This window comes from Podarcis tiliguerta (genome assembly GCF_965153285.1).
Source record: "Podarcis tiliguerta genome assembly, chromosome: 5".
Lineage (NCBI taxonomy): Eukaryota > Metazoa > Chordata > Lepidosauria > Squamata > Lacertidae > Podarcis > Podarcis tiliguerta.
Genome location: NC_139538.1, coordinates 9,425,165 through 9,497,253, shown reverse-complemented (window position 1 = coordinate 9,497,253; position 72,089 = coordinate 9,425,165). Strand labels below are relative to the sequence as shown.

The window sequence follows — 72,089 nt, the reverse complement described above, 5'->3', positions numbered from 1 at the left end:
TAGTGGCGCCTGCCCTGTGGAATGCCCTCTCAGCAGATGTCAAGGCAATAAGCAACTATTTTACTTTTAAAAGACAAGTTAAGGCAGCCCTGTTTAGGGAAGTTTTTAATGTCTGATGCTGTGTTGTTTTCAATATTCAGTTGGAAGCAGCCCAGAGTGACTGGGGAAACCCAGCCAGATGGGCGGGGTATAAATAATAAATTATTATTATTATTATTATTATTATTATTATTATTATTATTATTATTATTTATTATTATTACTTCTCATGGGAGTCTGTTCCACTGCTGAACAGCTCTTACTGTCAGAAAGCTGTTCCTAGTGTTTAGTCAGCATCTCCTTTCTTTTTCAGACTTGAAGCTATTGGTTCGAGTCCCACCATCCAGAGCAGGAGAAAACAAGCTTGCTCCAACTTCCATGTGACAACCCCTTGAGATATTTGAAGGTGGCATCTAAAACAAAGCTTTGTTTCTCATCTCCTGAGTTTAAAGTGTTATGTTCTCTAAAACGGGCAGATGATGTGTTCTGGAAAGCTTTCCGTGTGCTTAATTATGTTCCAGTCATGTGTGTGTGTGTGTGTGTGTGTGTGTGTGTGTTGCTCAACTGCCTTCTGAGCACTGAGTGCCATGGCTGGATCCTGAGAGGGAGAGGGTGTGAGACAAGGTGAGTGTGGCGATCACACAGGGTCCCTGGACATTTAACGGTCTATTGATCCCTGTGCCACCACTGTGCTTGCTTCCCCGCTGCCCCCAACCAGTTACTCTCTGGTAAAACACTGAGTCTAGACAGTTGTTAAGAGTGAACCAAAAAAAAAACCAACAACAAGTTTATTTTACAGACATTAACAAGTTTATGGTTTCTCCGATAATATTCCTGTCAGTACCTTAACTTTAGTTTCTTTACCAGTCTATACCTTCCTAATGGGACACGGGTGGCAGTGTGGGTTAAAGCACAGAGCCTAGGACTTGCCAATCAGAAGGTCAGCGGTTTGAATCCCCACGACGGGGTGAGCTCCCGTTGCTCGCTCCCTGCTCCTGCCAACCTAGCAGTTCAAAAACAAGTCAAAGTGCAAGTAGATAAATAGGTACCTCTCCAGTGGGAAGGTAAACGGCGTTTCGGTGCGCTGCTCTGGTTCGCCTGAAGCAGCTTAGTCATGCTGGCCACATGACCCGGAAGCTGTACGCTGGCTCCCTCGGCCAATAAAGCAAGATGAACACCGCAACCCCAGAGTCGGTCACGACTGGACCTTTACCTGGTCAGGGGTCCCTTTACCTTTTACCTTTACCTTCCTAATACCTTCTGACTGATTATCTCAACTGTTTGACTGACTCCTCTTAACAAATTCTCTCCCTCTCTCACACCAGACTAGCCCAACCCACAGACTTATCTTATCTGTCTCTTCTAACTCCAGACTGTCTTCTCAACCACCCTAACTCTTCCAAAAAACCTCTGTGCTTATACGTATACACACTTAACTCTGCCCCCTGGGTTCCCATTGGTTAGTCATTTTACAATTAATTAACCCTTTCCCTATGAACCCAGTATGATGTCGCACACCTAGGAGGGCAAACGCCACAGTTAGGCTCAGTGCGTGAGGTGTGGGCATGGCAGCAGAGCCAACCCACCACTCCTGCTGCCGTCCCCTCGCCACGCCTCGCTCCTTGTACCTCCTGCCTTCCTCTCTCAGGATCTGGCAGTGACCCTTGGTGTATGGAAGGCAGCTGTCCTGCTTTCTGCACCCCACCGGCTGCTACGGAATGCATATCATATGTGCTTTGGCTCACTTCCTTGAGCTATCTGCTCGGTACATAAAGCATTTCCCCACTTTCCGGTTGTGGGAATAGATTGTGTTGATCTGTGTTTGCTGTGCGGCATGTGAGGGTGGTTACAGCCCTTTCTGCGAGAGTCCCAAATGTGTGAGGAACCTCCATGCCTACAAGTGGCTCCTTGCTGCAAATAGCTGCCTTCCGTGATGAAGGTGGGAGAAAACAGGAAGAGAAGGAATGGAGCTAATATGTTGAGTATCGAGAGCCAGTGTGGTGTAGTGGTTAAGAGCGGTAGACTCCTAATCTGGGGAACCGGGTTCGTGTCTCCGCTCCTCCACATGCAGCTGCTGGGTGACCTTGGGCTAGTCACACTTCTCTGAAGTCTCTCAGCCCCACTCACCTCACAGAGTGTTTGTTGTGGGGAGGAAGGGAAAGGAGAATGTTAGCCGCTTTGAGACTCCTTAAAGGGAGTGAAAGGCGGGATATCAAATCCAAACTCTTTTTCTTCTTCTTCTAGAATTTGTTGCATAGGATGCAATTTGGCTACGCACATAAGCACATTTGTTAGGTCCCAATGGGGCAAGTTTACTGCATTTGCTAATCTGATTTTTACAACTCACGTTTCTTTGACAGTTATTCTTTTATCAGAATGGGAATAAGACATGCTAAAACAATGAAGCAGTAAGAATGACCATTGTTGGGACACCCGAGAGTTAGATTAAAAAGAATGCGCTGCTTTTTTTCCTTTAAAAAAAAGCTTTTAAAACAGTGCGTTTGCCTGTTGTCTTTGAAATGCGAGAAATAAAACCGAAGACAAAAAGATTGTTTATATACTTGATTAATTAGAACAAAATCATAGATATTATTCTCCGAAAGAAAAGAAAAGTTGGCAATTTAAAGAAGTTAAATTGCAGCCATTGTGCTTAAATTACATCGACTCCGTTGAATGTTACACAATTTAGAGGAAAGTGGGCAGAAATAGTTTGTATTTTGTGTGATCTTTTCTTAAGATGCCGCTCTGCTTCCAGGATTTCTTTTGTCATAGGAAAGACAATGATCCATTGTGTACTTCTCTTACTAATGATCCCGTATAGTATTGTCTGCTGCTAAAGATAATTAGAAAGGGTGAAATTTAATTCCATTAAACAGAAGTCAGTTGGGACATAATGAGAATTTGTGGTGAAATGATGGACTTACTTTGAAGCCATTTTATTTTTTAGTTTAAAAAAAATGGAATCAGCAAGGTTTTAAAACTCTCCAACTCGCCTGCTCTCTACTTCATATGAGCAACAGTTTAAAGAGAAAACAAATCTGAATGAAATTGTGTTAGCAGTACTTTCAGAAAACATTCACACAGTCTATGCCTTTCTCAAAATGGAGCATTCTACTTAGTTAGAAGCAAAGGTGGAAACTTTGGTCAATTTTGTGTTCTCTCAGTTTTTCAGTTTTCCAATCTTAAATTCAGTTTGCCACTTGTCCGCATCAATTCACATTAAAAAAAACTTCTTGAAAATTCATTAGCACTTTTGCGTACATTTATCCTAAATACACATTTTTTTATATACAATCCACTTAATGCACACATTCTTGCAAGCATTTCCTGCTAATATAATGCATTTTATGTTATTTTCTCTAACTAGCTTATTTCTGTACACATTCCTTGGTCGGAGAATGCCAAATTCAGAAAAAAATGCAAATTTCAAAGGTTGCCTGTGCTTCAATTTGTGCATTTTATTTTGGAAAATGAAAAATAGGTAGGCTTGACCTTCGAATGCAAACTGAATCAAGATTCCTCTCCTTCCCTAGATCAAACTGAAGAAGATTGACTTGCAGCAAGTCAGCAAGATTTTAGTTTAAGACATGAACAATCCACCCTAAATTAAAGGGCCATTTCACTTGTCCAGCAGGACAACAATGTCGGTTGTGCAGTACCAGAGCCTTTTTTTTCTAGAAAAACAGGTGCTGCTACACACCATGAAGTTGTTACAGTAAGTGCCACACTTTTTATTTTTATTTTTTATTCATTTTTATTGAGTTTTTCAGTTTTATAATATCTGTAATCATTACAATACATTACGTTCAAGTTTTAATTTCCCCGTTCCCTACTGACTTCCCTCAACTTCCAGCCCTGGTTTATTACATCTCATATTACATTCTGCTGTTTATATATACTTCTGTATTATCGTACTATTAAGTTTCTTGTTTTTAAAAAAATAAAATTGCAAATGTTTATTTAAATCCTGCCAATGACTCTATATATTTTTTGTTGTTTCTGCAAATATGATGTAAAAGGTTCCCACTCTTTTTCAAGTTCACTATTGTCTTTTTCACTTGGTTTATCTGTTAACTTTGCCAACTCTGCATAGTTCATCAACTTCTCTTGCCATTGTTTGTTTGGTGGTATTTCTCCAGTCTTCCAAATTTAATGTCAAAGGATAGCTCAGATGGTAGAGCCTGAGATTCTTAATCTCAGAGTTGTGGGTTTGAGCCCCACATTGGACAAAAAGATCCCCGCATTGCAGGGTTTGGACTAGATGACCTTCGTGTTCCCTTCCAACTGTACAATTCTATGATTCTATGAAAGGGCCAGATGTGTACAAGTAGGCCTCTCCCACGTGATCCATGCCCTGGGTAGTGTGTTTGCCTGTATTTGTCAGGGGCTGGACTGAGGAGGAACGGTGGGGGCCATCCCCCCCTTCTCCTGAACCTTCCCGAGGACAGGAGGACAGTATAGATTTAGAACAGTGGTTTGCAGAAGGGCACAGCTCAGAGACTGCAGAGGGGGAAAGCGGGGAAATATTGGGAGAAGAATAGCAGGAAGAAGAAACACCGGGGGAGAAACAGCTGACAGGCTCAGTCTTTGGAGACCATTCCTGAGGCCCCCCTCTCCCAGGACTCGGTGTGCATTGAGAGCAGAAGAACAGAAAACTCAAAGGCAGAAAGCCCAGATCAGCCGGTGCAGGGATGACTTAGGATAAGAGAGATGGAGGGAGTTGGGCTTTACTCGGAGCAAAGCCATTATTTAATAGGGGCTACATTCCTCTCTCTCTGTGTGTGAATAATAAATAAATTACGTGGTAAGGGCTCTTCTTGTTTACCTGCTTTTTTGGCTGCCACCAGGGGAGGGATAGGATTCCCTGAACCTTGACAGTATCAATTTACGGCCCTTTCAGACTAATGCAGCAACGGGAGGGGCCTTGTCCACCATTCCCCCCAGAATGCTACTCTTATGTCACGACGTAGCTCCACCCCAAGTGCATTATGGGGAATTAAACATGGCAGTCAACATTATAAAGCAAGCGTAGTCTTAGCAAGCAGTCAGAAGAAGTGCTGGTGAGCTTGCCACTTCTGTCCTTTTAGCTCCCCCTACAAATAGCTGGCATTTTCTCTCACACAGGCAGAGCCCTAGCTCATGTCACTTCACTTGCCACTTTGCCCTTTCTTATCACGATTGCACAACAGCTTTGCAAGATGCCAAGGTGTTGCACTTCGCTCCATTGACCCATTGCCGATGTAGCAGGAGACCATTGCTGATGTAGCATATTTTGCAGCAGTGGCACAACTTCTCTTCTTGGTACAGTTTATCATAAGGTAAAGGTAAAGAGACCCCTGACCATTAGGTCCAGTCGTGACCGACTCTGGGGTTGCAGCGCTCATCTCGCTTTATTGGCCGAGGAAGCCGGCGTACAGCTTCCGGGTCATGTGGCCAGCATGACTAAGCCGTTTCTGGCGAACCAGAGCAGCACACGGAAACGCCGTTTACCTTCCTGCCAGAGCGGTACCTATTTATCTACTTGCACTTTGATGTGCTTTCGAACTGCTAGGTTGGCAGGAGCAGGGAGCAAGCAACAGGAGCTCACCCCATTGCGGGGATTCGAACCGCCAACCTTCTGATTGGCAAGTCCTAGGCTCTGTGGTTTAACCCACAGCACCACCCGCGTCCCACAGTTTATCATACTGCACTTTATCATAAACTCTTAGGTTGCAACCCCCAGTGGTCAGACTGTGAGCTCAGAAGTCTCCAACTGGCATCATCCATCACAAAAGGATCAAGCATTCCTTAGGCTGCAATGCCAAACATAGCTACTTGGAAGTAAATTCCATTGGAATCAATAGAGCTTAGAAGGAAATTTGTTTAGCAGCTGGAATGCTGTTTGCTGGTGTGCTCACTCACCGGCTAAAAAACACCCTGCATATCTTTTCAATCTTCACCGCATCTCAAAAGGCATGGAGCCTAATTAAAAATACCTACAAGGAGCAGCTTTCATTTGTAAGAAACCAAATTTGTTCATGGTGAAACGGGTCAATTTTCTAATCAGTCAGGATGAAACTCACCCTCCATCAATTAAAATTTACTTGTAAAGCAGGGAGGGAGAAATAGGGTAGTGTCCTCCCTGGACGACTAGTCTTTATCATTTAATTTGTTGAGAGTTTAAAATTACAGTAATTGTCCTGAAATCACTGACATTATTTGACACTGTAACAACAGAGAAGTGGGAATGAGTGACAAATGCACAAAAGACTTTTGTTACCTTTGTTTGTCTGAATAAATCTCAACAAGCAGTGTGGAGATTCAAATTTTATAGCATATTTAAATTGTCATTAGATGGTCAAACCTATTGACTTTAAGCGGCGTTTTGCTGACAATGGAAAACGGTGATATCAGATTCTAAGTGGCGTGACTCATCAGCAATCCATATGTGAAATTATAACCTCCAGATATGAAATTGGAGTAAACAGATGGGATTAGCCCGAGTGATAAGGCAGGTTCTTTTTCTGTAAACATCGTGGCCTTTCCTGATCTTTCTTTTTATTTTATTTTATCTTTCTGAGATGATATGTGTATAATATTTCAAATGCTGCAGCCTCACCTAGCAATGTTAGGTTGCGACAATGGAATTAAACAAAAGAACGTTGAAGATGTCATTACATGAAGACGGGAATATTTGCAGCCAAGTTCGTGACTGCCAAGTGTGAGACGATTCGAGCAGTTTGCTCAGTTTGTTCACAGAGCAGAATGTAACATAAGGCTTGAAGGCCCCTCTGCGCATAGGCATCTGTCTTCGTGCAGGTACACCAAGCACAGAACTAAGCTCACGGCTGCTTCATCTGCTTAGGAATGTGAGCATGCTTTATACCTGGGTCAGACTACTGAGCTGGCAACCCTAACTGGCAGCCGTTCTCTGAGGGCCTTTCCCAGACTTGCAACCTACAACCTGTGGTTGAATCTGGGACAGTTGAGCAGGTGTGGAGAACTTTTGCCCCTCCAGATGCAGAGACAGGCTTAGGGCGGCAGGACCAGTTGCGTCACACTGAGCGCTGAGCCTAGGGGGTGCTGCAGCTATAATGTAGTAAACTGAGCATAATGCAAGGTGAGAGGAGAGAGAGAGTGCCACTGAAATCTGAAAGACCAAAGTCCGCCTGTGCCAGGTGTGGCTGAGCTACAACTCCCAGCAACCCTAGCAAGCATGGCTAGAAGCCAGGGGTGATGGAAGTTGTAGTTCAACAATATCTGGACGCATAAAGGTTCCCCAGCCAGTGTGGTGTAGTGGTTAAGAGCGGTAGTCTTGTAATCTGGGGAACCAGGTTCGCGCCTCCGCTCCTCCACATGCAGCTGCTGGGTGACCTTGGGCCAGTCACACTTCTCTGAAGTCTCTCAGCCCCACTCACCTCAGAGAGTGTTTGTTGTGGGGGAGGAAGGGAAAGGAGAATGTTAGCCGCTTTGAGACTCCTGAAGGGGAGTGAAAGGCGGGATATCAAATCCAAACTCTTCTTCTTCTTCTTCTTCTTCTTCTGAATCAGTTCCCATCACTTTTACACGATGTGGTCAGATTACCACCCGTAAAGGTAATGAGAAATATTTCCATCTCGATATGCCTTTTGTACACTCTCCTCGCCTAAAAAAATACGTTTGATGCATTTTGCACTTCTTCTTTTTATGAAGCAAAAAATAAATGCAAATAATGATGATGATAATGATGATGATAATAGCAAGTGATATATATACATGCCTCTTTTTGGTAAGTATTTTTGGAACGCATTTCTGTGCATGCTCTCTTTAACTGAAACAAATTGCAAAATTTGGAGAAGTGCAGAATCTGATGGACTGGTGCATTCTGACCCACCTACACAACTGGGACTGCTTGAAGAGGTCGTCCAAACAAATGTCTCTCCAACCTTGTCTGCATCACAATAATTCTTCCTTGATGATATAAAAAAGAAACAAGACAGGGAAGACACGTGTGTTACTTTTTAAATATCTTGTTGGACTTTTAAAAAGGTTTTAAAAAAACTTTTTTGTGTATGCGCTGCAGGACACATTTCAGTGCTGGATGTATCCACTATAAGGAAGGACAGAAGATTCAAGCATAAGGGGCCTTTTCTTTTGAACGTAGCTGTGTGCAGATCATTCTGATAGGATCAGTAAACTTCCGAAAGCCTACAGGGCAAATTGAGGTAATTCAAAGACTTGTTTGGTAAAACAAGGGCAGGAAAAGCTCACAGCCTTTCATGCAAGAGGGGAAAGAAAGGGGGTGGGGGTGGGCAGGCATCTCCAAAGGGATTATTCCCTTGTTGATTCCATTCAAAGGGAAGAAGAGAAACTGTGTCCTAACAATGTTTTTCCTTGTCTCCTCTTTATACCTATGTTTGCTCTACTCCGTTTCAGCCTGCGGAGAAAGCAAAGTTCACTGTGGCCAAAGGATACACTCAAGGCAGTCTGAAAAGTTTGCCAGAGATCTCTTTGAGCGAGAGCCAGTTCACACATGGCATCGGATGATGAGTTTTGCAGATACAGGAGAGTCACAAAGAGGGGGACACCCAAAGGAGCTTTAGCACACGGTCTTTACTTCTGCCCTGTCCCAGTTACTGCCAGCTTTATGGATCATAGCAGTGATGTGTCTCCACTCCAGACATACACAGTGCTTTGAAAAATGATGAGTAACAAAGTCCTGAAGATGACTGTAGATCCTGGGAGCTGGTACCCAGAAGAAGTACATAGCTAGTAGCCATTTGTAGCATTCTCCTCCATGAGTTGTCTAATCCTGTTCTATAGCCTTCCAACCTTGTGGCCATCACAGTGCCTTGTGGTAGCAAATCCCATAGCTCAAGTCTGCACAGTGAGAAGAAATACGTCCCTTTGTCCTGAATCTCCCAGCAGTTAGCTGAGCAACAGGAAAACGCACTGAGAAGTGTGGAATGAACAAGTGATTAATGGGAAGACGTATCAACACCTGGCAAGCAAAAACGGGATCAATGCAGGATGAATAATCTCCCTGCAGACAAATCGGAACAGGTGCTCAATAAAGACATGATATAATCTAACCTCCGCAAAAGCATTGTGCAAGCAAATCAGGATGAATGCTCACTAAATAGGTCATATTGGGGGTTGGGTTCTTACCTGCATTATTGTATAAATGGAATATTATGTTTGTGAGTACAATCTAACACCATTTTATATGCACTGGGGTCTTGTGTTTAAGTTTGGTGTTGATCTGGTGTGAGCACTTTTGGAAGGCGAGTCAAAAGTGGTTTTAAATAAACAACACAGAGGTATTCAGCTGCATCTCTCCACAGAGTAAAGGCATAAGCTACACTGGTTTAAGTTAAGTTGACTGAAGATTTCAACTCTGTTCTTCCAGGTCCCAGTCCAACAACAGCACACTGGCCATCATGTCTACAGTACCTGGTGTTCCCGAGAGGTCTCCCATCCAAACACTAACCACCCCTGACCCTGCTTAGCTTCCAAGAGCAGATGAAATCAGGCATGTTCAGGGCGCTGCTTATCTCTGTTTAGCACAATGTAATGGAAGCAGCTCCAACGTGGAGAATTATGTATCAAAATAATTGATGCTATTAGCTGGGCCGCCTCTGAATCTGCTGGATCATGCATACTGGAAGAGCAGCTGGATTCAAGCTATTATACTTGGAATACATTAATGGGGGGGGGGGGGAGCTGAGAGGGGGACACCTTGCAACTTCTGCAATCTCTGCAGTATGTTAAACTGCAGGCCCTGTTTGTCAACATCCTATTTGGAGCTGCTTAGTAACTACTCAAGTAACCCCAATCAATGCGCATAATGCTGATTCTGTATGGGACGACCTGCTGTTTGTTGAATCTCAAGTGTCCCATTTACATTTCTCAAGGATAACTGGGAAATTTGATGTTTGCCAAATATGACACTGAAGGACACTTGACTGGCATGGATTAGTTCACCGATACGTTTTCACCAAATGTTCGGATTGTCACTTGATCAAGTTCTGCATTTTGCCGACTTGCATAGTTTTCCTTTGCATGCATAGGAATGGACAAATTTGTTAATTTCAGTTCTCTATATTTCTCATTTTCCCCACACTTAAATTCAGTTCACCCCATAACTGCAGGAATTTGCCATCACCCCCACTAACATATACTGTACATTGTTTTGCATATTTCCCCCCAATATATGCAATTTTTGCACATATGGCCTGCTTTGCAATAATCAGAGTGGTGCATATTCAATAATAATAATAATAATAATAATAATAATAATAATAATAATAATAATTTATTTATATCCCGCCCGAAGCTGGGCTCAGGGCGGCTAACAACAATAAAGCAGTACAATAGTACAACACAACACTCTAAAATCATTCATTATAAAATTAATTCAGATCAAACCAATGGCAACCATTGGGCCAGAGCTCCGCATAGATTGCCGAAGGAGGGAGTCAGGCTGTGCCCTGACCAAAGTCCTGGTGGAACAGCTCTGTCTTGCAGGCCCTGCGGAAAGATGTCAAGTCCCGCAGGGACAACAGATAGCTGCTGTCTTTTGCTTTGCATACTGATTCATAGAATCATAGAATTGTGGAGATGGAAGGGACCCTGAGGATCATCTAGTCCAACCCGCTGTGATGCAGGAACATGCAGCTGTTCCATATAGGGATCGAACTTGCAATCCTGGCATTATCAGCACCATGCTCTAACCATGCTCTAACCAGATGAGCTGTCCAGGCAGATGAGCTGAATTTCTCCTCCATCAATCTCTGCCAGCCTAAATGCACAGATCTTCCCCTTTCTTTCTTTCTTTCTTTCTTTCTTTCTTTCTTTCTTTCTTTTTATGTATCGGGTTTTATTACCTTACAGAAAAGGTAATAAAGAACATGATTCCTACAGCTGTCAGCAGCAAATGATTCATAAATCAGATGGAACCAAGACAGGGCAAGAAGAGCGCTTAATCAGAACTGCGTCATGCTATCTTGCAACAGTCACCACACAGAATGTTTTTTGGAGTTGTGTGGCAAGTGAAAAGTTGGCCAACCTGCCAATAATTATGTTAAGTTCAAAAGAGGTCTGTTAGAAAGCCATTAGCTGGTGGTCATCATTTACTGAACTGCTGCTCAAGGCCAGACTATTCGTATACATAATTCACTAAGGATCCTTAAAATCACATAATAAAGTCGGAGCAATTCACATTCAGCTAAGCACTCGATCTATTCAGCAAACACCCCCCATCTAGCCGGTTCCATTAGTACAGCATGATATGTAGGCATTGCACTGCTGTTTAGATGGGATGGGAAGGGAGGGGGAATCAAAAGCCCACTATGTAAAACAAAATATGAGGTGGTCAGTAGCAGCAAGAACCGGCACAACTGGCGACACTTTAATTAATTCTAAATGGTGCTTTTCAGGGTGTTAAAAGCTCAGGCTACTGAAGTGGAAAAGGGGGGTTAGTTTGTGTCTTGATATACTGGCAACCTTACTAATCTGAGCAAACTCATCTCAGAGGCTTACATCAGTGACTTGGAATGTGGAGGCAGAGTTTCCCTAGGATTGGGAGCACACTCAAACCATTTTACAGCCCAGCTTGCTGTGGTAGGGAGCATCTTGACCAAGGAGGTGGGAAGATTTCAAAATATCTGGGCTGGATCCACATTACAGCCCTTTGCGTTTGTGAGGAAGTGCAGGGGTGGGATTTAAAAGCATTTAAAGCAGGATCACACCACTATCAATGCATAGTTCTAGCTTCCCCCAATAATCTTGGGAACTGTGGTTTGTTAAGGATGCTGAGAATTTTGTTGTTGTTTAGTCGTTTAGTTGTGTCTGACTCTTCGTGACCCCCTGGACCAGAGCACGCCAGGCACTCCTGTCTTCCACTGCCTCCTGCAGTTTGGTCAAACTCATGCTGGTAGCTTCGAGAACACTGTCCAACCATCTCGTCCTCTGTCATCCCCTTCTCCTTGTGCCCTCCATCTTTCCCAACATCAGGGTCTTTTCCAGGGAGTCTTCTCTTCTCATGAGGTGGCCAAAGTATTGGAGTCAGCTTCAGGATCTGTCCTTCCAGTGAGCACTCGGGGCTGATTTCCCTCAGAATGGATAGGTTTGATCTTCTTGCAGTCCATGGGACTCTCAAGAGTCTCCTCCAGCACCATAATTCAAAAGCATCAATTCTTTGGCTATCAGCCTTCTTTATGGTCCAGCTCACACTTCCATACATCACTACTGGGAAAACCATAGCTTTAACTATGCGGACCTTTGTTGGCAAGGTGATGTCTCTGCTTTTAAGATGCTGTCTAGGTTTGCCACCTGGAGGAGGAACCGGCAAGCCACTCCAGTATCCCTGCCAAGAAAACTCCATGGACAAAGACAACAGGCTGATAATTTAGGAGACCCCTATTCTGCCTGGCTTTCTTGATCCCTTGCAGGCTTTTTGGGTAGGATTTGAATGGTTTTAGGAGTTTTACTTATTGGATATCAACTATGCAGTAAACAGTCTGAGTTGTGGCCATGAGGGGGAGCAGGTAACTATATGGCATTTGTTGGACTACTGATGGAATTTGATGCTGAGTGTAGAGCAGTGTTTCCCAACCTTTGGTCTCCAGCTGTTTTGGGACTACAATTCCCACCTTCCCTGACCACTGGTCTTGCTAGTTAGTGATGATGGGCATCGTAGTCCAAAAACAGCTGGAGATTCAAGGTTGGGAAACACTGGTGAAGAGTGATTTAAACCAGGGACTTTTGTTCTCACAGTTCACCTCCTCAACTCCTGTTCTACCCTGGCATGTATATATTGGGATACAACAGTTCTGCAGAACCTTCTTTACAAAAAGCACAACGTCACCACCTCTTAAGGAAGTAATAGATTCAGAAGTAGCTATGAATCCCACATCTCAACTGAAACAGGCTCCCAGAGCGACTTACAAATATTGATGATAAGACAGCGTCTGCTCTGAAAGACATGGCATGAAAGGAAAATGGGTTTGAAGGGAGGAGAAAGAAATAGGAGGCACTAAGCTCTTCTTACGGACGCGGGTGGCACTGTGGGTTAAACCACAGAGCCTAGGGCTTGCCAATCAGAAGGTTGGTGGTTCGAATCCCCATGATGGGGTGAGCTCCCGTTGCTTGGTCCCTGCTCCTGCCAACCTAGCAGTTCGGAAGCATTTCAATGTGCAAGTAGATAAATAGGTACCGCTCTGGCGGGAAGGTAAACGGCATTTCCTGTGCTGCTCTGGTTCGCCAGAAGCAGCTTAGTCATGCTGGCCACATGACCCAGAAGCTGTACATCGGCTCCCTCGGCCAATAAAGCGAGATGAGCGCCGCAACCCCAGAGTCGGTCACGAGTGGACCTAATGGTCAGGGGTCCCTTTACCTTTAAGCTCTTCTTAGTTATAGAGTTGTGAACCACCCTGAGATCTACAGATGATGGGTTGTATACAAATTTATAATTTGTATTATAATTACGGGCCTGCAATTGCTTCTGTTCAGCAAAGTCCTGCAAAGTTATGAGTGCAAAAGTCCCACTGATTTCACAGCTGTGTGCTGAACCACAGCCTTGAAGATTTATGAATGAACATCTTCTTCAGGGTCCATTGCCTTTTGTTTACTGAGGTTAAACAAATGATTTCTTAAATGCCCTTTATGGAAGCATAAAGGGATGAATCTGTTCCTCTGGTCATATAAATACCAAACTGATTTTAAAAAAGAAAGAAAGCCTGTTTTACCTGTTATGCCATTTTACTGGAGAGGGAATAAGTACTAAATTGGAGAGGAGAAAAAGGAGCCCATTTTTCTTAAGTGTATGTCGGCTGTTGGGGGGAAAAACATGCTGCATCATTGTTCATAAATGGAGGGGAAATTTCCCTCAGCATAGGAAGGGAAATTTTATTAGAAGGAGTGGAAGCGGGCATTTCCTTTTCAAAAAGGGGAAAGTCCTCAATAAGCAATAAATCAGTTAACACTCAGGTTTTCCTGGTTTCAAAATAGTTGCACTTCTAAAATCTTTAGGTTGCCTCCCCAGGCTTTATTTTCTGTAAAGGTAGTTCCTCAGTCTTCCTCTCTGCGAAAAGGAAGATGGGAAGCTGAAGAAAACACACACTCTCTTGTTATGAGTAGCGGGAGTGGGTCTGGATGATGCCCTGGTCCCTTCCAGTTCTTGCAATCCTGTGTTTGTGAGGCTAGGCTGTATAGGAGGGAACCGATGTTAAGGAAAATGCTTTAAGCCTTTAGCCAGCCAATTAAATGCTCATCAGCATCTCAAATAATGCGCTAAGTGATGGTGCTCTCCAGGAAGCGGGTAGGCATATTCCCCATCCCACTCACCTGGCTGGTGGCCAAATGATCCTAGGTAGAAGAGCAATAGCCAGGGTCGTTGTGGATGTGAGCTGGAAGCAGGAGACACAGAGACATGTCTTGCTCTGTGCTGGGCCCCAAGCTGGACTTGATCCGTTGGGGTGTTAATGCTGTGGCAATTCCACCCTCAGGTTGCTCAGGTTGTGTATAAAAAAGTAAAGGACCCCTGACAGTTAAGTGCAGTCGCGAACAACTCTGGGGTTGCGTCGCTCATCTCGCTTTACTGGCCAAGGGAGCCGACGTTTGCCCGCAGACAGTTTTTCCGGGTCATGTGGCCAGCATGACTAATCCGCTTCTGGCGAAACCAGAGCAGCACACGGAAATGCTGTTTACCTTCCCACCGGAGTGGTACCTATTTATCTACTAGCACTTTGATGTGCTTTCGAATTGCTAGGAGCTGGGACTGTGCAACGGGAGCTCACTCCGTCGCGGGGATTTGAACCGCCGACCTTCCGATCGGCAAGCCCTAGGCTCAGTGGTTTAGACCACAGCGCCACCCTAGGTTGTATATATGTGTAAATAAAACCATACATCCTTATGTCACCAGAGTCTACACCAGTGGCAGGGCGCAGAGGCAGCATTGCCGCTTACTTTCCACTCTCCGCTGGAGCTGCCGGGCCAGCTGCAAGGAAGCAGGAGCTTCCTTGCTCACCACAGCCTCTCTCTGCCCCCAGGTCAGCCCAGGGAAGGAGGAGCCTCGGTCGGGCTTGCTACAGCTGCTCTCCTTCTCCAGGTCAGGCTTGACTCAGGGAAGGAGGAGTTGTGGCCAGGCACACTGGGCGCCACAGCTGCTCTCTGCCCCCGGGTCAGGACTGACCTGGGGAAGGAGGAGCTTCAGCTGGACATGCCGTGCATTGCAGCCGCAGTCTGCCCTGAGTCAGGCTTATAGTAATAATAATAATAATAATTTATTGTTTGTACCCTGCCCATCTGGCTGCGTTTCCCCAGCCACTCTGGGCGGCTTCCAACAAAGATTAAAAATATATTAAAATGTATTGGCTTGACCTGAGTCAGGAGCTGCGGATGCACAGAGGGTGTGATCTTCACCCTCTGTGCTCTCCAGCCCCCACCACTGGCAGGGGATCTTGGGGGGGGGGTGCCCAGTTCATGTCCCCCCAGACTGTGTGCCTGGGGCCACAACTGCTATGGCCTCAATGCTACGCCACTGGTCTACACCAGTGTTTCCCAAAGTGGGTGATACCATCCGGGGGGGGGGCGTGCTGGAACGATCCAAGTAGTAGCCTTGGGTGCAGTTGAGGGGTGTTGAATAAAATATGGGGGCTGTGAAAGAATGAAGAAAGAAGAGAAAGAAGAGAATGGGTGTTGTTGTTTTTTTGAAAAACTGTCTGCACGTGTTTCATCTGTCTTGCAATGATGCTTACCGCCAAGTACTGTTGTAGGACTGCACCAATGCCCCCCCCCCCTGGATTTGGCGGTCGTGCTGCAGGCAAGGGGTTGAGGTTGGGTGAGCACTATTCAGCTTCACCCAGGCCCAGGAAGTGGATCGCAGCTTGCCTGCTTATTTGGCCAAGGTTGGGTGGTCTATGGTGCCCCCCCAGGGGCGTGGATCAGACTGTTACTTGGGGAAAACATGCATGGAATCGAGCGGTTTGTTAACTTATTTTTCAAGAAGTCATAGGTAGAAATATAGATACATAAAAGAATGCAAATTTGTCATGGCATCTTTCTCTCCAAGGTCTCAGGCAGAGGGCAATGGTGGCTGGTGCCCATCGGAACAGGTAAACTGTGGGTGGAGTCAGAGCCACTGGCCGGCAGGGTCAACTAATTCTAATTTTGTCCCCATCCTCTTCCCTGCTGAGTTCTACAAGGGCAACACTAAGGAGGAGGAAGCTGACAAGCAGCGCCCCCCTCTGGACTTATTTTAGGTCAGAAGGCCGGCAAGGGCTGGCTGGGAGCGGACTGAGGTTGGTGGGGCAGTGTCCCATTGATCCCACAGGTAGAAGGTCTTTCCCATCATTGACTACCTGGTCTATGTAACTGGAGATACTGGGGATCGAACCTGCAACCTTTTGTATGCAAATTGTTGTTTTGCCCCTGAACACTGGTCCCTCCGCATTATAATCAGATGCATCAAAGTTCCCAAGAAACAGCTGCAAGGAGTCTGGAGTTAGGGAGGAAACTCCGGGCATGTTTAGGATTGCACACATCATTTTGGGGCCTACTTGTATTTTACTGCATAAACCTTGTTTTGGTCAGCTTAATTCTGAGATAATTTTGGTGTGTGCGTTGTTCCTCCTCCAAAGAAACCCAAGAAAATTCTCATGCACGCAGAGTGAAATTTGAGGAAGGCGAATCCTGGCACTCTGTTCTGTATTAGGGGTGTGGGGAATATGGGTCAGTTCTGGGAAATTCAGCAGAGCAAAGTCGAAGATTGCTGAACCCAAATGCATGAATTCCTCCGTCCCGTGAAGGCAACAAGGCATAAATAGGCACTTATTAGATTATGTCAGGCCTTCTCAAGCTGCTTGCTTGCCCCAATAGGCAACTTGTTGATAATAGGAAGTCTTCTGTGAGGAAGTGCCTGCAAAAACAAGGGGAACGGTCAGATTTAATAAAGTATCCGAGGAAAAAGTCTTAAAATGACACCCGCCCTATGAAGGGAAGACTAAATTTGCTTTCCGCGAATTTATGTTTGTCAGGAAGGGCTCCCAGCGGCTTTGTTTGTGGTCCTTGATGTGTGACCAGCAATAGGCTCCTGGCTGCCCCCCACCCCTGGCCTTATTCTGCCACTGCTCTGCCCACCCATATTGACACCGCAGGGGGAAGGGGGTTTTCAGAGGAGGCAGAATCAAAAGCGGAGGGAGGGAGGGGAAGGGTAGGGGGGCTGGAAGGCTGCTTTTCAGAGTCTGATGTGTGGGAATCAAATGAGAGGCCTAGCTCAAATCCGGTCGCCAGGCAACCGGAGTGATATGCCGAGGGAATATCATTAAAGTTGGAAACTAGGCAGACTCTCTGAATTAGTAAGCCTGACCACAGTGAGGACAACAATCTCCTGCAGAACTTCTCCAAAGCTAACCCCCCACCCCCACTACCCCAAGCTAAATTTCGACACGTAGATATGGAAAGAGGATGGGGGGAGGAGAAAGCAGCTGATTTGTAAAGCTTTTCATGCCAAAAAAAAAGACAATGCTTGTGTCCAGCCCCAGAGTTGGTGGTGAGATATGGTAACTGCCACAGTTGCAGCTGGCCCTCTGACAGAAGATTAATATCTTGCAGTTACCTAGCCGACCAGAACCTAGTGGGAACTATCCAGCGTTTCTCCCCCTGTGGATTGTGGGTAATGGCTTTACTGCAAGCTGGCCCAGCGGACGGTCCTGCTCCACCCCCACCCCCGCTCTCCTAAAAGTGCAGCGAGCATCTGTGACTCTGGTGAGGTCATCTGGAGAGGGTGTCCGGCAACCACGGCTGGCAAAAGTTAGCATAACCTTTGCTGAACCCAAAGCACAGGCATTGTTTCCCAAAGGGTATGTGTGCAAGGCGGAGGGCGAGAGGAGGCAGGGCCTTCTTCCCGTAAACACTGAAGAAAAACGCTCACAGCTATCACAGGGAAAGTAGGGGGAGAGTTCAAGTTCCGAACGGGAGATACCTTGCCAAAAAACTGCAGCAGAAAACATGTAGGATTCGCATTTGAAAGTGCCCCATAAGAATGTTGATGAGCAATTTCTTTCTCAGATTTCAAGGCTGACTTTAAGTCACAGATATACAGTATGTAATGTTTTCATCGCTTTGGGGAGAAAATAATATATAGGAGAAGCTGGGCAAGATCACAGAAAGCAGAGATAGCATAAATCCAGCAGCGGAGCGTATGGATGTGTTTGACAGCAACACCTCATACGTGGTGTGAGAGGTTATACATTGATAGACAATTTGATTGCAGGGGCAATGTAATCCAAACCTTACTTTCCTAGGCGCCAGCATGTTCCGTTCTTAAGCACACAAAACATAATCAATATATCTAATACAATTCTTTTATTTTCAAAGCAGATTTGAGATTGCTTTTCTCACCCAAGGTACTTGGGACCCCCTTAAAACTTCAAGCATGTCCCTTTTGAAAGGCTTTTCTGTGTGGTAAATTGAGTGTTAATTGCACACTTTGCAATTAACATGCACGTTAATTTTCCTTTGCTGTGCATTCCTTCTGCACATCTCTGTTGGGTGGCTTACAGCAGCTAAACAGATATGCAATGTGATTCTCACCAATGACTTCTTCTTTGGCAATCACTCTTGGCTGAGTAAGATTGTCTTCCATGACCACGGTCTTAACAGTGAGTCCGTAAGTGACTATGGAGGCCAATTCTGGATCCACACGTCCTTCCACAGTGGGGACATAGGTTTCTGGGTGGGAGTTGATCATGATGAGGGTTTGCCAAACGTGCCTTCCTCTTAGCACGTTTCTCCCTTTTGTTCTGAGTTCGAACGTCTTCAAGGTCCATGACAACTTTGGGAAAGGCTGTTCTTCAATTGGAGATGCCAGGTCTGATGCCAGGTCAGGTTCAAAGTGTTGCTGCTAACTGTATGTAAGATACAAGGCCTTCTGCAGGTGAGGACCAAGTTACTTGAGATGCTGACTCATACCTTCTGTATCCAGTAGACCTCTGCAGTCTCCAGGACAGTTTCTCCTGCAACTTCCAAAAATTGCAGAAACTTGCTTCACAGTGACTTGGAGCAGGGTTTTTAGTGTAGTACTTTCTGTACTGCCCATTTACATGTTACTTTATTTATTTGTAAAACTAATCATATACATAAAGAACACCATAGCAATTTACAACAGTTATATGTAAAACCATACAATAAAAACTGTATGAAAATCTTATAATCAGGTAGCAGCTAATTATTGTTAAACTACAACTAATCCAGAATGCGGCAGCTAGACTGGTGACTGGGAGCGGCCGCCAAGACCACATAACACCAGTCCTGAAAGACCTACATTGGCTCCCAGTACGTTTCCGAGCACAATTCAAAGTGTTGGTGCTGACCTTTAAAGCCCTAAATGGCCTCGGCCAAGTATACCTGTAGGAGCGTCTCCACCCCCATCATTCAGTCCGGACACTGAGGTCCAGCTCCAAGGGCCTTCTGGCGGTTCCCTCACTGCAAGAAGCAAAGTTACAGGGAACCAGCCAGAGGGTCTTCTTGGTAGTGGCGCCTGCCCTGTGGAACACACTCCCATCAGATGTCAAGGAAACCAGCCTTTTAGAAGACATCTGAAGGCAGTCCTGTTCAGGGAGGTTTTTAATGTTTGATATCTTATTGTGCTTTTAATTGTGTTGGGAGCCACCCAGAGTGGCTGGGGAAACACAGCCAGATGGACAGGGTATTAATAATAATAATAATAATAATAATAATAATAATAATAATAATAACTACTACTATCAGAGATGCCTGCTTAAAATCCAATGCATTCATATATTGGAAATGAAAGAAGCAATGGAAGAATCTTATATCCTGAAAGCAGATACAAGATGGCCAAAACAACACAATATATTAAAATTAATGTCCATATGCCATTGACACTGATAATTGAGATTGCCAGCCATGGTTCTGGTTCTGATCCCCACAAAGTGCTGCTACTTTTACTTTAAACATAAGGCACATTAAATGCAAACATACAGACTTAATGCATCATCTAATTCAGTCCACCTTAGCCTCACTTTGCAAAATTAAGTCTGAAGGCTGGTTCATGCAAACATGGTCCTCAATTATCAGATTTTCAAGACAAGATTATGTCACAAATTACTTGCCTGTTCCCGTGTGAACCTTCTGGCCTCTATGACCATCCTCAGGGGGCCTTGCTCTCTGTCCTATCCATTCATGAAGTTAGGTGGGTGGGTATAAGAGACAGGGACCTATTGGTGGTGGTGCCAGGACTATGAAATCCTCTCCCAGATGAGATCTGCCAGACCCCTTCTTTGCCAGTCTGTTGACTTACAATGTATGATCTGTTGTTTTAAACTTTTTAATGTGATTTGCTGGATTTTTAGTTTTGTGCTGCTGCTTATTGATATTTTGGTCATTGCTACGTACTTGATTGTTATTGTTTTGTTTGTTTCTTTACTGTTTTTATGGAATCCTTCTTTGTTTCAATAGAAGAGGAGGATACAAATATTAAAAGTACTAGCAGCCTTCTACCTGGCATTGCTTGGGAATGCTAAGAAACCCAAAAATCATAGAATCCTAAAAGGAATCCTGAAGGTCATTCAGGAATCTCAACCAGCAAACAAACAGTGGTTAAAATCAGTGCAGTTTTGAAAGGTCTAGCCCATGCATAGGCAAACTCGGCCCTCCAGATATTTTGAGACTACAATTCCCATCATCCCCGACCACTGGTCCTGTTAGCTAAGGATGATGGGAGTTGTAGTCCCAAAACATCTGGAGGGCCAAGTTTGCCTATGCCTGGCTAGTCCACCATCTTGAATAAAAACTGTGTCCAATTCTATCCAAACTTGGACGAAAAACTGCTCAAGAACCAGAGCAAAAAAATTGTGTCCGGACTTTTACTTCTTGAAATATGGCAACCCTGTGCGTAGTGAAGACACAATATATAGCCAATGGCTGGTGTGTGTAGATATAAAGCACTAGATGGGCCAGTGGTCTGTATAACGCAGTTCTCTCTGCTCCTATGTTCCAGATTACACGTTGATCTGGAAGTCACCAGCTAAGAAAATAAGAAGGTCCCTGCTGAGTCACAGCAGTCTCAGCCCCCACATTCCCCACAAGCTGAAAGGCCCGATAAACAAGCAGGACAAGACATGAAGACAATGGCCTTTGCCTCCTGTTGTTTCCCAGCAGGTGGGATTTGGAGGCAAGCTGCTTCTAAACATGTGAGGTTCTACCAAGCCATTGTGATGAACAGAGACTGGCAAAGCCATCCTCCAGGAAGCGCTATATCTCAGGGGGCTTCGCGTGGATAAAATGGGATAACACCGGCCCAAAGTGTTGGATTGATTTAGATGAAGATATTTTATTTATTTATTATCCTTCCTCTTCTTACTCGTGTAAGAATGCAGATAACATTTTCCAGCAGAATAGACCCACCATCAGTGTGCAGCTTATCTCTAGAAGCTTTTAGAGATGAGGTTGCTAACCTTCTAGAACAATTATGATATCCCAGAATGCTTAGGCAGAGTTGGACCACTTTTCTCCCTTTCTTAACAAAAAAAATCACTCTCACTGATCACTCTCACAACAAGAATAATATGAAGTTTACTCACATCAAAAGACTTGCCAGGATTCAACAGATACAGTGATGAAAATCAGGCAGGTAATAATCCTTAAAAGTTACAAAAGTCCATAGTCCATAGTTCACAATGGAGTTACCTCATTGCAGGTAAGAATAAGAGTGTGCTGTGACAGGAAGAAGATTAAGTTTTCTATTGTGCCCTCTCCTGCCACAAAAGTTTAGAGGATATGACATCAGTGTCCCCTGTTTGTGACTCTCTAGGAATCCTGCAAAGTGAGTTAAACCACAGAGCCTAGGACTTGCTGATCAGAAGGTCGGCGGTTCAAATCCCTGTGACTGGGTAAGCTCTCGTTGCTTGGTCCCTGCTCCTGCCAACCTAGCAGTTTGAAAGCACGTCAAAGTGCAAGAAGATAAATAGATACCACTCTGGCGGGAAGGTAAACAGTGTTTCCGTGCGCTGCTCTGGTTTGCCAGAAGCAGCTTAGTCATGCTGGCCACATGACCCGGAAGCTGTACACCGGCTCCCTCGGCCCATAGAGCAAGATGAGCGCCGCAGAAGAAGAGGAAGAAGAAGAGCTTGGATTTGATATCCCGCCTTTCACTCCCCTTCAGGAGTCTCAAAGCGGCTAACATTCTCCTTTCCCTTCCTCCCCCACAACAAACACTCTGTGAGGTGAGTGGGGCTGAGAGACTTCAAAGAAGTGTGACTGGCGCAAGGTCACCCAGCAGCTGCATGTGGAGGAGCGGAGACGCGAACCCGGTTCCCCAGATTACGAGACTACCGCTCTTAACCACTACACCACTACACCGCAACCCCAGAGTCGGTCACGGCTGGACCTAATGGTAAGGGTTACCTTTACCTTTACTTTAGGAATCCTGTATTTGTGATTTGGCTACAGATTCTCCCATACAAAGATTCTGCGTTGAGCAGCAAGGTATAAATGTGATATGTCAGTAAATGACACCATGCACCTGATGAAGGTGGTTCTCACACACAAAACCTTATGCCGTAAAGATAGCACCAAGGTGAAGCTCTTTCAAGATCTGTTGACTTTGATGGGTCTCCAGCTGAAGCCATTCAAACTTAGAAGTGCCTGACACTGGTCGGTTTTGTAGCCATCAGCTCCAGAGCAAGCAACAGAATGTGTTGAGATCTCTGTTTCTCATCTTCACAGCCCTTTGGAATCCAGTCAAGGTGTCAACATCCCTCCTTGTCTTGCTGCGCCTCAACTTAATGCAGTACTTCAAATAAGAACCCTCCTTTCTGTCCTCTCTACATGAGTGGTAAAAACTGTCCCTGAATTCCACAGTGACGCATGATGGCAGCGGAGTAGTGCAATGTTATTATTCGTTGTATAATAACGTGCTACTCATTTTCCTTCCACATCTTTTAAGATCTTTTTCTCCTGGCAGGGGAAAGATACCATATTTCTAAAGTTTAAAGTAACCCAGATTCACACACCTCAGCCTTCTTCCACAATTATTCCTCCACACAACCTCGTCTTGGCACTGGTTTTTCCTGTGAGCCAGTGTGGTGTAGTGGTTAGACTGTTGGACTAGGACCTGGTAGTCTTGGGTTCAAGTCCCCACTCAGCCAGGAAGCTCCCTGAGTGACCGTGGGCCAGTCATTATCTCTACATCAATTTGCAAACGAAGAAACAAAATATAAATTTAAGTCTTCATGAACATTTATCTGCCTTCTTGGCTAATATGCACACTTTTCCAAAGCAGTTTCCCCTGATATATGGCATTTTAAAAATGTTATTTTCACTAATGTATTTTATCCTAGCATGTGCATTTTTGTACAGATTGCTTAACCGGAGAACTGCACTGCAAAATTCAAAGTGCAAATTTTGAAGAAGAGTTGGGTTTTGCTATGCACATTGTTTCAGAAAGTGTGGTCCAGTGTGTGGTCTGAAACAGCATCATTCCAGGTCGTTGTGGGTGAGAGAGTGGCAACTGACATCCCTCTTAATGTCCCCAAATGATGCTGCCCCAGGGCATTGTGGGAAAAACAACACAGCAGCTTTCGAGAGCAGTTTTTCACGTCAGCTCGATGACTGCCATAGAGAGCCAGGGAAGCGGGGTAGGGGAAAGGAAAAGAGAAGAAAATACCAATGACGGACATGGGAACCAAAATCAAACAAAATGCAGTTTAAGAAAACGTGAATCACCTGCCAGCAACGCCATGCGCTCCTTTCTTCATAGAACAAACTGGTCCAGTCTCTGTGCAAAAGTATAGATGGAGACAAATTTGACATCAGAAAACTCAGCATTCCAAAATCGTTAAGGGAACACCACAAATTCCGTCTGATGCTAACTTGAAAGTTCTTTTTCTGCATTACAGTGGTAAAGGTAAAGGTACCCCTGCCCGTACGGGCCAGTCTTGACAGACTCTAGGGTTGTGCGCCCATCTCACTTAAGAGGCCGGGGGCCAGCGCTGTCCGGAGACACTTCCAGGTCACGTGGCCAGCGTGACAAGCTGCATCTGGCGAGCCAGCGCAGCACACGAAACGCCGTTTACCTTCCCGCTAGTAAGCGGTCCCTATTTATCTACTTCCTCCCGGAGGTGCTTTCGAACTGCTAGGTTCCGAACGACGCTGGGACCGAACGACGGAAGCGCACCCCGCCGCGGGGATTCGAACCGCCGACCTTTCGATCGGCAAGCCCTAGGCACTGAGGCTTTTACCCACAGCGTCACCCGCGTCCCAATATTACAGTGGTACCTCAGGTTAAGTACTTAATTTGTTCCGGAGGTCCGTTCTTAACCTGAAACTGTTCTTAACCTGAAGCACCACTTTAGCTAATGGGGCCTCCTGCTGCTGCCGCGCCACCGGAGCACGATTTCTGTTCTCATCCTGAAACAAAATTCTTAACCTGAAGCACTATTTCTGGGTTAGCAGAGTCTGTAACCTGAAGCGTATGTAACCCGAGGTACCAGTGTAGATGAATTCAGAGGGAAATTCCAGCGTAAACTATTTGAACTGGAACTACAAGTTTGTTATTTTGTTTTGGGTGTCTGAATAGAGGCAACAGTTTCATTTCTCACTGCATTAATAAATTAATAGGGGTTTTGACATATTCATGCAAGGTACAACTATCAGAGGTCGCTGGCAGTTTTAACTCTTGCACTTCCCTGTATGGCAGTCGCAATTCCCCATGCAAAGACCACAGGAAGACAGACCAGTGGTTCACCTAGTTCAGTATTGTCTACACTGACTGGCAGCAGAGCTCCAGAGCTCCAGACACGAGTCTTTCCTAGCACTTCCTAGAGATGCTCAGGGTTGGACCTGGGACCCTCTGCCTACAAAGCTGGCATTCTACCACTGAGACACAGCACTTCCCCTCTTTATCTCATTTATATCCCAAACTTCCTCCAAAGCAATGGGTCCATCTTTACAAACTGCCCACTGAGATAGGTTAGGGCTAAAGATTCTGACTTGCTCATGGGGAGCTTTTGAGCGCAGACCTTCCCTGCTCAAGTCCCAACACAGATCACCAACCTCTCAGTCTGCCATTTAAATGCTGAACCACAGAGCCTAGGGCTTACTGATCAGAAGGTCGGCGGTTTGAATCCCCACGATGGGCTGAGCTCCCGTTGTTCGATCCCAGCTCCTGCCAACCTAGCAGTTCGAAAGCACATCAAAGTGCAAGTAGATAAATAGGTACCACTCCAGCAGGAAGGTAAATGGTGTTTCCGTGCGCTGCTCTGGTTTGCCAGAAGCATAGTCATGCTGGCCACATGACCCGGAAGCTGGACGCCGGCTCCCTTGCCAATAAAGCAAGATAAGTGCTGCAACCCCAGAGTCATCCGTGACTGGACCTAAGGGTCAGGGGTCCCTTTACCTTTATGCTCTCAGGACATTGACTGCATGAGGCATGTTTTATTGCATTGTGGACAATATGATCAAGCTAGGGAACTATTGATTAAACCGCTATTGGCAAAGTCGGGTCAATCTGAAGCCTACTGTACCAAATATGACGACAAGTCCAATGATATCACAGTGGCCGTGGCAAAGTTTCTTTCAGTAGTCGTATGAATCAAAGATCAACATATCCATGACTAAACAAATAACGCTTCAGTCTCCCTTCCCTGGGGGGTTGTCTGTATGAATCTATACAGTGGTACCTCGGGTTATATACACTTCAGGTTACATACGCTTCAGGTTACAGACTCCAGAAATAGTGCTTCAGGTTAAGAACTTTGCTTCAGGATAAGAACAGAAATCGGGCTCCGGCGGCGTGGCGGCAGCAGGAGGCCCCATTAGCTAAAGTGGTGCTTCAGGTTCAGAACAGTTTCAGGTTAAGAACGGACCTCCGGTACTTACAGGTACCACTGTATTTTATTCTGAATCCATGTTATGGGTCATTGGACCGCAATAAAGATTAAAATAAAAAGATCACCAACCATCAGCCTTCTTCAACCTTCTGGGTCTCGAGATGTTTGTTGGACTACAACTTCCATCATCCCTGACCGCAGTCCAAGCTAGCTGGGGGTGATGGGAGTTGTAGTCCAACAACATCTGATTGCAGCAACGTTGCACTATGCTACATGGATTTCTTGTCATCCCATGTTACAGCTTCTCTAAAGAGATTAATTTCCACCAGAATCCTCCTCTTCTTTGTGTGCCGGGCCCGGGGCAATAGAGGCTTTGAACGAAATATTGCTGCAGTCCAAAGTCTGCAGAGGGATCAGAATCCAAGAGCTTTGGATCGTAGTTTGCCGAAGCCCTGAACTTGGCTGCTGAATATTGTGAGCCATTACTCAAAGTCCCACGATGCCAACGTGATTAAATTTGTTTCTGAAACCAGTGTGTGCAAGTTAAACAACCAGGTCAGTCTTGTCCTTTGTCCTTTGTACAAGTTGGTGATGAAGTGGTAGCGCCCTCTGGTGGCACAAATCTTGACTAACTGCCCGCAAAGCTGTTTTGCAAACATACTGTAATTCCCTCCTTACAAAGCTCATATTAGGGCCAAACCTTCTTCTTCGTCATATCTGAATTGGGGTGGTAGTGGCGGAATCTTCCAAAGCCCAACATATGTTCTTCTTTCTCAGTTTTTCTTTCTTTCAACCCAAGAAGTCGTAACGTTGTCCTTGGTTAAGTATTTTGGAAAGCTGGGAATTTTGTTTACTGCTGTTATGTAAAAGTTGATTCCAGGGTTCTCCCGTAGAATAGACCTTGTTAGATCATTACAGCACTCTTTTCTGGTAGGTTTAGAGAAATGACCTCACTTTTGCTCAGTTAGTTGATCAGACTCACTCAAGAGAGAGACAGAACACCACCCACACCCCTCAGATCTAACTTGTGAAACCGCAGAGCAGCTCGGCTGCAAGTCCTGAAAGATTTGCTCCCTGCCTGGGAGGCCTTTTCTCACCTGCCTTGGCAAAGAAGGGCCCTGACTGACTCCAACTACAAAAGCCAAGACCAGTGGCGTAGCGTGGGGGGTGCAGGGGGGCCCGGCCACACCGAGCGCAACATCTGGGGGGGCGCGCTTGCACTTGCAGCTCTCTGCCCCTACCTGGCTCACTCACTCTCTCTCACTGCAGTGCTGGCTGTACGAATCCGATCCGAGCCGCCGGGTCGCCGCCCACTGTGGAGGGGAGGGTGCCAGGCGTGCGGTGCGGTGCGGAGAGAGAGAGAGGGACTATCTGGGGGAGGGACAGTGCAGCTGGGGGGCGCAAATTACTTGCCTTGCCCCGGGTTAGGGGGTGCAAATTACTTGCCTTGCCCCGGGTGCTGACAACCCACGCTACGCCACTGGCCGAGACTGCTGAGCAGACTCTTGGGACAGGGGGCGTTGCTGGGGGGGGGGTTGTTGCTGGGGGTTTTTCTACCTGTATTTTATATCTTGTGATTTATGTGTAAATTGTTCAGTTTGGTTGTGTCTTCATAATGTTTTATTTACTGTTTATGACTACTTTTGTCATGTTGCAGTTATGCATTTTTCCCCATGTTGTAAGCTGCCTTGAGCGTGGTTTGAACTGTGGAAAGGCAGCATTCAGATGAAATTATGTATGCATATATGAAAGAATGAATTCAAAATTTAGTTCAGAAAAAGTTTGTAGCCTTCAATATTGCGACAACAGTAACGAATGTATACAATTCCCCATAGCCCATAAATATACAAACCATAATGCAACTCAGAGCAGAGTTATGTTGAAACCCTGTTGGTCTCAATGCCTCATGTGTTTTTATATGATGTTGGGAGCCAGCCAGAGTGGCTGGGGCAACCCAGTCAGATGAGTAGGGTATATCTTCCTCCTCCTCCTCCTCTTCTTCTTCTTCAGACCAATGTTATGAACTCTGATTCACAAGAAAGTCCTACTGAGTTCAATGTGCATTCCAATGAATTGTGCTGTTAGAATTACGCTCTTAGTTGCTTTTTGTCATGTTACATTGTAGGAAATGATTCCTAGCATGCCATCTATAGATATATATTTATTATTTGTTATTTATTAGATTTATTAGTCCTTTCTCTTGCCCAGGGCAACCCAAAGTGAATCACAGTCGTACCTCCGTTTACCTAACCCTCTGGTTATGTAAACTTCGGGATGCACGCATGGCAAACCCGGAAGTCTGCGCATGCAATCTGCGCAGTCTGCGCATGCAAAGAAGCGGTCCTCAGGTTGCGGAAACCTCGGGATCTGACCGGACCTCCGAAACAGAACCTGACCTGTCTGCAACCGGAGGTACCACTGTTCATTATTATATTCTCTCTCTCTCTCTCTCTCTCTCTCTCTCTCTCTCTTTCTTTCACACACACACACACACACACACGTTAAACAAAGATGTATATCAGTATCAGATAATGTATTTCCTTTTATCTACAATAGCTATTGTACTATCTTATACTATCTTATTGGGCTATCTTATATTTATAATATAAAAAATAAACTTTGAACTGGATACATCTGACAAGGTTTGCAAATTTAGTTTAAAGCTGAGCTTTTTGAAGCACTAGTTAGAAAACCGATGCCAAGAAAAGCACACCAGCAGTCATAAAGGCATACAATGAAGCAGGGTTTAAAGTTACAGAAATAGTTCATGTATATTATACCACAAATTTCTCCTGAGCAATAAAAACCCATTAAAATTAATGGGTTCACCATGCTATGTTCTTCTGCAGCTCCCAGCAATATCCATGGACATGAAACTTCCTCATGAGTAGTGCACATAATAATGGAAGAAAATGATCTTTAAAACTAGCATTATGTGGTGGAAATTCAAATGTTGTTGCCAATGGATGAGATGCAATAGTCTTCTTTCTTCTTCTTTGGCGATCACTCGTAGCCGAGTAAGAATGTCCGGTCTTAATGGTGTCTCCATAAGATACAATGGTAGTCCTACTCAGACCCATTGAAGTAAATGGACCTAAGTAGGCTCCAGTGGGTCTACTCTTACTGAAGAAGAAGAAGAAGAAGAGGAGGAGGAGGAGGAGGAGTTTGGACTTGATATCCCGCCTTTCACTCCCCTTAAGGAGTTTCAAAGTGGCTAACAATCTCCTTTCCTCCCCCCCCCCCACAACAAACACTCTGTGAGGTGAGTGGGGCTGAGAGACTTCAGAGAAGTGTGACTGGCCCAAGGTCACCCAGCAGCTGCATGTGGAGGAGCAGGGAAGAGCACCCAGTTCACCAGATTACGAGTCCACCGCTCTTAACCACTACACCACACTGGCTCTTAAGAAATAATACTGACTCTGAAATTCTTTGGGGTGGTGACGAAGGGACCTTGGTCCCTAGGAGATGGCTTTGATGACCCACTATTAGTCTCATCCGCTCGATCCCCCCAAGTATGGAGTAAGTGAGCAAAAGAGAACAAAAAATAATTCCTACTCAGCCCCCCCAAAGACAACCATCTAATCCCACATTGTGTAAATGAATGGGAGGGCAGAGTGATGCTTTAGCTAATCAAGAGTTCTGAGCATGGGCAGAACTGTCTGATGATAGACACACCCATGTCAATGCAGGAATGTTCCTCTCATGGGAACTTGTAGCTCTCAGGTTCTTCACTCCAGCAAACAGGTGAGGGAAAACAGCCCGTGACGAAGCTGCACACATCACTGGCACTTGCAGCAAGTGGGTTTGCTAATTATCATCAATGATGGCTTACCATCATGACAGTGACTGCTTCTTTGGAATCAAGAAGTGCTTAATAAAGGATGTTCAGAATAATAATCCTCTGCATGACAATTACTGTGTGACGCGGCAGCTAAAAAAGCCAATGCAATTCTGGGCTGCATCAATAGGAGTATAGCATCTAGATCAAGGGAAGTAATAGTGCCACTGTATTCTGCTCTGGTCAGATCTCACCTGGAGTACTGTGTCCAGTTCTGGGCACCACAGTTCAAGAAGGACACTGACAAACTGGAACGTGTCCAGAGGAGGGCAACCAAAACGGTCAAAGGCCTGGAAACGATGCCTTATGAGGAACGGCTGAGGGAGCTGGGCATGTTTAGCCTGGAGAAGAGGAGGTTAAGGGGTGATATGATAGCCATGTTCAAATATATAAAAGGATGTCACATAGAGGAGGGAGAAAGGTTGTTTTCTGCTGCTCCACAGAAGCGGACACGGAGCAATGGATCCAAACTACAAGAAAGAAGATTCTACCTAAACATTAGGAAGAACTTCCTGACAGTAAGAGCTGTTCGACAGTGGAATTTGCTGCCAAGGAGTGTGGTGGAGTCTCCTTCTTTGGAGGTCTTTAAGCAGAGGCTTGACAATCATATGTCAGGAGTGCTCTGATGGTGTTTCCTGCTTGGCAGGGGGTTGGACTCGATGGCCCTTGTGGTCTCTTCCAACTCTATGATTCTATACTGGGAATCATACGTAGAAGGAGGGTCTACTGTAGTCATGTCCCGCTTATGGATTTATTCATTCATAACAATATTTATATACCACAAATTCATAAAGAAAATATCAAAGTGGTTCACAACAAAACCGTATAGTGAAACTCATATTAAAAAGTCAAAATCAGAAATAAGATAACTACCGTGGAAAGATGTCTTCTTAATAGTATGCATAAGCCTGACAGAACAGAAAAGTTTTCAGCAGGTCTTTAAAAGTTGGAACAGAAGAAGGTCAATGAATATCCGTTGACACAAGTGTTCCACAGGACTAAGGTGGTGACACAAAAGGTTCAGTTCCTTCTGGTTGTCAAATGAGCCTCACCAACTTGGGGAACAACCAATGACCACTCCAGCAGATGATCTCAGTGGTCGATCTGGAATATAAGGGTCCAGGTGATCCCTGAGCTCTGTTTGTGGGCTTCCCCACTGTGAGAACAGGATGTTGGGCTGAATGGGCCTTCAGCCTGATTCAGCAGATTCTCCTTGCTTTCTGAAGTGATATTCAGCCTTCTATTTTCTCTCTTCTTTAGCAATTGGATTTCAAAGCCTCATTAGCATTGATATTATGTTCATGTTCAAAGAGTGAAATATTATGCAGCAATAATAAGCTGACCAGTGAGACACAAAGATTTGAAAAGAAATGCCATTGTGCATCTGCAGCAGCACAACTGGACGCCTTCTTCAGCTGCCCCAGCTGCAACAAAACATGTCTCTCCTGTATGGGTCTCTACAGCCACAGCAGGCACTGCAACCTTCCAACTGCTTGACCTCACCGCCAAAGGCCCACTCCTCCATTTTCTCCCGAGACAGATGGGAGATAATAATAAGTATTTATGGGTGGCCTCTAAATGTGAAACATCAAGATCCAAGGAAGCAAAATGTATGCTCAAGAGGGGGAAAATCCCCATGGAGCCAGGGATTTATTTGTGGATATTGCTGATGATAGGGACGCGGGTGGCGCTGTGGGTAAAAGCCTCAGCGCCTAGGCTTGCCGATCGAAAGGTCGGCGGTTCGAATCGCCGCGGCGGGGTGCGATCCCGTTGTTCGGTCCCAGTGCCTGCCAACCTAGCAGTTCGAAAGCACTCTCGGGTGCAAGTAGATAAATAGGGACCGCTTACTAGCGGGAAGGTAAACGGCGTTTCCGTGTGCGGCTCTGGCTCGCCAGAGCAGCGATGTCACGCTGGCCACGTGACCCGGAAGTGTCTTCGGACAGCGCTGGCCCTTGGCCTCTTGAGTGAGATGGGCGCACAACCCTAGAGTCTGTCAAGACTGGCCCGTACGGGCAGGGGTATAAAAAAAAATAATTGCTGATGATGTTCCTGCTGCCAAGGAGGCAAATTGATTTTTTAAAGGCTTGTCTCTTTGGCAGAGGACTTGTTGGGATTGAAACAACAAAGGAAGCTCAAGACATGTTTTATTTCACAGTTTCACAATTTGCATACAGGTGTTCAGGTAAGAACATAAAAAGATGGGTCATGATTTGCGTACCCCATTGCCATAAGATGTGGCACTACTAGAATATTCTTACAAAAGCCCGATGCCTGCCCCTCTCTCTGCCAAGCAGTGGCAAGAGCGCACAGGGTCCCAGGCACCCACACAAGGTCTGTGTCCCTTTGGAGGATGGAAGACACGGTGGAGACTGTCATGCTTTGAGAAATATGGTTTATTCACCCATTTACACCTTTGGTTTGCATGGAATGGGTCCTGCATGGAGCTGCCTGCAGTCAGCACACTCCAAAGATGGCTCTCTCCCCTTCCTCCTCCCAGAAACCCCCTCGCCTTCCCCCAGAGCAGTTACCCTGGCAACCTTCCCTGTTCCCAGTCTCTGGTCACACCTGGGGCAAGAAGTTCTCTTGTTTTGTTAACGACCCTCAGTGGCTCTCTAATGTTCCCTTAATGGCCCTAGCTTGGCCAGGCTGCCCAAGAATTCTCTGGCAGCTTACATTTCTCCCTTCATACCACAAATAATTTATTAGTTTTACCCACATCTATAACATGTTTCCGAGCACCATTCAAAGTGTTGGTGTTGACCTTTAAAGCCCTAAACGGCCTCAGTCCAGTATACCTGAAGGAGCGTCTCCACCCCCATCGTTCTGCCCGGACGCTGAGGTCCAGCTCTGAGGGCCTTCTGGCAGTTCCCTTGCTGCGAAAAGCCAAGTTACAGGGAACCAGGCAGAGGGCCTTCTCGGTAGTGGCGCCCACCCTGTGGAATGTCCTCCCATCAGATGTCAAAGAGATAAACAACTACCTAACATTTAGAAGACATCTGAAGGCAGCCCTGTTCAGGGAAGTTTTTAATGTGTGACATTTTAATGTATTTTTAATCTTTGTTGGAAGCAGCCCAGAGTGGCTGGGGAAACCCAGCCAGATGGGCGGGGTACAAATAAATTATTATTATTATTATTATTATTATTATTATTATTATTATTATTATACCATCAATAACTCTCAGCTGAAACGGAACTGGCCTGCCATGTTCCTAGCAGCAACTGATGCTCATGTATAGTTTAGGCTGTCCAATTATGCATCACAAACAACGGCGACACGAGTGGACACTGACTTCGGTAAAACAAAATTTTAAAAATCCTTCCAGTAGCACCTTAGAGACCAACTAAGTTTGTTATTGGTATGTGCTTTCATGTGCATGCACACTTCTTCAGATACACTGAAACAGAAGTCACCAGACCTTTATATATAGTGAGAGAGTGAGGTGGGGTATTACTCAGAAGGGTGGTGGGAATGGGTGTTTGGCTGATAGGTGTGGTAAACCTGTTGACGACTGCAATTGGCCTTACAGGAAAAAGCCAGGGGTGAGATGGCTAAAAATAGCTTTATCATGTATAATGAGATAAGAATCCAATGTGTCTATTCAGACCAGGTCTCTCCATGGTTTTAAGTTTGGTAATAAGTTGCAATTCAGCAACTTCTCTTTCCAGTCTATTTCTGAAATTCTTTTCTAATAAGACAGCTACTTTGAGATCTTGTATAGAACGTCCTGGGAGATTGAAGTGTTCTCCTACTGGTTTCTCTGTCTTGTGATTCCTGATGTTGGGTAAAGTTTGCATTAGTTAATACATATTTATAGGTGTAAGGGGAAGGGTGTAAGGGATACGGGTGGCGCTGTGGGTTAAAGCCTCAGCACCTAGGACTTGCCGATCGAAAGGTCGGCGGTTCGAATCCCCATGGCGGGGTGCGCTCCCGTCGTTCGGTCCCAGCGCCTGCCAACCTAGCAGTTTGAAAGCACCCCCGGGTGCAAGTAGATAAATAGGGACCGCTTACCAGCGGGAAGGTAAACGGCGTTCCGTGTGCTGCGCTGGCTCTCCAGATGCAGCTTGTCACGCTGGCCACGTGACCCGGAGGTGTATTCGGACAGCGCTGGCTCCCGGCCTTTAGAGTGAGATGAGCGCACAACCCTAGAGTCTGGCAAGACTGGCCCGTACAGGCAGGGGTACCTTTACCTATTTATAGGTGCAATTTTATAAATATTGCTCTGATTTAAATAGGAATGCAATATATTTCCCCATAACCTATTTCCCCATAAGCAGAAGACCTGATGTTCTGTGTGCTTCCTTAGTCAGTCCCTTCTTAGGGTTCCTTATCTTTAATCTGGACTTGGGATGGACAGCCCTTCAAACAGAGGGCTGGCCTTGGTGAAATAGCATATGCATGGCAAGCCTAATACATTTCTCTGAATCCACATATTTTATTTTATTCGTTTATTTAATTGCTATCCTGCCCTTCACCCAAGGATCACAGGGCACTTTACAATATAAAATAAAAACACATAGCATAGTAACAAACAAAATAATAATCCCCCCCAGTTTAAAAGGCCATTAAAAAAAATTAGACCAAGTCCTGGGAGAAGAGGACTGTTTTTGCCTGGTGCCTAAAGATATGTAAAGAAGTTGCCAAGCAAGCCTCCCTGGGGAGAGCATTCAACAAATGGAGAGCCAGTGTGGTGTAGTGGTTAAGAGCGGTGGATTCGTAATCTGGTGAACCGAGTTCGATTCCCTGCTCCTCCACGTGCGGCTGCTGGGTGACCTTGGGCTAGTCACACTTCTCTGAAGTCTCTCAGCCCCACTCGCCTCACAGAGTGTTTGTCGTGAGGAACGAAGGGAAAGGAGATTGTTAGCCGCTTTGAGACTCCTGAAGGGGAGTGAAAGGCGGGATATCAAATCCAAACTCTTCTTCTTCTTCTTCAAATGGGAAGCCACCGCAGAAAAGTCCTGTTATGTTGCCACCCTCTGGACCTCTCCAGGACACATGAAGAAGAGCTTCAGATGATGATCACAGGGCTCAGGGCGGTTCAATTAAGGCTTTACAGGTCAAAACCAGCACTTTGATTTGGGCCAAGAAACCAATGAGCAACCAGTGCGGTTGGACCAGGATTGGTGGCATTCTGTGCTCAGGCCATCTTGCCCCAGTGAGCAACTTGGCTGCTGAATTCTGCACCAACTGAAGTTTCCAAACCCCCATCAGAGGCGTGTATAACACATTGCAGTAATCTATCCTAGAGGTTACCAGAGCCCAGACAACAGAAGATAGGCTATCTCTGCCCAGCCAAGGTTGGCGGCAGGCACTCCATGCCACCGAGGCCACCTGCTGGCTCCTCGGATCACGGAGAAAATGTGCTTTTTGCATTATAGAGAATGGCATTATTTAAAACCTGTCGTTCAAAACGTGCTACCTCCAGAGCCCATGGAAACGAAATGATCTGTTGTCTGCCTTGTTCACAGCCACAACTTGTTCTCTTTAAAGTACAAGGGGTTTGACCTATATTTTCTGCTGCCAAATGTTGGAGGGCAAGACCTGAGCAGACCACCACTTAAACTTTATACATTGAAGTTGGAAATGTTCGCGCTAAGGCGAATGATGGGCGAAGAATGATCTGTGCAGCTGTATTTATAGAACGGAGTGAATAGAAGTTGACCTTTCCCCATGCTATTTGCCATTTTGAAAAAGTCTTCTGTAGGTACCGCTGATATGATTGCATCTTTCCAATTCAGTTCACATTGGGAAGATTGTTCCACCGTCCAACGAGTCTCAGTCTAGGTATGTTGGAGCTGGGGGTGGCAGCACAGTTTGCCCTGAAAAATGAAATCCAAAATGATCGTGGAAGCTTCCCTTCAGGAAAGATGTCTGAGAACTTTCGAGAGAAGCCCAAGCGGTTGTGTGAATCGGCTTGCAGGCGCCACTTCATCTTAATGTCTGGCTTCCCAATCTTCCCGATGAATGCCTTATCCTACAGAGTTTGTAAACTGTACATTTAATACAATGTGAAATAAGAGGGTGATGTTTCTAACCTGAAAGTGGCTTTCTAGGCAACCAACAGCCAAGAAGATTCCCAAGGGGGAGATCTGGTGACCAACACTTTAAAATATAAACAGCGAGTAAGGGAAGGAGTGAAATGCGTAAGGAAGTGATAGATAAGGGGGAAAGGGGGGCGAATGCAGAAACTCAGCAAAAGGGGGCATATGACTCAGTTTTCAGAAGACAAGAGAAGGCTGTTTGGAGAAGGAATTTCATATCAGCCCTGCGTCACCCACACCTGGTAACAAACTACGTTGATAAGCATCATGAGAACACCAAATAAAATGGAGCAATTTAAGAAACAATGGCCAGTTGGAAGTTATATCTGAAGAAATGGCAGCAGATCAAAGGAAGAGAAGAAACCCAACACAAGAACTAGTAAGCTGGGAGGAAAATAACGATTAGCAACTAGAAAATTTGTATTTAAGGGTACATTTACACAAACCTGCTTTCATCAGCTGCGGGGAATGGTTTGAGAAACATAAGCGCACACCATTGTCCTTCGCTTCCCTTTTCCCTGTCCCAAGGTAAATGTTGCCCCAATATAAACATTTTCTGAGCCCAGGTCCCCTGTGCTTTGCCTCTGGGCACTGCCAAGACCAGCTTCCCTTAGCGGGAGAGAGATCTCAAGTAGTCAGCACTGATGGCAAATATGCGGTTGTGAAGTATCCGGGGCATGCAAAATACCATAACTGCAATACTTGGGGTATAGGACACGGGGGGCCTTCTAGTGGTTCCCTCATTGCAAGAAGTGGTTACAGGGAACCAAGCAGAGGGTCTTCTCGGTAGTGGTGCCATCCCTGTGGAACAGCCTCAGGGAGGCTCAGGGAGTGGTGCCGTCCCCTGTAGAACAGTGTCAAGGAGATAAAAAACTACACAACTTTTAGAAGACAGCCCTGTATTGGAAAGTTTTTAGTGTCTGGTGTTTTGTTATGGTTTTATATGTGTTGGAAGCCACCCAGATGGGTGGGGTATAGAAGGAAGAGGAGGAGGAGGAGGAATGACAAAGACGTATACATAAGAACATACCCTCCAGCATTTCTCTGATGAAAATAGGGAAGTCCCATTCCATTATGATAATTTTGCTATTTATGCCCCACACATCTTACTGGGTTGCCCCAGCCACTCTGGACAGCTTCCAATATATATAAAAACATTAAAAAACATTAAAAAAATTAAAACCCCTTTCCTATACAGGATTGCCTTCAGACGATTCAGGGGGTTGGATAACTCCATTTATCTGATGAATATAGGGACATCTTAAGGAAAACTTGGACATTCCAGGATCAAATCAGAAACCAGCACAGCTTCTCTAAATCAGGGACATCCCTGGAAAATAGGGACACTTGGAGGGTCTGTAAGAACAGTCCTGCTGGATTAGGAGAGTGGCCATTTTAGTCCAGCATTCTGTTCTCACAGTGGCTAAGCAGATGCCCAAAGGAATCCTGCAAACAGCACTCATTTCCCCAGCAACTAGCATTCAGAAGCATATTGTGGAGGTAGACTGTAGCCATCAACAGCCTTGCGATTCATGAATATGCCTCATCCTCTTCTAAAGTCATCCAAGTCGATGGCTGTCACTATACCCTGCAGGAGCAAATTCCAGGGTTTAATTAAGCGCTGTGTGAAGAAGAGTTTCTTTTTCTCTCTATTGAAACTTCCAATGCTCATCTTCATTGGACTGGTCCCCCCAATTCTACTGGTGCATTATTTCACAGACAAACAAGAAAGCTAGGTAGTTCAGCTCATCCCAGGGATTAGCTGTCCTTCAGTATCTACTGCAGTGTTTGCAACTCTTTTTGGACTACAACTCCCATCATCCCTAGCTAGCAGGGCCAGTGGTCAGGGATTATGGGAAATGTAGTAAAAAACAACAACCCACCGGGCGACCCATGTTTGGGAAACAATGTTTCTTCACAGTGACTCAGACTGGCAGCCTTATGTTCACATGGCCCTGATAAGTGACTGGTGGAACATGGCAAAGTGAGAGTGAAAATAAAGGGAGACAAATGGAAAAGGTGTTAGAATTAGGCCCTATCCACACTATACCGTCAAAGCAGTATCTTACCACTTGAAACAGTCATGGCTTCCCCCCAAAGCATTCTGGGAACTGTAGTTCGTTATGAGAGTTGTTAGTCGACCCACATGCCCCTCACAGAGCTACCGTTTCCAGATCGCCTGTCAAGCCGCTCTGTGGTGAAGATAAGGTTATCCAAACAACTCCCATCACCCTTAACAAACTACACTTCCCAGTATTGACTAAAGGGCTGCAGTGGCTCCCCATCTGTGGAATGCTCTCCCCAGGGAAGTTCGCCTGGCGCCTTCATTATACACCTTTAGGCTCCAGGCAAAAACGTTCCTTTTTCACCAGGTTGATCCGATTTACATACTATGCCCTTTTAAAATGTGTTTTTTTGGGAGGGGTGGGCTATTGGGTTGTTGTTGTTATTTTTATTAGGTATTTTGTGGTTTTATATCTTGATTTTATTCTGGGAACTGCCCTGAGACCCCCCAGGTATAGTGTGGTATATCAAACAAACAAACATTCTTGGGGGGAGGCCATGACAGTTTCAAGTGGTAGGATGGTGGCTTGGAAGGTATTGTGCAGACTCCATAGTCCTGGAGATGAGCCAGAGTAAACAACAGACTAAATCAGGACCCATGGGGCTAAGTGATGTGACCACCTTAGGCAGCAAGATCCCCATGTAGATCTCTAGCCTGGTGGCTCGTTCGTCTCAGGTACCCAAATGTCTCGGGCCACCCCTGGACTTAATGCTCATAGGTCATTACATGGAAGTGAATGTCAAGCCGCAGGTTCCAGAGTGCGCAGCTGTGCTCTGGCTTTCTTGAGGAGAATGTGGCTCCTATTTACCCAGCATGCCGCACCCCTTAGAAAGACCTGTCCATAAATGAGGGGAAGGGGAAGCTTTGGGTTTTCCAAAATCCAGGTTCCCAGAACGGAAACGAGGCGTATGTGTGTTTTGGGGGGACTGCTGTGGTTTGACTGCTGAGCGCCTGACATTGTGGCCCCAGCAAATCACGCACCCTAGATGTCCCATGCGCCAAATGTCAGAGTCAGCACATTCCAAAATAAAAGGGGAAATGCAATGAATAAGAAGAAGGTGGTGATAATAATAATAATAATAATAAAGACAAGAGTAAGATATTCAGTAAAAAAAAAAAAGGACAGCAATCGCTCTTCCTGATCGGTGCGATTTCTTCCCTACCTGCACCCCCCCCTTCCCCTCTTTCTTCTTTCAGCCAGACGACAGGCAATCATTTACATGAGGCTCTCCATTATACGCCGAAATAACAGTGCAGTTTTCATTAACAAAAGAGACTGCCTCTCTCCTCTTGGTTTGTGTTGTCAAGATACTTTAGCTGAAATATACAGCGATTTCCAACACTTACCCTGCTTGTCACACTGAGAGTGAAATAATGGCTGACATTAGGAAGATTATTTCTCTGCAATAAAATTACCTTTCACAACATATTTCTATCTAAGTGGAAATGATAGAAATCATAGATTCTATTTTCAAATGGAGGGACGGGGTGGAGTAAAGGGAGAAGAGAAGGAAAGCAACAGGATTTCTCCCTCCACCCCACCTCCCCAGAGCCAGTCAGGAAGGCAGCGAAAGGGAAACGCAGGCCTGCCTGCCAACAGAGGCCTAAATGGAACGCCGTGGATTTGCCAAAAAATAAAGAGGAAGACCAAAAATGCTTTAATAACAGGTACAATAGATTCAAACGAGTGGCTCCCCTTTCACACACAGGGCAAGCTTAAAGTTTTGTGGGGCACAAAGTAGGATTGGGGAGCCGGGGATCTGTCTTAACGGGCAATCCGTTGCAAAACTGACCTTATCAGCAGCTAGGAAAGTCTGTTGCAGGACTCCGCAGGTGGCCAGCCAATTTGCACCAGGAAGGTGACATCTGAAATTATATCTGCATAGCTTTTGCTGCTTAAAGCCTGGGATAGGGATGGACGGGGTGGGGGGTTGGGGGTGGGCAGCAAATTTGATTCAGTTCACATTTAAAAGCGAACCTACCTCATCTGCACTTTTTGAAAACAACTCCTGAAACAAAACATTGGAAATTCCCTCAATTTTTTCCATGCAGCCAAGTACAAAAACGCACATGCTAGGGTAAAGTGTGCCTAAAAATACATACTGTAGATGATCATTTTGCGGGGTTTTTTTGTTCCCAGCCCCTGCATGCATCAACGAAGTGCATCATAGGGTTGCCATACTTTGGAGATCAAAAAAAAGAGGACACATTTGCCGACTTCTACTTTTAACTATGGATCGCTGTGATGACTCTACCCATGAAAATTACGACATGCTCTGGAAAAAGAGGATATATAGCAAGTCTGATACCCTGCCCTGTTACACTCCGCCCCCGCTCCCATTTCACCCTTTTTGTGACATATTTTGTGAAGTTTTCGGTGTGCATGTGTGTGTAATCACACATCTTTGGGATGCATGTCAATCGCTCATGGCCTGTCCGTTAGTGATGACCACTAGTCTTCTAAAACGTGAGCTGAGCTTGCTTTAGGGTTTTCCTGAATAACAGGTACGTTTGTCAAGGAATCCCTTTTGGCGGCAGCTCTCTGTCTAACGAGCCTGGCACCACTCATGTATGAAACGGCCCTCATTTCAAAACTAATCTTTAGTCAGACCAATGTCTGGATCAGACCAAGCACAAAGGGAAGGCACAAAGGGAGCAGTCTATTCCTTCCCAGAAACAGGTACCCAGAGATCCACCTGATCCTAGATCAGCCATCTTGGTTAGTAACCATTGGTGGACCTCTTTTTCTCCACGAAATCTGTCTGATCCTCTTTTAAAAGATCAGTTCCAGTATTATGAGAGAAAAAGGTTTGTTTCCATTTTCTCCTTATCAAGCATAATTCTATGAACTATCAAAATGCCTCCCTTTAGTCATCTTTTCCCTAAAACCAAAAAGAAAAACAACTCCCCATATTTTTGCTTTTCTGGTATCTTTGGTCATTTTTGGTTGCCCTATTTCTCACATTCAATCTGGGACCACAAGCACCAATAAAACTTCCTTGGGACTGGAATTGGTTAGCCTCTAGTGAGTTTCCTTGACGAAGCACAGCAATTCCAACAGTGTGGCCTACTTGACAGAGGCAGTCCTCTATCTCAAATGCTGCCAGAGAGGATAAACAATCCAAAGAAAGGAGAGCAGCAAGAGGGGGTTTAAATTTGCCCATCAACCATTTGCACCCGGACAGTGGGATGTGCTGGCACACGGGACACCGAATCTCAGGTCGCCTCTCACCCCCTATGGTGAGATGTACAGTGGTACCTCGGGTTAACTTAATTCGTTCCAGAGGTCCGTTCTTAACCTGAAACTATTCTTAACCTGAAGCACCACTTTAGCTAATGGGGCCTCCTGCTGCCGCCACACCGCCGGAGCCCGATTTCTGTTCTTACCCTGAAGCAAAGTTCTTAATCTGAAGCACTATTTCTGGGTTAATGGAGTGTGTAACCTGAAGCGTATGTAACCCGAGGCACCACTGTATTTCTATTTAAGCTGCGCAACTATTTCTAACTTCCATCTATAAAGATTAATTCGCATATGCACATTTCATTCATCCTTTCCCTTCCCCCTCATTTTTAAGAATGGCGCAAGTGGCTGCCGTAAATCACTTGTGCACACACCTCGAGGCTAGCATTCTGGAGAACAGAATCTCTTCTGTCCCCCTCCAAGAGTGTTTTTTGCATAAACGAAGAGCAAATAGTCTTGGAAAAGCACCTCTCCGCACACATCCACACCAGCCAGTCCCCAGGCATCCTTTTGTAGTTTAACCTGCACGAGGGGGAAATGGTTCTTTGCTCTGCTCAAATCTGACCACATTGCTGGCATTTTTCTGCTTTCGCTCCAATGTCTGGGCATCGTAAGAAGGCACAGTGTGTTAAAACTGCACAACCCCGCACCTCGGGGAAGAGATAGGGAGCCTGCCTGCTCCTTCGCCAGCCACTGTTCCGAGTTCTCATAGTGTTAACTGTCCTCTCTTTAAATCCCTTCAGTTCTGCCTGCCACCGAGGGCGACCCAGATCACATTAGATTCCCAAAGCAAAGGGAACGGTTCTCATCTATCCGTCACCAAGGAGGCAGACAGGACCGGGGAACAACAAGGCATTTGTACCTGTGGAGGAGGACACTCCTGGGAAACAAACAGATGAGCCACCCCACGAATCCGAGCTATTCTCCAGAGGTAAACAGAACTGCATGAGAAACACACAAATTATCAGGGACATCTCGGTAATTCTTTCTTGCTTCAAGCTGCTGGTGAGGTGGGCTCGGGGTCTGAAACACTACATTGTCCCAGGGGTCGAGCGTGTGAGAATGTTAACCCTTGGAAAATAATGAGGATGTTGGGGGAAGGCAGGGGGAGAGCGGGGGGGGGGGGGAGAGGAGGCAGGCCCCAGCCTCGCAGAGACCTGCCATTCATTTCACAAGCACCACAACATGCTGAGCAAGCCCTTCCCAAACCACATGGCATTATGCCCAAGGCAGAGACATGCTTAACACACACACACACGAGTTCCCCTGCTACATCTTTGTGAGAATCACGGGCCTGCATAAAACAATCCCATTTTATCAGTGGAAATTGGTGGGTTGCTTTGAGTATTAAGTCCCAAACAGACATGTTTTCCCACGTAACAGGGATAACACCAAGGTTGCAGGTTTGATCCCCGTATGGGACAACTGCATATTCCTGCATTGCAGGGTGGGTTGGACTAGATGACCCTCATAAAAAGGTAAAGGTACCCCTGCCCGTACAGGCCAGTCTTGCCAGACTCTAGGGTTGTGCGCCCATCTCACTCAAGAGGCCAGGGGCCAGCGCTGTCCGGAGACACTTCCAGGTCACGTGGCCAGCGTGACATCGCTGCTCTGGCGAGCCAGAGCCGCACACGGAAACGCCGTTTACCTTCCCGCTAGTAAGCGGTCCCTATTTATCTACTTGCACCCGGGAGTGCTTTCGAACTGCTAGGTTGGCAGGCGCTAGGACCGAACAACGGGAGCGCACCCCGCCGCGGGGATTCGAACCGCCGACCTTTCGATCGGCAAGCCCTAGGCGCTGAGGCTTTTACCCACAGTGCCACCCGCGTCCCTTAGATGACCCTCATGGTCAATTCCAAATCTGCAATTCTATGATTCGAAGTGCACCTCCAACTGCCCCATTTTAATTAAAAATTAAAAATGCTGAATGGTCTCATTCCAAGGGCAACTCAGGCTGCGTTCACATGGCAGATTAATGCATGTTCACAGGGTTTTCCTAACTGCTTATTTACACGTTATACAGTCGTAGCCCCGCTTACGTATCCCTCCAGTTATGTAAACTTCAGGATACACAAGCGGCAAAGTATATTACCGGGTTTTTGCCGGGCATACATGCGTAGAAGTGGTGTCTCCGGTTGCGAAAACCTCGGGATCTGGCCGGACCTCCGGAACGGATCCTGTCCCCAACCAGAGGTACCACAGTATTTGAGCTTTCACACAATGTAAAAGCCACTTCTGGAACAATGGTGGAACTATAGTGCATGTTTAGTACTCATTCCATCTTACTTGCAAATGGATTTTTTCTGGAAGCAAAATGCGTACTATTTTTATTTTTAAATTTGCATACCGCCCTTCATCCGTAGATCCCAGGACAGTTCACAACATAAAAAGACAAGGTAAAAACACAAAATGCATAATAAAAACAAGAACAAACAAACAAGTAAACAAACAAAAAACAGAACAAAAAACCCTCCACTCCCACCCTCTACCACAAACATGTTAAACCTTGCACTATATTCCACTATAGTTCCAGAAGCGGCTTTTACATCATGTGAAAGCTCAAATACAGTGAGGAACTTAATAAAAGTAATGACAATTGAATAAATTGCTGTGTGAATGCAGCCTCAGCATGTCAAAGCAACACTGTGTCCTGAGGGCCCTTACAGAAGGCACTGCCAGGCATAATGTGGGAAATAAATGGGGGTGGGCCGAAATAAACATATAAAATGACATTTTAGAAAAAAATAAATGCACTTTATAGTTAGCACTAAAATGATGCATTCCTAAAATTAAACACAATTAGCAAAATGGTCTAATTGTGTCCTTTGGTAATGAAGTTCTTCGTTCTGATCTGTGAGTGAAAAAACTATACCCAATTTACTTATGTCAAGACCCAGCACAAAGTATGCCTTCCGCCTGTTGCTTTCATTGCTAAATGAGCTGCCTGAGCAATGGTACATGTGGGACTGCAGAGCTTCCACAGGCAAACCTTTGAAAAACATATAATTGTTGGCATCCCTCAAGGGACACTGAAGTGCTCCTCCAGAGATGAAGTCAAACGCTGGAGAATCACAGCGCCTGCTGTGGCTGCAGAGATCCATAACTCATAATGGCTGCCTCCCACATTGCTTTTGCTGCATTAGCAGCACCAAAGGGACCTCTCCAGGGCACAACCCTAGGCAGTGTGTTGTGGAAGTCCTGGGTTGCCCAGAGGACAAGACCCGCCCCCCCCCCAGCCTTGCCAGACTGGTCCAAATAAAAGCATAGCAATGTGTTTGGCACCAGCTTGGCTGCAGGAGTTGCCAGAAGGAGGCATACAAGATACCACCCAACTATCTTAGGGACTCCACTCTGGATTTGTGTAGGGTTTACTCCTTAGCCTTTTCCTCTCCTGAAGACATCCCGCAAGGCAGCGGAGGTTTAGGATCAGAGTTTTCCTTCTCCTAGATGGACTACCTTCCCAGGTGGATGAGCCCCCACCTGCCCCTCACTTCCCTCTACAGCACATGCAGAGACCACCTTCTTGACTGTTGGACCACCAAGCCAAACTCAACCCACCAGCTGTGAATTTTGGGGTGAGGAGTCTAAGAGCTTTCTGGACAAGAGCTTTTAAGACAAGGTGGCTGAGTGGCTTCATTCTTTTCTGAAGCAAGGGGGGAAAACCGCTCGTCATTGCTTCAGCAGTGTCTTGGCTTCCCGCAGCAGGTAGCTTTCTAAGTGGGAATATAATGCCTCATTGAGAAAAATGCTACATCACAAAACAGTGTTTCAGGCTGGAATCGAATGCACAATAGGAGTGGCTCTACATCATGTAATACCATTCCCAGAGGGTGTTGGTTCCAAATGCTGTGAGCCTCCTCCAGGAAGCCAAAAAAAGCCAAGCCAATGAAACCCTCAGCTACCTATCTAGAATTGCTCCAATGTCTTTATCCTGGCAATATGTTGACTGTTAACTGTTTACATGGTACAAACTTAAGATTATGAAGCCTGAGATGCAGTGCAAACGTGGAGGGAAATATTCATGCACAAAGAACCATGAGCTCATACTTGAAATAAATGGTTGGTTGTTGTGAAGGAATGGAATGGGCAGCCCAGTTTTCCCTAGATGTCCAATGCTTAGTTTGAAATATGGATTACAAGGTAGAGCTCGTTCAGCTGGTTTTGGTGACAGCCATGGAGTAAATCCAAGGAAATCAATGGACTTTCCCCCTATGAATTCCAGTGGATATGTTCCATGTCTCAGTTGGTGATATTGTACTATATAATAAAATTAAGAGGCTGTCGTCATGCTGTAGTTCCTGGGGCAACCAACAGGTAGCCACAGAAACTCCAGCATGAAGAAAGATTCATATGTGAGCACACAAGCGGTATGGGTGGCAGCCAGCCAGATCAGCTGTTTAAAAGTGAGAGCCACTTCAGAGTGTGGTTCGACAAACCACTCTCTGAAGTGCCTCTCCCCCACCCAATAAACATCGCTGTCATGGCAATTAACAGAGTGGGGAGGTGCTTCAGAGAGCGGTTTGCCAAACCAATCTATGAAGGGCCTCCCACCCTCCTTTAAAAAGGGGTGGAATGGGGTAAATTGTGAATGGAGATGGGCTTGGGGCAAGCAGGGAGGGTTTGGGTGAGCTGGGAAGGGATGGGGTGCAGCAAATCAATTTCCTGTATCTTTCACTAGCTCCCTCACATTTTGCTTGCCTTTTTGTAAGGCCTCGTGGGACAGCCACTTGGCTTTCTTGCATTTCCTTTTCATTGGGATGGTTTTCGTTGCTGCCTCCTGTATACTGTTATGAGCCTCCATCCATAGTTCTTCAGACACTCTGTCCACCAAATCGAAATCTGAGATATTTTGTTCAAGTTACCGGGATGAAACTTGATCTTGAAAATATGAAGAATTTTATTAAAATTTTATGCAATAAATATCATGTTACTGGTTTCACATCTTCATCTCTTTTTCCTTTTTCATTTTGCTATATGAATCTCTAAATAGTTTACACTGATGATTCTAGCTTGCTAACCTATCATATCATTCAATTAATGAGTTCAGTTTCCATGACTTGTGAAGCAATTTGCAACATCGAATTGCTGAATGTACCCCTGGTGAAAATAACCTCCCACCACCTTGCAATTAACAGAATGTTCAGGTCAGTTCCATAATTCCATTTTGTACTCCCATTACTGTTTATAAAAGAAGAGGAGTTTCTGCAGGAGTAGAAACGAGCACATTTCCTGCCACTGCTCTCAAGAATGATGGTGACTTCTGTGCTTGTTAGAAATCATTTCGATAGACCATAATCCAGGGAGACCAGGTGGCACTTTAGCTTTTTGTTTTCCGAAGGTTAAAAAGGAAAACTATTTCATAGGTTGTAGGTTAAGGCTGCAGCCTTCGAACCTTTCTTTTGAGGAATATTCCATTGACATTCCATTCCAGGATCAGAGTGCACAGTACAGCTTGGCTTGGCCTCATTTTCACTGAGCTTTTGGAAATATGTAGAATCGTAGCACTGATAGGGATCTCGAAAGCTCCTCAAGTCCAGCCACCATGCAAAACAGGAAATCCACTACTACAAGTTTTGCCCAGTCTTTTGGAACGTATTCCTTGCAGCCCCACCCAAATCATATGTAATCAGCAGTGATTCCTGCTGAGACCTTCTAAGTAGGATTAGAGACTTAGAGTGGTCGCACTTCCTATTTTACAGAGCACAGTCCTCTCTTTCAGCAATGGCTAGCTTGCGGCCCTCTGAATGTTGTTGGACATGGTGACCACATCTTAGCTCCCCCCGTTCTCTGTCTGAAGGGTTGTCCTGTCCAAATCTGGTTTAATGCTAAAGATCTATACGAGCAAGTGTGGTCATTGCAGTTGCCCACCCACAGTTAGCAGCACAGGCACAGCAGACTGAGAAGGTCCACAGGCCACAGTCTTCCCCATTAGGGTACTATGTGTTGCATCTCTATTTAAATTGTAGTAATTAAATATTTCTAATTTTTGCATCGATACAGATCCATTGGCACATGCTAATCATATGCAGACCTGTGTCCTCTTTCTTCAGAGATGCCAGGAACTGAGCCAGAGAGTGCAGATCATACGCTGTGCCACTGAGTTGCTAAGCTAAATAGTACAACAATAAAATAATATTTGGAACAAATTACTCCATTATAATTAGGCACAGATAAGTCCTGATGGCTTCATTTGAAACCGAGACCTTGGGCTTACCAGAGTATCAGTTCAAACACTTCCCCTAATGCTTTTGATTCTATCTCTTCAGGGGGACAGGGAAATAGCTTTGCTGCAGAGCAAAGGTAAACTGCAGGAGAGCTGACTTTGACTAAGCACATGGCAAAGTGTGCTAACTCTTTGCTTGGGCAGGTGTAAGAAGGGACATCTGCACACTCTGCGAGTAAAATGTAGGCTTCTACTGCCATGCAGATACCACAAGGAGCATCACAATAAAGCATGAATCTCTCTCTCTGTGTGTTTCATTCACTGGACACAATCCGATGGAGATTGACATTCATGCCACCTGCATTTGAGTGTCACTGCCCGACCGGCTATCTAATCAAGCCTTGTTTGCACCTCTTAAGGTTACGTTTCCCCACCACCATTTTGCAAGGGGGGCATCTCTGTGATTCAAATCCAAATCTGATATAGACTTTGGACATTCCGAGGTCCAAATTCGCTTCCTACCACTACCACCACACCACCTTTGCCTCGTAAGACTGCTCAAGAATACTACGTCAGTATCCTTTTTGAGGTGAGGGAAGCAGAACTGTTCACAGTATTTCAAATGTGGTAGCTTGTGGATACAAAGAGTGCGATCCATTTCAGAGGCACACACCCCACACCAAGATCTTCCATTCTTGCATGCCTGATATGAGAGCCTGCCCAGCCCATCTTCCAGTTCCTTGACCCCATCTCTTTTCTTCCTCTTCAGTAGTCTGTGCCTCTTCCTGTGCCTTTGTTACATGGCTCCCAGCAGAATTATCTTCATAAAAACTGTTTGATTAAACAGGCTCTCTCAACAAACAGGAGGTGTGTACAGCAAAACAGGACAAGAGTATTAATCAGAGGGTAAATGTATGGAAATGCTGCACAAAAGCCAAGCAGGTTGGTTTGTTTAGTCTTCTTTCACTGTTGCGCATCTTCCTAAATCTGCCTTTCCTGTCTGAGTCAAGGTATTGTGCCCGACGGTATTGTTACCTTCAAAAGCCAAGGTCAGGTTGAGGTAAAGCTCAGAAAAGATGCAAGGGCAGGCAGCTCTATTCTGCGACGGGAGCTTTTGCTGCAAGGTATCATCCCGAGGTCACCGGTTTACACCCTCTATGATTTTCGTAAGTTCCTTCATTAAAAATTGAGGGTCGACCACAGTACAAAACAGACTGGCAAGCTGGCTTGAAATTTCTATCAATAATGGATCAGTTCATCTGTACTGATTTCTTTCCAATATGACCCTTCGTTATTTTTAGCACAAAAGAGAGTGTATCTAAATACACAACACTGCTGAAGAGAGAGGGCAGAAAGAGAAGCCATCACTCAGCTAGACTCAGCTGAACCACCATCTTCCTGAGCTGCAGACTGTCACTGTCAAAGATGGTGCAGCTGAACTCCAAGTACAGGCGAGACATTTCCATTTAAGAAAAAAATAATTCAGATGCTAAGTTACCCTGGGTTGGCTAAGTACCGCCTGTTAGGATATTTCCGTTCCACCTTAAAAGGGAGCATCCTGCACATTTCCTGTTTCACAGGATGTTTATGTTGTGTCTTTGCTTTCGTTTCTCTCTCTCTGCCAGAGACTCTGAAGCAGGCAGTCATGTTTTTCTTTGTTCTGATCAACGCAGAAATAAACTTGTAAATAATGCTCTCCTGACTTCATCTTTCACTGTGTGCATATCTGCTGATAGAGCGTGCTCGGCTCTGGAATGTGGGAAGCTATTTCTGGAGCTCCTGCCGCTAATTGCTGATACTGCGTGTCTACGGGAGATCAACGGACATCCGGAGACGACGTGGAGTCGAGATGGACTTTGTCTCCCTGGCAGTATCCCAACACCGCCTTCTCCCTCCAGTTGTATTGGACCTCAACTCCCACCAGCCTTTGCAGCACACCCTATGGTTGGGGATGATGGGAGTCTGAGTCTAGCAACATGCACAGGACAATGGGTCCCCCATCCCTGCCTATCCGCTGAAATATCCACTGAGACAAACAACTGAGGAGAATTTGTGCAATAAATTCATAAAACAGCCATGCATGATCAAAGGGGATTGGCTGAACTTTCACATCTTCCCACAAATCCCTCAGACTTGGACTACACCAAATATCATCCAGTTTTACTTTTCAAATGAGAATTTATTTATCTCAGTGTGTTTGAAATATTCCCTGAAAGACGTTTTTCCTGTCCTGTAATGTGATATTGTTTCCTACCCCAACTGCTACTTCTGTTGTTCTGTTCACCTTCTTGTGTTAGTCACATGGGTCAGCTCAACCAATCAGGGATTGTGCACTGAATGAGGTGGCATCATGATACCATGCAACCAACACGATTTAGCCATGTGACGGAATCAATAATGGTAAGTCAATGGTAAGTCAAAGCTGGACCTTAAAGAAGGCTGATCGCCGAAGAATTGATGCTTTTGAATTATGGTGCTGGAGGAGACTCCTGAGAGTCCCATGGACTGCAAGAAGATCAAACCTATCCATTCTGAAGGAAATCAGCCCTGAGTGCTCACTGGAAGGACAGATCCTGAGGCTCCAATACTTTGGCCACCTCATGAGAAGAGAAGACTCCCTGGAAAAGACCCTGATGCTGGGAAAGATGGAGGGCCCAAGGAGAAGGGGACGACAGAGGACGAGATGGTTGGACAGAGTTCTCGAAGCTACCAGCATGAGTTTGACCAAACTGCAGGAGGCAGTGGAAGACAGGAGTGCCTGGTATGCTCTGGTCCAGGGGGTCACGAAGAGTCGGACACGACTAAACGACTAAACAACAACAAGTCAAGTCAATGGTGAGTGACATCAATCAAAGGAAATGTAACTGAATCATCTACCATTTTCACATGGAATTGGGGGTGGGGGGCTAACCATAAAGGGGTGCATTGTCTGAAACTGCCACAATAAATTGTAAGTAGTGTTATAATGAAGGTAGCTTAAACACTGAACTGCAGCAAATGGAATCAAGGAAGTATTCAGACAATGCTCTTCTTGCTCACATATTAGATAATATTTTATCTATTTTATTTTATTTCGATTTGTATCCTGCCCTTCCTCCCAACAGAGCCCAGGGTGACCATGCAACATCTCAGCAAGCTGTTCCAAATCTGCTGAAACCAAACCATCTTTCAACTACTAAACAATGTTTACATGGGCAAATACAACGTGTGATCTGAGTTACCATAGAATTGCCTGGCAACCATTTAGCAAACCCTTCCACAATTATCCTCTGGCCTTCATGCAAGTGAAGCCCCCCACCCAACCAGTAAATGCACCAATTGATTTTTTTTTCCTGTTGGCATCTTGTCTCTTTACCACAGATGCCCCCTGCTACAAAGATTTCTATAAATATTTACACCCACAGTGAGAAAATGCCCATACGTTGTATGCTAGAGGAACTTCAGCTGACCTCGAAATCTCCACATCTGCCATTGAATTGAGTTTGCAACGAGGTGATCTATTGAGGCTTGGAATCATTCAGAAACCTGGCAGGTGGATCACAGGTAAATGCTAATAGCGAGGGCAGGGTTGCCTCTTGTTTTCTTTATATAATCCTTTGTTACTTCTCTCTTGTTGCTTGGTTTCTCTCCCCCCTCCCCAATCCATCTCTTCTTCCTCGTTTTTTTTATGCTTCTCATGTTTGTTTCGGCCCATTGCCTGACCTTTAGGCATGTGCCTTGTTCCAACTTGATGTTACTCTCCCAGGGAAATGTTCTGCTCGTTCCAGATTTGTGTACCTGAAAAGGGACACTAGGTGAAAGAGTCGTTTTCAAGGGTGTAGAAACTCGGGGTTTAGAATTTCTCAGCATGCAAAGTGAGGGTGGGGAGGAGGACATTGATAGTCTTGTTTTGCTACAATTGCCTTCGGAAATCAAAGCGTGTGCAATAAAACAGCCCTGCGATGAAGCATATCCCGGTGCACATGTGGCCATAGTTAAACTGAACAGCATACATTATTAAAAAGATAAAATTTGTATTTCAAGAACTATTGCTTTTTAATCGCATAGCTTGGTTCGGGCCTTTCAGCGTCAAAAAATAGTTTGGATCGGACTCATCCCAAATACTCCCTCAAGGACTGACCGTGTCTAAGGTTAGTGCATTGATGTGCGAATGGTGCACCCAAAATACTAGGCAAAGGTTTAATGCTGTAACATAGAATATAGTGATGTCATATAAGGTAGAAAGGTAAGGGACCCCTGGATGGTTAAGCCCAGTCAAAGGCAACTATGGGGTTGCAGTGCTCATCTCACTTTCAGGCCAAGGGAGCTGGCGTTTGTCCACAGACAGCTTTCTGGATCATGTGACCAGCATGACTAAACCACTTCTGGCGCAATGGGACACCAAGACGAGTGCCAGAGCACACAGAAATACCATTTACCTCCCTGCTGCAGCAGTACCTATTTATCTACTTGCACTGGTGTGCTTTTGAACTGCTAGGTTGGCAGAAACTGTGATGGAGCAATGGGAGCCCATCCTGTCGTGTGGATTCGAACAGCTGACCTTCCAATCAGCACGCCCAAGAGGCTCAGTGATTTAGACCAGAGAGCTACCCAAGTCATATATACTGAGGCAGTTATTTTCAGTTATAGACTGTTGTGTGACTTTTAACTGTGAGAGCAGCAAGTTGTGTTATGCTGCCACCTGCCTCAGAGCCAGTCTGTAAATATTAGTCTCAGATACAAATTCACTTAAATATGTTTCAGTAACATAAGTATTACCTACCTCTCTTATGGGATGCAGGTGGTGCTGTGGTCTAAACCACAGAGCCTAGGGCAAGGTTGGTGGTTCAAATCCCTGCGATGGGGTGAGCTCCCGTTGTTCGGTCCCAGCTCCTGCCCACCTAGCAGTTCGAAAGCACGTCAAAGAGCAAGTAGATGAATAGGTACCACTCCGGCAGGAAGGTAAACGGCATTTCCGTGCGCTGCTCTGGTTCGCCAGAAGCGGCTTAGTCATGCTGGCCACATAACCCGGAAGCTGTATGCCGGCTCCGTCAACCAATAAAGCGAGATGAGCACAGCAACCCCAGAGTCGTCTGCGACTGGACCTAACGGTCAGGGGTCCCTTTACCTTTTTACCTCTCTTATTCATTCTATCTGGCAAGAGCAAGCACAGCAAGTAAAAGTCATATGTTACTTTTCAAACCTGGTTTTTCTAGGGGCGGGGGGAGAGAACTTTTCAAAAGGGTCAAACAACCCAGGGCAACTTCTGCACAACATTGTAAAGTATAATTATTACAACTGCCTGTGTTTAGAGACCTCAGACAGAGATGTGCATTCATTTTATCAATAAATGAAAGACTGAGCAAATGGGGCCTGCTCACTTCAACTTTCATCCGTTATGAAATGAAGGCCATGGGTACAAACGAACACAGGGGGACAACTATGTATGTACTAGGTAAATCCAATGCAGACTAGTGTTATTTGCCTGGAAAGAAAAACTTGCAGAGCCATTGCCAATGTGTGTGGACAATATTGAGCTACAGTAGATGGACTAATGGTCTGACTTGGTATAAAACAACTTTCTATGTTCCCAGGTTATGCACAACCATAGCCCCAGAACCCTATTCAGGGAGAGATAGGAATAAGAGTATATGCAACACATGTTGCTTACTGTAGGAAGTGTTAGGATATTTCCGTTCCACCTTAAAAGGGAGCAGGATGTTTGTGTCACAGCCTGCATATTTCCTGTTTCACAGGATGTTTCTGTTGTGTCTTTGCGTTCGTTTCTCTCTCTCTGTGCCGGAGACACTGAAGCAGGCAGTCATGTTTTCTCTTTGTTCTGACCAACACTGAATAAAGTTGTAAATATGCTCTCCTGAGTGCATCTTTCGCTGTTTATTATCTGCTGATAGAGCGTGCATTGGCTCTGGAATGTGGCAAGCTATTTCTGGAGCTCATGTCGCTAATTGCTGATACTGAGTGTCTACAGGAGATCGATGGACGTCCAGAGAAACGTGGAGTCATGATGGACTTTGTCTCCGTGGCAGTATCCGAACAGGAAGAACGATGCCTCTGCATTGATCAAGCTTGGCAAAAATGAAAAATGAAAAAATCCTGGGCCTTCTGCTGAGTCAAGAGAATGGTACCTACGTCATGGTTCTTGTTCTTGTTTAAAAATCAATTTTAAAAAGTTGTAAAAAATGTGCATTGAATGTGCTTTAAATGTACAGTGTGGCTGTCACCCAGGGATCACATCCCACCTCTCCTGTTGCTGTGCCCTCTCTGCCAGCCCATCTCATCCCCAAGCGAAAAGGACTTAACTTTGTGAGGCAACAGGAACTAAAGCGATCCCATTGACGCAAGATTGGCCCTGCAGGTGGGCCAAAACTCACTGCAGTCCCCCCCCCCACACTTCTGGGTTGGCCACTGCCTCTTTAATTTCCCAGAATGCCCCAGAATAAGGCTAAATAATGATGCAACATTGTGTCCATGGCATTCTGTGGCAACCAAAATGGCAGCCCTCAGGTGGGAGCAGCCACTGTGAGCTTTGTGTCCCTTGACATTCACTGCATGCACATGCATTGAAACATGATCTGCATGTACCAAGGTCATATAGTAGTAGTAGTAATAATAATAATAATAATTTATTGTATACCTGCCCATCTGACTGGGTTTCCCCAGTCACTCTGCGCGGCTCCCAATAGAATTAATGACAACAAAAACAATAACAACAAAGCACCAGACATTAAAAACTTCCCTAAACAGGGCTGCCTTCAGATGTCTTCTAAAAGGAAGAGTTGTTTATTTCCTTGACATCTGATGGGTGGGCGTTCCACAGGGCGGGCGCCACTACCGAGAAGGCCCTCTGCTTGGTTCCCTGTAACCTCACTTCTCCCAGTGAGGGAACTGCCAGAAGGCCCTCGGAGCTGGACCTCAGTGTCCGGGCTGAACGATGGGGGTGTAGACACTCCTTCAGGTATACTGGGCCGAGGCTCTATAGCTATGCTCTACAGCTCGTAATCTCAAGGCATGAAGATACAGTCAAAAAGAACACAGGGTCACATGTAAGAGCAGGTGAAGGCAAATATGTTTTATTGCACCAAAAGCCAGAACTGGACCAAGATGGAGGAAGGCAAGCTGTGGCACAGAGAGATGTTCCCACTGCATTGGAAAGACACCTTGGCGGCCATCTGGGTCTCTGTCTCTCTCTCTCTCTCCCTCTCTCTCTCTCTCTCTCTCCCTTTTCTGCCTCTCGCTAGCGCATGCAGTGAGGAGCATTCAAAAGCAAAAAAGCAGATGCAAATGCAGATGTTGCAGTTAAGACATAATATATGACATGCTGGTTGTCTGCCAGGGATTTAATGAGGAGTTAAAACGCCGTAGGCACCATTTAGTGTGTGTGTATAATGCACTTCACAACAGAACAGTTTCCCTTTACTTGCCCTTAGGAGAAAAAGCCAGTTAAATATTTTCTTTGCTTTCTTCTTTCTCCCTCCCCCATTTTTTTAAGAGAGAGGCATTAGAGTTGGGTTGTTTTAAAAAAAAACCTGAAGCATTTGCCGTTCTTCCTCTTTCTTCTTAACTGGAAAAAGGGATGCACATCTGTTTCATTTAGTGCTGAGATGAAACAGGATGGGGCACATTTCGTGAACATTTCATCCCCCTGCAAACAAAAAAAGCCACTCGTGTCAGTGATTTTGAACCCCACCCTTGTTAATTGTTGGGGGGAGGGGTTGAGTGCATCTAAATATACGCCTCCGTCCACACTCTTCCCCAACTAGGGAGGGAAGTCAATCTTATTCACATCCTAAAGCGAACCAACCTAATTCATCGACAGTCAGAACACAGTTGAGAAATGAATTGCACCCAGGTCCAAATTTTGTGGTGCATCCAGTAAAGTGTGTTTTATGGGGGAAATGGAGACAAAAGTGCATATTTTTTGAGGAAGGGTGCATAGAAAAAAATGCACTCAATTTAAATGTGTGTCTTTCATATATGTGTTTATTTTTAATCCACAGTAAAAGGGATAGGGGGACGCGGGTGGCGCTGTGGGTTAAACCACAGAGCCTAGGGCTTGCCGATCAGAAGGTAAGCGGTTTGAATCCTCGCGATGGGGTGAGCTCCCGTTGTTTGGTCCCTGCTCCTGCCAACCTAGCAGTTCGAAAGCATGTCAAAGTGCAAGTAGATAAATAGGTACCACTCTGGCGAGAAGGTAAACGGCGTTTCCATGCGCTGCTCTGGTTTGCCAGAAGCGGCTTAGTCATGCTGGCCACAACCTGGAAGCTGTACGCTGGCTCCCTCAGCCAACAAAGCGAGATGAGCGCCTCAACCCCAGAGTCGTCCGTTACTGGACCTAATGGTCAGGGGTCCCTTTACCTTTAAAAGGAATAGGACAGACTCCTTATTGAATGCTTGGTATGGAGACTTGGCACCGGACTAGGAACTGGGAGATCAGGGTTCAAATCCACACTCCGCCAGTGACCAACTCCTACCCTACCCTACCCCCCCCCCCAGGGTTGTTGTGAGGTTAATATGGAGAGGGAGAGAACTTTATAGGCCAGCACGAGCCCTTTGTAGGAAAGACCGGACATAAATGCAATTAAACAAAAACAAAACTGACGTGGAATGGAAATAAGCTGATAACCCCAACCTGTTGGTTGGCATCTCTCTGTCTTGGGAGATGATGGAAGAGTGCACCTTTGAGGGTCAAATAATATCCACAGTGCCTGCTGTGGATACAGGAGAGGCATGTTTTGTTGCAGCTGGGGAAGATGAAGGCATCCGCTTGAGCTGCTGCAGATGCCTTGTGGTGTTTCTTTTCTCTGTGTTCTTCCCAGTGCTCATTCCTCCTCTGGTCACTGCTAGAGATGGACGGCCTGACTGTCTCTCTCCAGGCACCGCGGTCATCTGCAAGGGGTTCCCACATGGCAGTGCTAATGTTGCCAGCCTTCATGTTGCATGATGTTTGCAGGAGAACCATGATTTTGTCCCTCCTACAAAGAATCAGAGATTTGGAAGGCAACACTCTGCTGGTTCTGGAAACCCACTGCTGCCAATGAGTTTCAGTGGATATGGATGGTTTGAAAGCTGCAGCGAGGGTGGAACTCTAGACTGCTTACGGGTGCAACTGGCAGGGCTCACCTAATACGAATTCTGAGGGAACTGCAGGTGCTGCCAATTAGCTCTTGGGCCAAATTCAAGGTCTGATCTTCAATATATATTATATAAAGCCATAAAAGGCTTGGGGAAGATGCAGGGGGAAATATGCGAAAAAGAGGAAGGAGAGTGGGGTGCCTTTCCCTGTGTCCCACACACACACCCTGTCCCTGGCAACTATCATTCTAAAAACCAAACTTTGCAAATATCCAGTGTGGTGCTACCTCCTTTTTACAACTGGAGCATCTAGAGAACATCTAAGGTGTTGCATTGAGAGTAATGAAGGATATAGAGAAACACCCATCACAGGTTGTTGTGAAACAATACAGTGGAAGCTCGGGTTGCGAATGTGATCTGTGCGGGGTGCACTTTTGCAACCTACAGCGTTCGCAACCCGCAGCGGCCATAGCTGTCAACTTTTCCCTTTTCTTACGAGGAATCCTATTCAGAATAAGGGAATTTCCCTTAAAAAAGGGAAAACGTTGACAGCTATGGCAGCAGCGTTTCTGCCCACACTTGGGTTGCGATTCAGCGCTTCTGTGCATGCGCAAAGCATGATTTAGCGCTTCTGTGCATGAACAACTGCCGAAACCCGGAAGTAACCCATTCCAGTGCTTCCAGGTTTCGGCAGTCCGTAACCCAAAAAAAATGGGTCTGTAACCCGAGGTATGACTATATAGGTAATTTAGTATGTCTTAAAGTTATCTGTCTAGCATCTCATCTGTTGGTCACCTTTCCTTGTTCCAAATGAGGTACAGATACCCCAACTGATCTTGGTAATGGGGATAATTCTGACCTGTAAAAAGTCCTTGGGGATACCAGCCCCTGCAGAGGCCACGTCCAGCAAGGCATGCGGCTACGTGCCTCCAAAGAAGGGATGGAATGCTCTCCATTGCAACTCCCCCAGTTTCTCATTTTCCCAAACTTATATTCGTTTCTCCACATTTCCACAGTCATTTGCACTTTTTTTTAAAAAAAAAATCCTTGTGGAAAACGGCCAGCATTTTATACTGAATGTCGCCTAATAAACACATTGGTGTACGCAGTATGTACACATTTTTGCAAATATTTTTGCCCAAGATTGACTGCCTTTGAAGGAGCGAGTACATAGCTCGGGGGGCACTTCTAGTTGCATTGCTGTCACCTGAGGCTCAAAGAGCCTTGGTGGCCTGGAGTGCCTCCCACCAGCTCCGCCCCTGTCAGAACAGAGGTAGCCTAACTTCTGTAAAATCTAGGTTAGATTACTGCAATGCTGCCTCTGAAGACGGTTCAGAAACTTAAGCTGGTTCAGAACTCAGCAGCCAGATTGCTACCAGGGCAAGATGGTCTGAGTGCATCACGCCAATCCTGGCCTGACTGCACTGGCTAACAAATAGTTCCCTATTCAAAGTGCTAGTTTAGACCTATAAAGCGCTTTGTGGCTCAGGACCTCAAAGGCCACCTCCCCGCATATGAACTGGCCTGAACTCTGCAATCATGATCGGAAGCCCTTCTTCATGTGTCCCCCTCCATGGACACACTAGAGCAGGCCTTTTCGGTGGTGGCTCCTCGCTTGAAGAATGTTCTCTCCGGGGAGGCTCACCTGGCAGCTTCATTGCCAGCTTTGATTTATTTATTTATATTTATATAAACAGCTTGTATACCACTTTACTACAATCATTTAGAAACAGTTGTACATACAGGCATGAGGCTAAGATGTGCCTGTTTATACCTAGGCTTTTGGTCATTAACTTGGATCATACCATGGTATGATTTCTTGCCCACTTTGTGATGTCCATCTTTCATTAGGGTAGGGTAGAATTTGTTCTTTTTATAGTTATTGTTGGATGAGAGCACTTTTGAGAGCATTATTCCACTGTAATGTGATTTTTCCCCCATGTGAATTTTCGTTTTAAAATTATTGTCAGGCTGTTTTGTATTTCATGGATTTGTATAGGGGACGCGGGTGGCGCTGTGGTCTAAACCACAGAGCCTAGGGCTTGCCGATTGGAAGGTCGGTGGTTCAAATCCCTGTGACAGGGTGAGCTCCCGTTGCTCGGTCCCTGCTCCTGCCAACCTAGCAGTTTGAAAGCACGTCAAAGTGCAAGTAGATAAATAGGTACCACTCCAGCAGGAAGGTAAACGGCATTTCCGTGCACTGCTCTGGTTCACCAGAAGTGGCTTAGTCATGTTGGCCAATAACTGTCTGCAGACAAACGCCGGCTCCCTCGGCGAGTAAAGCGAGATGAGCGCCACAACCCCAGAGTCGTTCACAACTGGACTTAACAGTCAGGGGTCCTTTAACTTTTACTTTTGAGACATCTTGTGAAAAACGATGAGTAAAACAACAATAATACTTAATAACTTATAGATAATTGCATCAGAAAGTTGCTCCTCTTCCAGATTCTCAACCTGTAGTAGGACCTTATAGTCAAGTGGGCAAATTGCTTTTCTCCCAATGAATCAATCAGTGGTTCCAAGACATGCCGTTGTGTGTTCAGCAGACATCTTCCTTCGATACCCTCTGCAGAAGATGAACAAATGACTAAGTGGTGCGATTAAACAACTAAACTGTTAACATTTTGCCTCTGAAGGAGACTCGAGTAAATCCAGAGGCTTTAATATCAAATCTTTGATAACCAAACAAACCATTTCTTTTGGGGGATGCCATCTGCTTTATCACTTACATGGTGTTAACGTCCTTTCCAAACAGGCAGATGGACCTCATTCAAGTTCTGACAGTAACCCTTTGTTATTGGTACAAATGGCTTCAGAGGTATTTAATTACCATTAGTAATCATCGGTTTGCTGCTAGCTGGTGACATTCGGAATAGTAAGCAGGTTGCATTCTTTGTGTCCAGCGAGTTCATAGAAAGTTAAACCTACTTTTGACAACAGCCTCAAGCTTAGCCACCATTAACCCCTCTTCAGTTACAGGATGATGTGTTTGAACAGTATGAATGATTAATGGAAGCTAAATAGGCCCATTTCTAGCTTAAAAACCTTTTGTTGTTGGCAGGGCACGGGCGACTGGCAAGGTGAACAGGAATTCAAGTGTTGGGGTCCTTGCTCACAAAAGAGATGTTAATTTAATTTTATTTTACTAGGTGGTTGACGGCAGACAATGCCAGGCTACAGCATGCCACTTCCGCCTCCTCTGTGTCCAGCGCTGTCTCTCTCAGCCCCCTTTCCAAGGGATCAGCTTTCCCTGGCAAGGTGGGCGTGGTGCAGCGCAGGCTGGCAGAGATGGGCAACCTGCAAAACAAGGAAGCAGCACACCAGTAAATGTGTTATTTAAGGGTTTGTTCTCGCTGAGGAAGTGAGCGGGCGTCCCCAAGTTCCACACCCAGTGTGGGATTTCTGTTCAGGCAACTTCCAGAATGTTGGCCTATGCAATTCACTACAGCTGATCATTTTGCTTGTTTTCTCAATGAACAAGTGGGCGGATTTTAATAGAAGAAGGAGAAATATGCCTCTCCTGGTCCTAGGAGACCAGCAGCGAGGGGAGCTTGTCACAGCAGGAGGGGGAGACACTTGCGCCTCTTCACCAACTTATCTGCCTCCTCTCCTGCTTCTGCTCCTGGACTTCTCTCTGTCACACACTCCCCCCCACTCACTAAGCCCTGTTGCCTCTTCAGCTTCCGAAACCTCCTCTTCTTCTCTGCTCCCTCTTCTTCCTGAGAGCCTGAGAGCCAGTGTGGTGTAGTGGTTAAGAGCGGTAGACTCGTAATCTGGTGAACCGGGTTCGCGTCTCCGCTCCTCCACATGCAGCTGCTGGGTGACCTTGGGCCAGTCACACTTCTCTGAAGTCTCTCAGCCTCACTCACCTCACAGAGTTTTTGTTGTGGGGGAGGAAGGGAAAGGAGAATGTTAGCCGCTTTGAGACTCCTTTGGGTAGTGATAAAGCAGGATATCAAATCCAAACTCTTCTTCTTCTTCTTCCTCTGACCTCTCATAATCATCCCACCATCAATCACCAGGCTCTGATGGTTGCTCCCACCATTCCTCTGCATCCACAACCAGGCCGAGACATCACCTTTCCCAGAACATGTATTTAAGAACAGTAGAAGCAGCTGGGAAGAAAGGAGTTTTATTTAAAAAATGACAATTTTACAAGTTGCTTGTCTTTGTTTGAGCCTTCCACATGGTTCTGTATATACTGTGGTACTTTCTGAATTGCAACCTGCTTTTATTTTCATTGACTATAGTTTAGTAACTAAGATTGTTAAGAGTGAATTTCTGTTTAATCATCATCTGCTGAAATTTGATGTTATTGGGTACTATTATATGTTAACGGATTATTAACTATCACTTTATTTGATATTAGTTGTTTATTTTAAAGCTGTGTTTTTAAGATGACTTTTTTTGTATTGAACCACATTGTTATAAGGTGTATGATCTTTGTTGTTTCTTCAGATGTCAGAGAAATAAGCAACTATCTGACTTTTAGAAGACATCTGGAGGCAGCCTTGTTTAGGGAAGCTTTTAATATTTGATGAATTATTGTATTTTAATATTTTGCTGGAAGTTGCCTAGAGTGGCTGGGGAAACCCAGTCAGATGTGTGGGGTATAAATAATAAAGTATTATTATTATTATTATTATTATTATTATTATTATTATTATTCAGCTTGTAAACAGCCTTGTGTACACAGAAAGGCAGTGTACAAATTAAAAGTGAAATGAAATGGGGGGCGGAGAATAGTGTTGCTTTTCTCAACAACAAATGTGCATGAAGGACTGCCGTTTTTCCGTTTCCCCCAAAAAAGTTGTTGCACAAACTAATGTACTATACATTATAGAGTTGGGCTGGTACATGTTTATTCACCACATGAGCTCACTGTGGATAGGAATGCACATCCCACAGACATCAATGTGGTGCTGACAGACATCTGCCCCTGAATTCCCCTTCAGTTTCTTTGTCACCTTTACATGCCTATCTCTCCGACAAGTTTGTGTATCCAGCTGCTGATAAATGTATTTTTTGCTCTATAAGACTCCCTTTTTCCCTCCTAAAAAGTAAGGGGAAATTTGTGTGCGTCTTATGGAGCGAATGCAGGCTACGCAGCTATCCCAGAAGCCAGAACAGAAAGAGGGATCGCTGTTTTCGCTGCGCAGCAATCCCTCTTGTTGTTCTGGCTTCTGGGATTCAGAATTATTTTTTTCTTGTTTTCCTCCTCCAAAAACTAGGTGCATCTTATGGTCTGGTGCGTCTTATAGAGCAAAAAATACGGTGCTTTCTTTGGCCCATGCTATACATAACACTAACTCAGTGCTTATATATCATGCATTTATTGCTGTTCTATTTACATATCTATTGTTTTCATCTATCAGTCAATAACATCAGTGATTAAATTAATAATTATTAACAGTTATTAATAGCAGCCAGAGGGAGGTGGCCGGGGTAGATATGCCTCAGAACTATGATACGCAGGAAGATGGGCATGTCGTTTCATTTTTTAATATTTCCTGCCGCTTTTCACACACGTGAGTCACATAGCGGCTCAGCAACAATAAATAACAGTAACCTAACAGAACATCGCAATTATAGAATAACTGACAAATCATCAGCGAAACAACCACCTTCTATAAACAACTATTAACAAAGTAACTAACAAAATAAGCTGAACACTGCCAGTCAGTGTAGACCAGGGGTGGCCAACTCCCAAGAGACTGCGATCTACCCACAGAGTTAAAAACTGGCAATGATCTACGCCCTTTTGGGGGGTTCAGGTCAAATTTGAGCTTTTTTTTAGGAAGGAGGAAGGCTGGTTTTTTAGGGGTTCAGGTCAAAGTTGCTTTTTTTAGGGGAGCCAAAGTTGTTGAGCTTCTTTGGGGGAGCCAGTGATCTACCACAGACGTCCAGTGATCTACTGGTAGATCATGACCTATCTGTTGGACATGCCTGGTGTAGACCATGGTTAGGCAAACTAAGGCCCAGGGGCCGGATCCAGCCCAATCACCTTCTAAATCCAGCCCGTGGACAGTCTGGTAATCAGCGTGTTTTTACATGAGCAGAATGTGTGCTTTTATTTAAAATGCATCTCTGGGTTATTTATGGGGCATACTGTAGGAATTCGTTGTTGTTTTTTTCAAAATATAGTCCAGCCCCCACAAGGTCTGAGGGACAGTGGACCGGCCCCCTGCTGGAAAAGTTTGCTGACCCCTGCTATAGACAATACTGAGTTAGATGGACTTATGCTTTGTGTCAGTATAAGGCAGCTTCCTATATTTTCCCTTTAAAGCCCTAAATGGCCTCGGCCCAGTATACTTGAAGGAGCATCTCCACCCCCATCGTTCTGCCCGGACACTGAGGTCCAGCACCGAGGGCCTTCTGGCGGTTCCCTCACTGCGAGACACCAAGTTACAGGGAACCAGACAGAGGGCCTTCTCGGTAGTGGCACCCACCCTGTGGAACGCCCTCCCACCAGATGTCAAAAAGAAAAATAACTACCAAACCTTTAGAAGACATCTAAAGGCAGCCCTGTTTAGGGATGCATTTAATATTTAATAGGTTATTGTATTTTAGTGTTTTGTTGGAAGCCGCCCAGAGTGGCTGGGGGGACCCAGCCAGATGGGCGGGGTACAAATAATAAATTATTATTATTATTATTATTATTATTATCATCATCATCATCATCATCATCATCATCATCATTATTCCCCATCCCCAGTCCTGCACAGCACTCAAGGCAGGTCGCCAGCTCAGATCTTGTCTCTGCCATAAACTTGCTAACTGACCTTTAGCTCGTTGGCAGACCAACTCTGCATTATAAAGATGTCTGCAAATGTGACATGAAGGCTGGCAATGCAGACCTCAATGTGTGGGAATCCCTTGCAGAGGACAGCAGTAAAAGAGAGGTTGTGCATCCATAATCATGACCAGAGGAGGACTCACCATTGGGAACAGCACAAAGAAACGCCATGGTGCACCTGCAGCAGCACAACCGGACGTTGTCTTCTGCCCCAGCTGCAACAAAACATGTCTCTCCCATATCAGTCTCTACAGCCACAGCAGGCGCTGCAACTTTCCAGTGATTTCATTTCACCCCCCAAAGATACACTCCTCCATTGTCTCCAAAGACAGACAGATGCCAGCCACCCTAGCGAAGACACTCTCTCCCAGCTTCAGTCTTCCCATCTGAAAAATGGGAGATAAGAACACTGCCTTTGCTTACGGGGCTGCTTTAAGGACTGCAGCTACATAAAGTAGCCTTTGAAACCACTGTACAAATGCCAGCACTGACAGAAACTGCAAAACACCACCTTTGTCAAGGATCTTCAGATTCCTATGACAACCCTCCTCCTCAAAGCTCTCTGAAAGGGCTGGTGGTTTTTACAAAACTGCAGCCCCCTCATTGGCGGGGCCATCTCCTCCTTTCACCCTAAAGCACTTTCCCCATTTTCCACCATGTTCAATGTATACATGCAGAATGTAAAGATATACTTCAATATTTGAATGAATTTTTGATGAGAGTGACTCATCTCAGCTCCGTACCAACTTTTCATTTAGTTGCGTTTTTTGTTTTTTTTTAATCCCCAAGGGAGGCAGCAGGATATTAATTAGCCGCGTGCCCATTACTCAACAAATACACAGGCTTTAATTGCACCTTTGGTGTATTTTGCTCTCTGTCACAGGATCTTGCTTTTATTAACTACAGTCATTTAAGGCTCTGCGTCGCTTTCGCGGCAACGCATGAATACCGCAGGGCCCCAATGAATCACTCACCCGTACAGAGCTGTCAAGACAATTTGCCAGCCCAGGTGCAAAGCAACTCACCCGTCATGATAAAGATGAGGAGATTTTTATTTTTATTTTTTAAAAGATATTTGTCAACAGAAATGAGGAGAATTATTTGCTTCAGACAAGTGGATGAGCGTGAAGCAGCCAGAGAAATGGCTACAGTAATTTTCAACTGAAGGGGGGTAAAGCAGGAATTTCTTTTTCTGGTCCTCTCTCTCTCTCTCTCTCTCTCTCTCTCTCTCTCTTCATTTCTTACCCTGGGACTTTTTGCTTTAATTGCAATTTGCTCCAGGAATGTAACAGTCTTTTTCTTTCCTTGTTGTCTCTCTTTGCTTGTACTGCCTCCAACTGTTTTTTGCCGTAGGTTTGTAATACTTGCCACCCAAGTACTCCGGGTTACTCACAGCAGCAAGGATTTGGCATGCTTAGCTTGTGACCTACCAAACCAAACAGAGCCCATCTGCCATGCATGGCAGCTTGTTAGAGGCTGAATGAACCCCCTGTTTTGCGCTGTCTGCTGCGATTGCAAAAAAACAGGGGTGGGAGATGAATGGGGCAAGTTCTTGGCAGGCTATAATAGATAGCTGCTGGACTGGGCTCAGTGAATCACAAGTTCTTCAGAGCTCAGGGGGGGGTTAGGGTTGGGGAGTGTTCATCCCGGTGCACAATTGGTAATTGTTTTTGAAAATATTCACCTAACCTCAGGGTCCCTTCCAACTCTGCAATTCTACGATTCTGCGATTCAGGAATCATGGCCCTCAGTCTGCACTGACTTTGTTTGCTTTCAATACAGTCATACCTCAGGTTACAGATGCTTCAGGTTGTGTGTTTTCGGGTTGCGTACCACGCTGAACCCGGAAGTACCGGAACAGGTTACTTCCAGGTTTGGGAGCTTTGCGCAGAAGCGCCAAATCGCAACCCGTGTGTGTGCAGACACGGTGTGGCAGGTTGCGAAGACTGCGGGTTGCGAACGTGCCTCCCACACACATCATGTTCACAACCCGAGCGTCCACTGTAATGGTAGCATGTAGCCCAAACTGATTGGCTGTGTAGGCTTGTGATATCAGAACAGTCACTAGATGACCCATGATGATTAACTAGGATACCCATAACGTGACTTTGCTAACAACAACAATAACAATAACAATAATTGTTGTTGTGTTTGTTGTTGTTGTTGTTTAGTCGTTCAGTCGTGTCCGATTCTTCGTGACCCCATGGACCAGAGCACGCCAGGCACTCCTGTCTTCCACTGCCACCCGCAGTTTGGTCAGACTCATGTTTGTAGCTTCGAGAACACTGTCTAACCATCTCGTCCTCTGTCGTCCCCTTCTCCTTGTGCCCTCCATCTTTCCCAACATCAGGGTCTTTTCCAGTGAGTCTTCTCTTCTCATGAGGTGGCCAAAGTATTGGAGCCTCAGCTTCACGATCTGTCCTTCCAGTGAGCACTCAGGGCTGATTTCCTTCAGAATGGATGCGTTTGTTCTTCTTGCAGTCCATGGGACTCTCAAGAGTCTCCTCCAGCACCATAATTCAAAAGAGTCAATTCTTTGGCGATCAGCCTTCTTTATGGTCCAGCTCTCACTTCCATACATCACTACTGGGAAAACCATAGCTTTTACTATACGGACCTTTGTTGGCAAGGTGATGTCTCTACTTTTTAAAATGCTATAATAATAACAACAATAATAATATTAATAACAATATTATTAATATTAATAACAATAATATTAATAATAATATTAATAACAATAATAATATTAATAACAATAATAATATTAATAACAATAATAATATTAATAACAATAATTAATAACAATAATAATAATTTATTATTTGTACCCTGTCCATCTGGCTGGGTTTCCCCAGCCACTCTGGGCGGCTTCCAACAAAGATTAAAAATACATTAAAATGTCACACATTAAAAACTTCCCTGAACATGCCTTCAGATGTCTTCTAAATGTCAGGTAGTTGTTTATCTCTTTGACATCTGATGGGAGGGCATTCCACAGGGTGGGCGCCACTACCGAGAAGGCGCTCTGCCTGGTTCCCTGTAACTTGGCTTCTCGCAGGGAAGGAACCGCCAGAAGGCCCTTGGTGCTGGACCTCAGTGTCCAGTTTCAACAATGGGGGTGGAGGCGCTCCTACAGGTATACTGGGCCGAGGCCGTTTAGGGCTTTAAAGGTCAACACCAACACTTTGAATTGTGTTCTTTGCCTTTACTCTTAACTGACTTTTTGGGCCTTCAGCGACATACAAGCATCTTGGCACATCTGATTGACTATGTGTAATTGTGAAATTGCCACATTCACTACCATGTGATCCTGGGCTAACTCGGAGTGAGGGCTGCCTGAGGAAACAGCTCAGCAAGAAATTCATTCCAAAGTTTGCGCAAACTGATATGCTGCACCCAAAGCTGATGCTTTGGTGCTCCTCCACAGGTGAACAATTCAACGCCACCCGCACTGCCCCACTGGTCTCTACTGCTCATCACTTCGCCTCTTCTTCGCCACATCATGTTTTTGCTCCTAGTCCCCTTCCTCGGGGGGGGGGGGGTGACTGACTTCACAGAAAGTTTATTTGATGATTATTCCATCTCCCCCAATGAATCCTAGCAACTGCAGTTCTGTTAGGAGAACCTAGAAATTCTACCTAAAATCTTCTATGGAAGCAATGTGCAGATCTGTCGGGAGAAAGATGCTACTTTTGAGGGGGTTTTTAAAGCAATATTTGCAGATGGAGAGAAAGGAAAAGTTTGGAAACTGGAGAGCTCATAGAGGATGAAGCTGCAAGACTTGGTCAGGAAGCGAAATGGTATTCCCACCCACCCCCCTTCTTTAAACTGAGCTGTAGATAGTTATTTATTTATTTTATATGCCGCTTTTTACCATAAATGGCCACAAAGTGGTTTCCGTGACAATCAACTAAACAACACATCAATCAAAACAATACAATATTTAAAACTAAATGAGAACCATAGGGAAACTAGAAAACTTCCAATTTGTAGCTCCCCGGCTCTTATTCCAAAACTGAAGTTCCCTGGAATTCCCCAACACAGACAAAAAAAAAAAAAAAAAAAGCAATTATGAAAGGGAAAGTCTGCAACAGCAAAAAAGGGAGTTTATATTGGTGGAAATAATGTACTGAAATGCATCCTTCTTTGGAAGAATCCCTTGCAAAAATGTGTACATCAGGCAAAACTGCATACAGGAACATATATGTTAGGTGCAATGCAATTGAAAATGCATACAGGTTTTAAAAACTTATTCACAAACTCCTGCAGAAATGGGGAGAACCGAAGTGAAGGTGGGGGGAGATGAGACGTTGACATTAACCAAAGTGGACAGGATTTGTCCATTCCTAGCGTGGCCGGTCATAATGAGAGAAGGGGTGTGTTGGTGTTTACAGTGGTACCTCGGGTTAAGTACTTAATTTGTTCCGGAGGTCTGTTCTTAACCTGAAACTGTTCTTAACCTGAAGCACCACTTTAGCTAATGGGGCCTCCCGCTGCTGCTGTGCCGCCGGAGCCCGATTTCTGTTCTCATCCTGAAGTGAAGTTCTTAACCTGAAGCACTATTTCTGGGTTAGCGGAGTGTGTAACCTGAAGCGTATGTAACCTGAAGTGTATGTAACCCGAGGTACCACTGTATGTGTATTTATAATCGACTCCTTTATGAAGTTCTGAAATGTCAAGCGTCCAAAACCTCCTTGCAGTAGGAGGACATTTTGACTGCGCTATTTATAAGTGATAGAAATGTGATGGCTGCCTGCTCAAATGATAAAGAATAATTACTGCGGGCACCTCCCGGCACCGGCGAAGCGCACAGATGCATGCGGATATCGAATCCAGGCAGAGGGGAAAATGCCCCCTTGTTGTGCAAGAGGAATGGCTGATCATATGTTCAGGAACTCACAGAGACCCTCATTCAGCCAAGCACAGCGGCAGCCGACACCTGCAGATTCGGCTGGTGGCACACAAGAGGACGGGTATGTCTCTTACATAGCAGCTGTCCTCAGCCAAAAGCAAATTACAGCGTCTTCCTCTTCGGAAGGCAACCCAGCAGTCATCTTTTCTTACACCCTGATCCCGGGCGTAATTACTTGGAAGGAAATCTCATTCATTTCAATGTAACTTAGGTGTGATGAGGAAGCTTAGGATCTCAGCCCATAATCTCACAAGTAGGTTAATGTGCGTGCACACACACACACACACACACACACAAACGGGCTGGCTTAAGAAATCTCTCCAAAAGTGTGACAACTGCTTGCTTTTCTTTCTATCTTTGCTTTTCTTTCTTTTTTTGCATAAACTATCTGTTAACTCAAGCGTGCTACACATATGACAGCACAATATACAATCCCATTAAAGTTGATAAAAAAAAACCCTGAAGCACTTTTACTTTAGTGCAAATAAAATATGCACATGAAACGCAGAGACTTTTGGACATTAAAAAAAAGAGTAATGGAAAAAGCACGAACTGTCTAACAGGAATCCTGAAACAAAAATAGTTTTTATCAAATGATCACCTACACAAGCAAGAGCAATTTTACATCTCGGTGAATTTATGTCATAATTTGCAAGCCGCAACAGAAAATACAGAAATTCTGTAGGTTATATATGATTACGGTATGATTGCGGGGGGCTGATCTTTAAAAAAATTCCAAAAAAGGAACTCCTGAAATGAAATTTAGTCCTTGGGTTACTGCAAAATGAACAGTATAATAAATAACATTATTTACCACATTAGGGGCTGTGCCCAAACTTGCCCTCCAATTTATCCAAGCTTCCTACCTCTACAAAAGAGGCTTCTACAGTGGTACCTCAGGTTAAGTACTTAATTCGTTCCAGAGGTCCGTTGTTAACCTGAAACTGTCCTTAACCTGAAGCACCACTTTAGCTAATGGGGCCTCCTGCTGCTGCCGCGCCGCCGGAGCACGCTTTCTGTTCTCATCCTGAAGCAAAGTTCTTAACCCGAAGCATTATTTCTGGGTTAGCGGAGTCTGTAACCGGAAGCGTATGTAACCTGAAGCGTATGTAACCTGAAGCGTATGTAACCTGAGGTACCACTGTACTGTTCTGTTTAAAGCACTATGATGCGGCTTCAAATATACATGGCTTCCCCCAGAGAAATACCCCTGTCCCCCCCAGAGAGTGACAATTCCCAGAATTCCCTGGGAAGAGAGATTGATTCTTCAACCACTTCAACCCTGCCTGAAACCCTGCAGATCAGCTACCAGCCAGTGCAGGCAGTACTGGCCTTGATGGACCAACAGTCTGACTTAGTATAATGCCGCTTCCAGTGCTCCAGTTGCAACTGAGCATGGCTAAATTTACACGGATAATGCCATGAGGGAAACTAAAACCCATCAAAAATGCTGGCACTCAGCTAGACCTGGTTTAGGGAACGTGGTCTCGGTTTAATCGTTCGTGGTTCATAGGCAGTGCTTTGTGTATATTTCTGGCCTTAAGAGAAGGGAGGCCAGCTTTGGCATCAAGCATTGGAGTAGTGGGTACCCCAAGAAAGGCACTAATGTGTTTTCAAGATCCAGTTTTGAATAACTTCCATGGAATTCACTTCAGCTCTATCTTAGCACCACATAAAATGTGGGCAAGTGCTTCAAATCATAGAATTGTGGAATACTTCTTCCACAAAGGCCTAAAAATGCTTAGGATAAACTATATAATCACCCTTTCTTGGGGGAAAAATATCGGGAGCCTGATGTCAGAATACTAAAGGCCATAAGCGGGGAGGCTGGTCCCTCACCTGCCTGCTTTGTTGTTGTTGTTTAGTCGTTTAGTCGTGTCCAACTCTTCGTGACCCCATGGACCAGAGCACGCCAAGCATTCCTGTCTTCCACTGCGTCCCGCAGTTTGGTCAAACTCATGCTGGTAGCTTCGAGAACACTGTCCAACCATCTCATCCTCTGTCGTCCCCTTCTCCTTGTGCCCTCCATCTTTCCCAGCATCAGGGTCTTTTCCAGGGAGTCTTCTCTTCTCATGAGGTGGCCAAAGTATTGGAGCCTCAGCTTCAGGATCTGTCCTTCCAGTGAGCACTCAGGGCTAATTTCCTTCAGAATGGAGAGGTTTGATCTTCTTACAGTCCATGGGACTCTCCTCCAGCACCATAATTCAAAAGCATCAATTCTTTGGCGTTCAGCCTTCTTTATGGTCCAGCTCTCACTTCCATACATCACTACTGGGAAAACCATAGCTTTAACTATACAGACCTTTGTTGGCAAGGTGATGTCTCTGCTTTTTAAGATGCTGTCTAGGTTTGTTACTTAGAAGCAATCCAAGGCGTTGTACTGACTATCAGCTTCCTCCTTCCTCTTCCTGCACTAGAATTCATCGGCTGTGCCTATCAGTGCCTCTGACTCCACCTAGTGTCAGCCTCCTGCCTCACACCCCACAAGTCCCATTGGACACTAATTACCGCTGGTCGTATGGTGACTTTCCCACAATGACAAGTTCCCAAATATGTTGAGTTTGGCACTTGGTCAATATCATGGCTATGCAAATACAATTTGCATCTAATAGGATGCTTGCCAAAAAGGACCACTTTAGTCTTCTCATACTTTACAACTCAGAATTCTTTTGATATGAGTTCCAAGTTCTATAAGCAGCTCTTTAAGTCGTTTCTGAGGAATAATGGATAGCTGAGCTGTGTCATCTGTGTATTGTAATAGCAGCAGCAAAGTGGCTGAAATATCAGATGAACAGAAACTTGGAAGCCTCGGTTGCTCAACAATCTGATGGATATAAGTATGAAAAAAAATGAAGCCATCACAAAACAGCCTTGGCAGATGATCTTCCCTCTGGCTCCAGGGGGCCAAGGCTCTGTGGGCTGCCTCAATTTTTTACTTTACTTTTTGGAGGGAGCCACCTCCCCCATTTTTGACGTCACGTCGACCCCCTCAATGTTCCTCGGAAGATAGCGCCTCTGATTCTGATACCGTCTCTTTTTTGCCTGGGTGGAGGATGCAGAAAGATATACCACTATATGCAAAACTAATCAACTGCCCAAATAAAACATTTGAATTCATTTTTATAAAAAAATAATATTTATTAAATACTTTATAATTATAAAAAGAGAGAAAAAAAGAAACAGTCAAAAAAACCAATACATGAATTCAACAAACGATACAATACAACAATTAAAAAAAATACAATACAACATCAAAAAAGAAAAACAGAAGACAAAAACACACATCCAAATTTTATATCAATATCTTTCATTAGCTAATTTCCTCGACTTCCTCGCACCTCCCTTTTTTGTATTCTGGTTCAAATTAACTGGTTCAACAAATCCTTTCCCTCTTCTTCAGTTTTTGTTCTATAATTTATCCTAACACAATTTAACTTTAAATTTTCCACTTTATCACATTAACCCTTAATATTCAAATAATTCTTAATAACACTTCTGCTAAAACCATGTATCTTCATTCCAATATTCTCCTAACATTCATTAATTTTGCAATATTTCTTTAAATATACTTTAAATTTTTTCCAATCTTCTTCCATCGACTCTTCTCCCTGGTCTCGGATTCTGCCAGTCATTTCCGCCATTTCCATATAATCCATCAGTTTCATCTGCCATTCTTCCCGGGTGGGAAAACATTTGAATTCATTGCTCCACCAACTTTGGCCTCTGGCCCCTGGAAGGTTGCCCAGGAGGAAAGGTTGCCCTTGGTCTCAACAGCGTCCCCCAACCTTGATATAAAGAAAGACATTGATCAGGCATATTCTTGTCTTTTGGAAGACCAAAAAGCCCAACAGATTTGGGCAGGTAACAGTAAGTTTATGAACTACAACCTTTATCTCACAATCTTCACAGAAGGCAGCAGGGGTCTTGAATCAGGCACCTTGCTTTCTAAATAATCTTGCTAGGAGAAGGTGCTTCTCGTCTGCTCCTTACTTTGTACCAGTGCCACCCAGATAACCAAAGGGGGGTGTTGCGGTCTCCAATTCAACAGGGATCAGGTGACACAACAGGCCAATAGGGTTCCACTTGGTCCTGTAAAGCTATAAAGCTATCTGA

At 45.1% G+C, this 72,089-nt stretch overlaps 1 long non-coding RNA gene across 1 annotated transcript; it reads left to right on the top strand.

Moving 5' to 3' along the window:
• The first annotated feature begins 39,378 nt into the window (after positions 1-39,378).
• Positions 39,379-52,855, top strand: LOC310678516. Its single transcript, XR_014511802.1, has 4 exons — positions 39,379-39,460; positions 41,777-41,964; positions 50,601-50,739; positions 52,770-52,855. It is a non-coding gene; the product is annotated as an uncharacterized lncRNA (long non-coding RNA).
• The last annotated feature ends 19,234 nt before the right edge of the window (positions 52,856-72,089 follow it).